The following is a 69045-nucleotide window of genomic DNA, read 5'->3' as shown; positions in this document are numbered from 1 at the left end:
TGCCATCCACCCAGGGTGTGGGCCGCACCCACCCTTCAGTGCCCTCCCATGTCCTCCCATCACCTTCCATGGAGGGAGCCCCACCAGGGTTCAGGATGCTTTAGATCCTGGGTGTGGCTTCCTGCCTACCCCCCAGCCAGTTAGGTCATTCTCTGTTCATTCATTAGTAAATGAATCTTGAGTAGCTACTCTGTGCCATGGTACAGAGACAATGAGCCCATTGGTTAAGGCTGTGGAGTCAGACTATTGGGGTTCAAGCCCCAGAGCTGCTATAGACTAGTCTTGTGTCCCTGGACAAGTCACTTTAAACTTCCCTATGCCTCAGTTTCTTCAACTGTAAAATGGGGTGATAATCAACCCCACCCCATAGGTTTCTTGGGAAGACTAAATGAATTAATATATGTCAAGGATATATGTGCCTGGCTCGTAGAAAGTGCTCTGTAAGTAATAGTTTAAGTTCTTGTCCTTGTTGTTATGATGTAATCATTGTCAATATTACCATCAAACAAAGTGTTAGGTGCTGGAGCTACAACAGCAAGTAAATAAAAGTAGATGCCTCTCTGCCATTGGAAGAATTCATGCAAAAGAGCGACTAACGCTTAGGGCAGGCGATCAGCGTGCATGCGGGCCCCTCTGAACCGCTGCGGAGGGAAGCCAGCCAAGGAAACGGAAGAGGAGGGTTGTGGAAGAGCTGTCACAGGAGTTTCCAAATTCTCCCTGTGGTCCCCAAAATGTCAGCGAGGACTTAGTCGAGCCTGAGCAGGCTGCACTGATCCCCTTCTGGTGCGACTGCTGTCATTGGCTCTTTGCAGCGCTGCGGAGGCACATTCTCCCCACCAACGGCCCAGCTCCCAGGCACCCTGGCCTCAGGGAACCCAGGCTGAGCCGGGAAGAACCCTCCACTCAGCCCGAGAGCCTCTCCTCACATGGCTCCTTGAGAACAGCGGGTCTTCAGGATCCCTCTGAGGAAGGTATGTCCCCACCTCATAGAACCAGCAGAAGGCAAGGGGAGCGAACATTTCTTTCTGTACGTGTCAGGTAAGGGGCTCGTCATTCCGGTGAGGCCCCACACTTCCTGGGCTAGTTCAGAATTATCCTGGTTGCTTGCCATGGTGCTGGATGGGGCTGGGAGACTGGGAAAGTGGGAGAGAAGGAGAAATAACACTTTCTTCTCTGCCCTGGCTGGGTATTGGCCATTTCCCCAGTAGATGCCAGTGCTCTCGGCTTCCTGCATGCCAACAGTAACTTCAACTTCAAGGCCAAACCAGCCCAGACTCAGCCCACTGGGGAAAAGCAGGTATTGTCCAGATTTGGCCACCTGGACCTTTATAACATTGTCCTGGGCAGGTAGCAATTCCAGTGAACTGCCTCATGATGAGCCTTTATATTTCTTCCCCAGGAACAAGATCAGTCAAAAACCTTTTCCTTGGAGGAGGCTGTGACTGCTCTTCAGCAGCTCTTCCAGCTCAGCGTTTCCATCGCTTTCAATTTCCTGGGTAACTGGGTGGGCCTGGCCTCAGGGCAGGCAGATGGGTGGGCAGAATGGGTATGGAGAAGGTCAGAGAGAGTCAGATAGAGAGTGGTTCAAACCAGAGAGAGTTATTTTCTCCCAGGTACGTGGACAGATCTGGCACTGTGGCACAGTGGTGTTGGGGACCCACCCTCACTCAAACCTTTCTGCCAGTCGTAAAGCTGGCTCCCATCTTGAGGTCCTATTGGCTCTTTTAGCTCCTGCCCTCATATCCTTATTCTAGGCAGCTGGAAGGGGGAAGGTGGGAAAGCTAAAGGGCCACTCCTTCCCTTTAAGGACATGACCTAGAAATTGCACAAATCACCATCTAGAATGTAGGCTTATGGCCTGCCCCTAGTTGCAGAGGAGACTGGGAAATGTAGTCTTTAGCTGAATGACCATGTGTCTACGTGAAAATTCTGTTACTATGTAAGGGGGAGAAAATCTTGGAGACTACCTTGCATTCTCTGCCACACATAGACAAGAACGGGCTCCTAAGGTTTGTGACAGGCCCTCAAGTGCATGAACAGGAACTTCGTGCCCACATCTGGAGACTCCAGATGCCCCTCCACTATTTGTCCCAGTTAAGTTTCAGGCGTTCTAATGTGGAGACTCAGAGTCCTAGCAGCATCTATTGGAGTCTAGTGAGCAGGTGGGCGAGAGGCTGGGATTTATTCAGAACAAATTTATTGAGCATTCACCTCTTGCTCAGCCGTTTAGGTGCTGGGGATATGGTGTTTCACAAGACAAAGTCTTTACTCGTGGAACTAACGTGTGAGTTAAGGGAGAGAAAAACAGTAAATTGCCAAACAAATAAAGAGAATTTCAGATGGTGGTGGTACATGTTATGGAGAAAATTAAACAGGAACAACTTTTGATTTGGAAGTCATCACTGGTGAGACGATCCTTCAGCTAAGACTTGTTTAACAATAAAAAGCCTGTCTTATCTGGAGCTTGGAGATCACTGGGCGAGTGGAGTCAGAGGAGCAGCAGAGGCCAGATCAAGGGAGCCTGTCTGAGCCACGGTGCAGTGTGGATGCTTGAAGTGAGGCAGGAAGCCATTAGACGGTTCTATGCTGGAGCAGGAGGAAGGGCAGTCACATGGTCTGATTTACTTTTTTAACAATCTCTCTGGCTGTTTGAGGACAAACGTGGATTGCAGGGATGCCCGAGGGGAAGCAGGAGACTGGGTTGAGTTGTTACTGATGACTAAGCAAATGTAGTGGCAGTGGCCTGGTCTAGGGTAGAGGCAGAGGAGACCGAGACAAGAGGATGGATCAGGGCGTGCCGACGGAGCCAGTGTGGGCAGTCGGGGTGGCGCGGGGTCTTTTGCCCTCTTGAGTCTTCTCCTCAAGGACAAGAGGGCTCTGTGAATCTGGCCAGAGAGTTTTCAGACAGCAGGGAGGCGACTTTAATTCAGTGCTGGCTGAATGCAACCTGGCTTCTACCTTATTAGCTTTTTGTGATTTAGATGGGGAGATAGTCTCTTCTGAGAATTTTCTTGCCCATTCCTTCACTCACATATTCATTTATTCAGCAAGTGCTGAGCACTGTGACAGAACACAAAGGGAGCATAAGCCGTAATCATATTTTGCATTTGTATAGAGCTTTCACCCTGTGTAAAGTCATTTCTACACTCTTTCTCTGCTTCTGCTTCCAGGATTTTAGAGTCTAATTGAGGAGACCGGGCTTGCACTCTTGAAACAGTTTAGTTTGTAGAAAAAAACTTGTATATTAAGTAAATGCCAAAAAAAAGTGTTTAAAGCCTGAGTGTGGTCTGCAGGTTCCAGGGCAGAGCCGGGACGTGAAGGCCTGATGGAGGCAGAAAAGACGTCCCAGGCAGGAAAAGCCACTTGGCAAAGGCTTGGAGTCGAGAGTTGGCTGCGCCTGGCCCCTCTCCTATTTTCCTTTTTTTTTGGAAGGTCAGAGAACATGGGCTTTGGAGCTGGACACACCTGAGTTCAGGCCTTTGCTATCTTGTGTTGTCTCTCACAGTGTGTCCGTAAAACACCATTAACAGTTGTCAGCTGGGCCAGGTTATGTTGGTTATGAGCAGCCTAAGTCACAGGTGGCAAACACAGAGCCTGCAGGCTGAATCTGGCCCTCCACCTTCTTTTATCCCGCCCAACACCTTGTTTCTACCCGGCGGCAGCGCCAAGCTCCTTGCCCCTAGTTAAGGAGTAGTTACATTTGTACAATCCTAAAATTGTATTTGGCCCTTTCAAGGCAACCACAAGCCTGATGTGGCCCCCAGTGAAAATGAGTTTGACACCGCTGGCCTAAATCCACTCTGGCTAACTTAAATATGGAAGGAACCTACCGAGATCTGTTGACCTGCCAAACCTCAGAAAGGACAGGAGTCAGGGAAGCCCCGGGGAGCCAGGGTGCAGTAACTGATAGTGCTGTCCTCAGAATTAGCCTGCAAAAGCTGTGTTTTCTCCTGTGGAAAGGAAATCAAGAGTCAGATTCCGCAGGGGAGGGTCTCGTTGGTTGGGAAGAGAGGAGGCGTGTTGATTGACAGCGCTGGGGAAAGGGCTGTTCTCAGAGGGAAATCAGGACGTTGCAACCAAGAGGAGGATGGTATAGATGAGGGCAGAACCCACTGATGTGTATGGCTAACCAGTGAGATGTTAGGAGGATGGAAATATATGCAAATTGTCCAGTAAAGAAAAAGAAAGGAAGAAGCCTGTGGGCACCTGGCTGAGGGTGTGGGGAGGTTCGCAGAGGGAGCGGTGAGTGTCTACACCCTGCACTTCCCTACAGGGACAGAGAACATGAGGAACGGGGACTACACGGCGGCCTTTTCCTACTTCCAGAAAGCAGCAGCGCGAGGCTACAGCAAAGCACAGTACAATGAGGGCTTGTGTCACGAGTACGGCAGAGGCACTGCCAGGGACCTCAGCAAGGTACCGCACCTCCTCTCCTGCCCCAGGCCCATCCCCTGTGCTGCAAGGCCCGGAGTGACCTCCAGAATGAGCAAGGGGCAGGGCTTGGGGACAGCCCCTCTCTCTCTCCCAGCTGTGAGGGAAACATTTTCAAAACGCTCTTAATGCCTTGCCTGGTGTGGCTCAGTGGGTCGAGCACTGGCCTGTGAACCAAAAGGTCTCACGTTTGATTCCTGGTCAGGGCACATGCCTGGGTCACAAGCCAGTTCCCCAGTTGGGGGCAGTGAGAGGCAGCCAGCCTCAATGTTTCTCCCCGCTTCCCCTCCCTCTAAAAAAATGAATAAATAAAATCTTTTTATTTTAAGGCTCTTAATTTCTAGGAATTTGAACCCTAAGCTCAGGCAGACCAATGCCCTTGTCTTCATTGCAGCTGCATTCTCAGGGCCTAGAGCAGGGGCGTCAGACTCATTCTCCCCGGGGCCACGTCAGCCTCGAGGTTGCCTTCAAAGAGCCGAAATCACTTTAGGAGTGTATAAATGTCACTACTCCTTAACTGTTAAGGAGCTGAAATCATATTTGGCCCTTTGAAGGCAACCATGAGGCTGATGTGGCCCCCGGTGAAAATGAATTTGACACCCCTGGCCTAGAATGTCGCTTTGGTGAGTGGGTTCATTGATTCTAAAAAAAGGATGAGTGCAGATGTTATAGACAAGAGTGCATTTCTTGAAGTTTTATACGATAGCAAAGGGAAGCAACCTGTGTTTCCTCAGTAGAGATTGGTTGATAACATCTACCTGGGCCTTAAAAATAATGTGCTAGATCTACATCGGCAGAGAAGGACTTTCATGGTGTGCTGCTCTGTGAAGAAATGGGTCACAAAACAGCGAGTGCACTCCTCTCTCTACCCTACACACACGTACATATTTATGTGTGTGTAGGTACATATAATGTGTATGTGTACATATGTGAATAGGTATATTTGAAGAAATGTAAGGCTGCACACTAAAATGTTAACAGAATCACCTTTAGGAGGCAGGATTTCTTAGCATTGTGTGTTTCTATTTCTCATTTTATCTGTATTTAAGTTTTTTTGGCTTATCTGCACTTTCTGACTAATCTATAACAGTTATGTGTTGTTTAATTAAATAATGTTTTGAAATTTCACTCAGAGAAAAAGCTGGCTTCCAGAGTCACCAGCTGATGGTGTTTCTCCCTTTGCCCCAGGCAGTCCTTTGCTACCAGCTGGCTGCCAGCCAGGACCACAGCCTGGCTCAGTACCGCTACGCCAGGTGCCTGCTACAAGGCCCAGCCTCCTCATGGGACCCTGAGCAGCGGAGGGCAGTGTCCATGTTGAAGCAGGCTGCAGACTCAGGCTTGAGAGAGGTACATGTCATGGGCAGGGATGGGGCGTCTCTCCTGGGCACCTGGGGCATGTCGGGCCTGGCAGTGACCAAAATATGTTTTTCCTTCCTCCTAACCACAGGCCCAGGCTTTCCTCGGGGTGCTTTTCACCAAGGAGCCATACCTGGATGAGCAGAGAGCTGTGAAATATCTTTGGCTTGCAGCCAACAATGGGGTATGAGGCCTCTGGTATCCAGGCACATTGGGGATTGACTCCAGTAAAGGAAGGGACTTTGGAACTGGCACTGAGTTTTTTGGATAGGAATATTGGGTTGGCTTTAAGCCTTAGCTCTTGCCGACTTCCAGGGTGATCTTTGTGCAGGTCCAGTGGTGTCCTGGAGCTGGCTCGAACCTGCCTGAGAGAGATATGGGTGGTGTTAAACCAGCCATGGTAGGAGTATTTGCATTATAGAAATTGCTAAAGGCTGCAGAGCAGGGCTTTTCCCCCTGGAGAGCCAGGTGTTAAACATTAACCAGCACACTGCTGGGCCAGTGCTTGTTGATCCAGAGCTGTTCCCGTGTCCCTAAACTTGGGATGGATCATAATGCTTGCCTGTCCACCACTTCATGGGGTTGTTGTGAAGATCAGAACATGACTAAGATAAAAGGTGTGAAAGCACTTGGTCAGTTGTACACACAAAAGGTGCATCATTACACGTATTATAGTGCAGGGGGTTCAGAAGACACATGAAGTGAACAGTCCAGGCAGTTACGGGGGTGGGGGGGGTGGCTGGTTGTCTGTGAACTGGGACCATTGTCATTAGGCAGAATGCCCCAGACTTTATTCCACACAGCGTTCATTGCATGGGACATTTATAAGTAATTTGAGGGGGAGAAGGGTCAGTTGGCTTGGGGAAATACTGAGTTAAACAGGTATCTTTAATGCAGGAAATCTCAGAACTTTCAGTCACAGTGAATCACTGAGAAGGCGTCTGTGGTTTGCTGCGTTTCTCGAGTGTATCTGAGCTGCGTGTTTTTTTGAGTTGCGTCCTGAAGGCCCAGGAGCCCCGAATGAACACAAGCAGCGTGCATGTTCAGGACTGCCCTGCATAGGGACTGCCACTTCTCTGTTTTCTGGCCAAACGCTGATCGCTTCAGTGATCTCTTGAGCACCAGAATACTTGCCCCTTTTCACTCTGTGTTGCCCAGAGTACCTGTAGCCATCAAACGGGACTGGTGTCACCAACCAGTACTGTCCTCTGTGCCTGTCTTTCCTTAAAAGAGCCGCAGAGCACTCCCGGGGCCGAGTGGGCCTCGTATCCCCATGCCGGACACGCGGGGGCACCCAGCCTGCTCCGGCCCTCCAGCATGCTAGGAGGCAAGACGCACAAGGGATGTCAGGTGACTCTGCATTGGGGCACAGGCCTCACATCCATCCATTCCACTAGGGAGTCTATCTTCCCAGGTTGTGCTGAGCAGCTGTAGGGTGGGCGTTTTGGCCTTGTAACTATCAAGTGCTGTGTTCTCAGCCAGCCTGTAGCCTTGAGCCCACCATGTTCATTGCGTAGACTTAGGTCTGCCTGCTACAGAACCTCCTTTCAGAAAGTTAACTGTAGAAGGTACAAGAGAAATTGGACCAGGTTTGGGAATCAACCAAGTGTTTTGTTTTTTAAATTGAAAGATTGAATATAATGAAAGAATTCTACTAGAGAGGGAGAGAGAAATGATGTAGGCAACTCAAGGTATGAAAATAGTAACACTAATCTAAGTACATTTTATATATTAACACATTTAATCCTCACAGCAGCATAATATGGTAGGTGCCATTATTATGCAGACTTGACAGATGAGGAAACTGAGGCAGAGGCGTAGGCTAACATGCGTGAGTTACACAGCTGGTAAGTGGTGGAGCCCAGGCTGGAAGCCAGGCAGTCTGGCTGTGCAGGCCTGGCCTCCAACCCAATCAGATTCTGCCTCTCCGAGGAGGAGATGGTTCTCAGTGTGTAGAGAGGATTTTGAGCCTTGAGCAGAGGGGTCAGCCTTTTAACCTTTCAAATGAGGAGAAATACTTTCTCTGTAAGGTATACCGTGCAGCCCTCTTGGCAGGAATTCAGGAAGGCCTTTGGGAAGCCCAGCTTCCACCCTTGCTCCTGACTCTTCCAGGATAACGTAGGAGCCTGACTCTCGGGTTTCCCATAGCTGGGCTGAGTGCTGCCTGCAGCCTTCACTTCTGCATACTTTTAGTACCAGCCTCACAGAGAGAAGCTTGGACATTGCTCTGGCTAGACCCTCCCTGGGTGGAGGGGTCCATTGCGTTGGGCAGGCTTGGGGCCTCTGGCTTGTCATAGATGAGATCCAGGGTACAGGGAGGGCTGGAGCTGGGCCCTGACCCTGCTTGACAAAGCGCCAGCACACCTGACTGCTCCACCTTCCTCCTGCCTTGGCATTCGGCCCTTCAGTTCTGCATGTGTGCATGTCTGTGTGTCTGTTCTCCTTTAGGACTCACAGAGCAGGTACCACTTGGGAATCTGCCACGAGAGGGGCCTTGGTGTGCAGAGGAATCTGGGAGAGGCTGTGAGATGTTACCAGCAGTCAGCGGCCCTGGGGAACGAGCCCGCCCAGGAGAGGCTGCGGACCCTCTTCTCTTCCATGGAGGCGGCAGGTACGGACACAGGTCAAAGCCAGCAGGGTCCCTCCCCTGAGCTCCATACCTGTGACAGAGAAGGCATGGCAATAGCTCTTGGTGTCCTTGTCGTTTCCTGCCCCAGTGATGGGTAACAGCACAGCTTTTCGAGTCAGACAAACCTGTTTTAACCCTGTGCTGTCACTGAACTTGGACTCCATGTCTTCGAGCCTCACTTTTTTCACCTTGGAGTACGTGGGTACTAGTAGTGCTTTACTCCTTCGGTGGTTGTAAGGATTAAGTGTGGTGACTATAAAGGGCTTAACACAGCCTGGCATACGGTAGGTATTAAATAAATGGGAGCTGCTCTGGTGATTTTCCAGGAGGGACAGTGTCCCAAGGCTGCCTCAGCACCCTGAATTACCCTACCCTTCTAGGGCCCTGAGCGCCCTGCTCACCCACCAGTCACTCAGATGGGTGGGAGTTAACAGTGCTGGGGGAACCGTGTCCTTTAAGAAGTCCTTGCTGCAAAGTGGGAACCCGAGAATACAGTGTGAGTACTAGTTCCTCTCACCTCTCCTTGCAGCTCCTGGGCTCCGGGACCTGGCCGGCACAGGACTGAAGTCCTTCTCCAGCCCTTCCCTCTGCAGCCTGAACCCCCTGCTGGCAGGAGCCTCATGCCTCCCACATGCCTGGAGCACAGGGAACCTTGGCCTCCTCTGCAGAAGTGGCCATCTTGGAGCCAGCCCTGGAGCCCCCAGCAGGGCTGTCCCTCCATATTCCTGGCCTTTGGAAAGGAGTGTCGTCAGACTGGGTTTTGGCTAAGGTGAGACGAGACACAGTCACTGTAATACCTGTCACTGGTGCGGGCTGGGGAGGCTGGGGAGGCAGTGGATGGCAATAAGATGGGTGTCAGTAACCCCTTCCAGGGCAGAAATTCCAGTGGGAGCCAGGTTCTCAAGCAATTCCAAGTGCATGGCTAATAAAGGTCAAATGACTTTGACCTTTCCCCTCCGGTTGATAGCCTCACAGAGCAGCAGTGGATACAATTACAGGCATTTCTGGCTGGTGCACAAAAAAGATTCATTCAGTGACCTGTGAAAACCGGTATTGAAGGGTCCGGAGACCCTGGTCCTCACTCAGCCTTTGTCTTAGAGAAAATCAGTGACCTCCTTCCCCATAGTTTCTCCAAGCTTAGACTACATTTTTTTTTTTTTTTTGCCAGCATCTGATTGATTTGTGTGCCCCTGGTGGTTCACAAGAGGATTTTAGGTGGTATTCAAATTAATATTTTTATTTTAGTAGTTGTATATTTAATATATAACATACAAATATGACTAGCGTGTTTCACAGACACAAAGGGTTTCTCAGATATGAAGGGTTTCACAGGTAGGAAGAGGAGTGAACCGACTTAAAGGAGAACGTCATGACATTGCCCACAGGGAGTGCAGGTCCAGGGAGGTGGCAGAAGTCCTGAGGTGGCTCTGTGAACAGCTGCAGCCGGAGACACCGAATCAGTTCGCTTTTGTCCACCCCCAGCGGATTCACGATTGTCCGATGTGGAACTAAGGAGTTTTTTGCCTAAGTGCCTGAAGTATCTGCTTAATTTTTTTCTGCTCGATTTTTTTCCAGACCTTCTCACTTCAGCCCCTAAAGATGGAGCCTGTGGGTTCTCAGAGAGATACCAAACTTGAGTCCCCAAGAAGAGGCCAGTTACTCACCCACCTTCCCAAAGAACCTTAAATGCTCACCCCAGCACGGTACAGAAGAGGAAAGCGTGTGAAGACCCAGGTTCTGGCCATGTCCCTTTGTGTGGCCATGTCACCTTCGAGCAGTGAGTAGCCTGACTCACTGCAGAGTTTTCCGCAGCTGCAGACCAAGGGCGGTGGTGTCCGCCCTCCTCCCCTGCAGGGCTGACTGGGGCCACTTCACCGTGGAAAAGACCACGGTGCTCACGGAGGCCTGCGGAGGCAGGGTGATGCTCGTGTTTGCGAGGCTTTGTGAGTCACCAGGCCGGGAGAGGACCCAGGCCTCCTGAGTCCTGGCCCAGGGCTCCTTTGCACCGTTCACCCTGTAATGTTACACGAAAGCGTTTTCCCTGTCCTGCCGACGTGAGGGAGCGAATGGAGACTGGGCACCCGGACTCCTGGAGCAGGAGAGTGTGGACTGTGAGCCCTTCTGTTGGGAAGGGTGTGCCAGAAATGCATGGGAGTTTAATAAAACCAATAAGGGATTATCTCATCACTCTGCCCTTGAGCGTGTGGGGGGAGAGCCAGGGAGACGGGCAGGGGGAGCTGAAAGCCGAGGCTCCATTCTCGTCTCTAAACTTTCCATTAACCAGTTTAAAGGGTCTTAAAAGCTTCTCCGAGAGAGACTTAGAAAAAATGATTTCTGAGTCAACGCTAATGACTCCAATTACTGAATTTGTGAATAGCGGGGCCCGGCTTTTGGATGTTAGCCCAAGTTCAATAGCATAGATGTGTTTGAGAGTGAGGTGTGGGAGGGACTGAGGAGCAAAAACCCTTAGTGATTGTTCAAATGGGAAAGACCCATTTCAAAGATGGGAAGAGTTGGGGGTAGTGTGTCCACATTCCCTTCTCTGCTTCTCACCCCTTTCCCCAACCTCTGGTGGCCCTGGCACACTTTCCTGCCATCACTGGAGCCCTAAGCCTCCCCTGTCCCCTGCTGCCTTTCCAGGGCTGCCCTGCACACTGGCCTCCCCCTCCCTGTCCCCTCACAGGGACCTTGTCTTCGTATTGCAGTGTCCTCAGCACTTAGCACTCGGACCCGCTCAGGTGGGAGCTCAGTGTGCACATGGGGTAAAGCTTAGTTTTAAGCTATGCAATGCACTAATCTCTCTGCAAAAAAAAACAAAAACAAAAAAAACTTCTGTGGTCAAATAAGTTTGGGAAGCACTGCTGCACTAGACATCCCCTTTTTATAGATTCACAATGCACATCAGCATATTTGAGGTTCCAAGAAGTCCAGCAGAAAAGAACTTGGTTAACCCAGTGCTTCCCTTGTGGGGTTGAGCACAGAGCCAGCTCCCTGCAAATTGCCCGTGACCTTCATGGGGCACCCTCTCATGGAGCCCCACTTGCCAGCCTCTTCCCCTCTGGGGGTCATTTTGGTTTCTCCGATTACCTCTGACCATTCCTGGGGCCAAGGGGCAGTTCAGACTGTCCAGGGACACTGGGTGTCCTGCAGCGATGGCCAGGTACGGCTCTCCCTCCCCCTCAATCGTTACAGATTAAGTACTGCTTCAGTTTGCGGTGCCAGACCTGGAGGTGGGATATTTTTAAGCTCTCCTCGCGGAGAGGGAAGGATGGGAGAGTCCTGAGAGAGATGCTGTCAAGGGACCAAAAACCCCTGGCTGTTTTGTCACCACCGTCTCCACGCAGCCCCAGGGGATGGGCTGCATCGGAAGACCCAGAACTGCTGTGCTTTTGCCATTAAAATTCCATTATGAATGACTCATTGTCAGTGCCCTGAAAGGGTGTAGGGGGAGGGCTGGGAGATCAGCCTGGGTGAACATACTGGGTGACCTGAGGTTTGGGGCCTGGTGCCCTTAGCAGTGAGACCTTTGTGTGAGGCTCCGCTGCCTCAGTTTCCTCATCCGAGATGCTGTTTCCAGGGAGCCCCAATGCTACAGCAAGAGCAAGGCTGTTTGGTTCATTGTATCTTCAGTGCTGATACGATGTTCAGTACGTGTTTATTCAATGAATGAGCGATTCTGCGCACTGCCCCTTCTCCATCCAACACCAAGCCTACCCTGCACCTAGTAGGTGCATTAAATATTCATTAAAGAATTGATGCTGTATACCCCCATTGCTATTCCCAGTGCTACTTTTGCCGCATAGTAATTGCTCAACAAGTACAGAATATTGGTTGAAGGAGTGCTTCTGATCCTGCCTCCCTCCTCACCCCACCCATGACATTGTACCCACCCAGTACTTAGCAGGGGCTGAAAAATGCTGACCTGTTTTCTAGTTACACACCATGTGCCCAGCTGAGCCTCCCCCTCCTGTCACCTCCTTTTCAGAATTTGGGTCTCTCCAGAGTCCCAAGGGTGGTGGTTGCCATCTCACTCTTGTTTCAGCCAGAGGAGCGGGCAGGTCAGTGAGTTGCCAGGCTGAAGGTGGATGACAGACACGGAGGCTGCCTGTCAATCTCTGAACTGCCCCCAGGCTCCGAGTGAGCACTGCATTGCACTCCTGGTGCTGGGGAACGGCTTGGCTGTCGATAAAAAAAAAAAAATCCCTCTGCGCTCTCCAAATTAAGACGACATTTAACTGAGTGCTCGCTGGCTCGCCTGCTCCTGCAGTCTCTCCCAGGGGACAGAGCCCGTATTGGTGGAAACTGTTCTGAGCATGTCCAAAGTCTCAGCTTTGACATCTTTGGCTGATGTCAAGAAGTTTCTGTGACCTTGTTCGGCCCACTCAGTTCTGTCACCATAGACGCTGTCTCGCTCTCCATGTGTTATTGGGAAAGGACTGGTGTTAGCGTGCTAGGAGGAGGTTGCGTGGCACAGGCCAGAGTACGACCGTCAGTACTTACACCCTCACCCTGAGCAAAGGTCAGCTGCCTCAGATTAGCTCTGCCCATGAGTTCTCCAGGTTTTGTGGAGAATGCCGGGCTGAGGACCAACCTAAAGGATGGCAGTGGTCCTCAATCGTATTTAGGTCACAGACCCTCCGAGAATCTGATGAAAAGCACTGACTCCTTCCCGTAGCAAAATATATCTCCTCCCATTTTTACAGGCAGTTGGGCAGGGATCCTGAAGCCCAGCCAGAGGCCCCAGGTTGAGGCCCCTGGATGTGTTAGAAGGAACATCACCCTAAATCCCTGACCCAGACCCAGACCCTAGCCCCACCCATAGACTCTCCACGGGGCTCCAGGCCAGTCAGCTTTCTCTGTCCTGCCATTTCCTTGCTATAAAATGTTCAGACTCCTTATAACTAAAATTACCCATGTCTGTGGAGGTTTAAAGTCGTGACTTAGAGCGGTGCTGCACAACCTTTTGTAGGTCACATGTTCCTTTGAGAATCTGATGAGAACTTTGTATCTTCTGCTTAGGAAAATGCCTGTGCACAGAGTTTTGCCCAGCATTCAGGGAGGTCCAAGGACTACAGATTCAGAACTTTTGAGCTAGAAGGAGGCAGTAATCCAGTGTATCCGCCATCCAGCTGCCAGCCATGCTTCAAGGTTCCTCAGGTCACCTCCTCCCTGAATCTCTCCGCCCCCCAACATCAGCTCTGCTCTGAAAATCCACCAATAGAGGGAGGTCAGCACTGTCTAGGGCTATGGTTCGCAGGCTTGCTTTCACATGTGGAACCATTTTCCCCCATTAGAGTCTTACCTGGAGCTCCAATATAGATAAACAGGAGCGCTGAAGCATCTCTTCACTCATTCATTCATTCACTCGTTCATTCCGTGAGTATTCACCATATGTTGCTTTGTACTGGGCCCTGGCTGGTCAGGCTGTAGACCCTGTCTGCTTCGTCCCTCCAGCTTCTCGCATTGATGGAAACCCAACAGCTTAAGAATCACAGGTCTCGTGAGGAGATTGCTCTGGCCTTAGGGGAGGTGATCAGAGACCCAGACACCCTGCTCTTGAAACACTGAGCTTTGGAGGGTTTATTTTCCTTGTCTGTAAAGCAGAATAATGGGATAATGGTGCCACACTGTATTCTAAGTGTGTGCAGTTTTTATTAGCCCTAAGGAGTATGAAGAGCCCATTTATGTGGCCAGTGACCATGTGTGCTGCGCTCCAGAGGAGGACAAAAGGAGGAATCTTCGCCTTCAATGTGCAGGAGAGCCCCACGCTATTAAGAAGCCAGCTGAATGACAACCTGGAAATTTCCAAGAAAATTGTGAGGCTGAGCCTTGGGAAAATATTTGCTGTTCATTCGCTCCCCCTCCTCTAGAAGGTTCGCTGCTGTCAGTGTCGATTTCACGGACCCAGTTCACACACCCTCCGCTCACACCTGAATTCACCAGCCCTAACCTGCTGTGACAGGAAGATTTACCTGTGAATGGTGGTTTCTGGAAAGAGGGCTTCTGTACCCAAAGGGCCGCTCACTGGGAAAGGACAGGATTCTGTAGAGGCCCCGGCCTGTGTCAGGTCAGACCCAAGTCCCCCTCATTCAGGGGCTCGGGAGTGTAAAGACAGGCCGCCTGCATGGCTTCGGAAGTAACTCTCTTCAGCAGCATTTGTGGAGGCGAGCTCAGACAAGTCCACCACTGCCGAAAGCTCACCCGTGGGGGCTTCTCCACTCTTTTCCTTGGCCAGCGGTCTAGTGTCAAGGTGAAGGGTGTGAGTTTTGGTGTTGGTCAAACCTGGCTCCAAATCCTGACTCTGTGTCTACTCTGATGGATCTTGGGTGAGACACAGCCTCTCCAAAACTCATATCCTTGTCTGTGAAATGGGGATAATAGCACCTCCCACTCAGGGTTGTTGAGAAATTATTAATTAAGTCCTATTGTAAGCCTGGTGTCTGGCTCATGTAAATGCTCTATAAATAGTCACACTTTGAGCCCTAATTTTCCAGCTGAGAAGCATATTATTTGATAATGTGACAACAGAGGAGTGGGGTCAAGGGCACACGTGTCCACTGTTGTGCAGCAAACCCCAACGTGACCCGCTCCTGTCCAGGCCCAGTCTGATCCTCTCGCCGGGGAGTGGAGGACGAAGACCCATCATTCTGTTACTCATCCCTCCTGAGAGGTGTAAACAGGAGAACAAGCTACTGCTTTGCCTTTATTAGTAGGTCACAGAGCTTTGCCGGGCACCCCAGGATCCAGCCCCCTGTCTTCCAGTATGCAACAAGGCCATTCTTGTCCTGCTTGTGACCCTCCTCAGCATCTGTTCCACTGGAGGACTGGCCCTCTGTGCTCTACATGTGTTTTGCCAGCAAACACGATCTCAGCCGCAAACTATCTGCATCCTCCAAAAAATTCAGCAGCAGAGCTAGCTCCTGACAAGGGGCTGCTTTGGTGAGCCAGCTGTTAGTCCTTAGGCCCCTGCCCACTCTGTGGGGTGGCCTCAGTCAACCTGAAGTTCTCGAGCCTCCTCTGCTCAGTGAGTTCAACAGTTTTAGAAACCAGAACATGTCCAAGGATTCTCAGGGCCTGGACTCTCTAGTATCTCCTGGGGCCCCTTGTTCCTGCATCCACAGGCCCCTGCTGCTGCTGCTGCTGCTGGGGCTGGTCCTGCCCTCGGCCCCCGTCTTTCCACCTGGGCTCCCCTGGATGTCCATGCCCGAGGCCTTGCTGGTGGCCAGGTCTAGACTGAGGGTCCTCCCGCAGACGGAGAGCCGCCGCAGCACCTCGGAGGCGGCCTCCACGGGCACACTGGCTCGCGGCACCAGCAGCATATCCAACAGCGAGCTCATCTCAGAAAGGAAGGTGCTGGCCAGCCGCGTGCCGGTTGGGCTCAGCTCTGGTCCCGACCCCTTGCCGAACGTCTGGAAGGTCCTCGGCTCCTCCAAGGCTGCAGTGTCCGGGGAGAACACGTTGTCACGGTAGTTGGTGGCAAGGGGCAGAGAGAGCCTGGCCATCCAGGCAGGATCTGGGGCACTCAGCCGGTCCAGGGCCAGGCCTGCGAGGAGGGCAGAGGGGACAGTGAGGGCCGGGCCCACGGAAGGGCAGGGTGGACGACGGTGGGATGTGGGCAGGGCAAGGGTTCTGAACAAAGGAGGGAAGGGAAATGGCAGGGGACGGACGGGGCAGCTGGAGGAGGACAGGAAGGAAGAGGCCCTGACGGGGAAGCTCACTGGCCAGGAAGGGGGCTGACTGGAGCTGCCTGCGAGCGGGGGCAGGAGGAGGCGGAAGGAAGGCCTCGAGCCAGAAACTGGCCTGTTGCTAAACAATGCTGCGTCGGTGGAGTGTGGCACCAGAGTGTCTTTCACCCATCCCTTACGGCCAGGCGCACCGCTGAGTGGGGAAAAACCCCTTTTCTCAGCCAACGCTGGAGTTTCTGGCTTGGTGCTGCCATCTGTCTGTACGCATAATAGTGACCGCTTATTAGGTACTCCTGTGCCAAGCAATTACATAATTGTCTCCTTTAACTTCCACACAGCATTTGGAGTCAAGAGTACTATCCCATTTTATGGATGAGTAAACTATGAAGTTCTAAGAAGTTAAGTCACATATATACTAGGCAACCAAATCCAGACCGGACCCCAGTTCTGATGGCTTTGAAGTCCCCTGTCACTGCACCACCCTCTCCACTCGGAAGAGCTGGCCCTTCCTCCTGCTGGATGCCCCAGGCTCCCGCCCATCCGTGGCTTCTGGACTTCCCAGGCCTGCTAAGGTGTGCACTGTGACCACCAGGCCCCAAGCTCTGAAGCTACAGGAAACCCTGTCCTAGAGGCAGGCTGGGAAGGGGCTGGCTCTCTACGGGCTGTCCCAGGAAAAGGGCAGTGGAAAACTTTCCTAGATTGCCAATGCCACCATCACACTTTTTTCCCTTCACAAAAGTTAGTCCCAGGCCTGATGGTAGAGGCCCAAGCAGAAGAAAGAGTGTCTTGTGGTTAAGAAACTATGTCTTTAAAAAAAAAAAGCACAAGATCTAGTTGGACTTGTATTTAATGTTTGTTTAAGGTGAACAGCTTTGAAGTCTGCGCACTGTTAGGGGGAATGCAGGCTGGTGCAGCCACTATGGAAAACAGTATGGAGTTTCCTCAAAAAATAAAAATGGAACTGCCTTGTGACCCGGCAACTCCAGCTCTCAGAATATATCCAAAGAAGCCTGAAGCACTAATTCATAAGAACATAAGCACCCCTATGTTCATTGCAGTGTTATTTACAATAGCCAAGATCTGGAAGCAGCCCAAGTGTCTTTCAGTAGATGAGTAGATTAAAAAGTTGTGCTACATTTACACAATGGAATACTACTTGGCCTAGAAAAAGAATGAAAGAAAGAAAAAATCTTACCCTTTGCAACAGCATGGATGGCCATAGAGAGCATTACACTAGGTGAAGTAAGCCAGTCAGAGAAAGACAAGTACCATCTGATTGCACTCATATGTGGAATCTGATGAGCAAAATAAACTAACATACAAAATAGAAACAGACTCTTAGGGAACAGACTGACAGCTGTCAGAGGAGAGGGGGTTTGTGGGGCAGGGTGAAAAAGGTAAAGGGATTAAGAAAACAAGCAGTGGACACAGACGACAGTATGGTGCTTACCAGAGGGAAGGTGGGGGGTGGGGAGGAAGAAGAGGGTAAAGGGCGGTAAATGGTGATGGAGGGAGACTCGACCTGGGGTGGTGAACACAGAGCACAATATACAGATGATGTGTTATAGAGTTGCACACCTGACACCTGTACAATTTTACTAACCAACGTCACCCCAATAAATTCAATGCAAAGGGAAAAAAAATAAAAATAATAAAAATAAAACATTAAATCGGTGCATAGAATAAAAGCCTAGGAGACCTGTGAAAGTGTTAACTGAAATTATCCAGAGCAGAAGTAATTTATTTTCTTTTTATCTATATTTTTCTACATTAACTAAATATTGCTTATGTGATTTGGAAAAGTTATTTCAAAATACAGCTAATTGTTGTTTATGTTGATCTAAATGAGTCTCGATCTTGCCTCGTGAGCGTGGGACTGTGCAGCCTGTGAGGCCGGGGCAGGCCCCGTCCCAGCTGGCCCAGCCCACGCCTGGGACTTGGTGAACATTTACTGCATGATTGAATGAACATAAATATTAACCCTGGACGTTTGGGAAATGTAAACCTTAGTTTCCTGAGACTCTGGGGTAATAAGGTTGGAACTCTTGCTGTTACGGAATTAGGCCTTTCCTTGTACAAGGGTCAGAGAGCCTCAGAAGGAATGAAGCTTGGAATGAGAAAATCACTGGGGCGCATGCGAACCGCTGAAAGTTGACGGCAAATTCCCTCTGCGGCAGGTGGGCTCTGGGCCGACCTGGATTGGATTTCCCTTCTTTGCTTCTTTTGAACAGTGTGACCTTGGGAAAATTGCTTAACCTCTCTGAACCTCCTTTTGCTCTCACAAAGTGGTGAGCTAGCAGTACTCATCTCAGTTGCCGTGAGCACCCAGGGAACTCACACAACTAAGGAGGTACTGTCGTCAACACATCCTCAGGCAGGGCTTTCACCAGATGCCCCCAAGACCCCAGTGCGTGGCAACCTCACCGGGGGCCTCATCAAAGTCCAGGCCTATGAGCAGCTCAGGCGTCTGTGTCCCTCTTCACCCCCAACCCCACCCCCTATGCGTCTTGCCCTCTGAGCTGTAGGGAAGCAGGACCACATGGGAACTGAACCCCATGCTGAGCTGCCCAATAGAGACAGAACGTGAGCTACAGAGGTCATTTGAAATTTTCTGGTAGCTACATTTTGAAAAAGTCAAAAGAAAACATGAAATTAATTTATAAAACACTTTCATACTTAATGTCATTACTTTATCTCATAAGCAATGGAGCATTTTAAGATCATTGAGATAATATATGTATCATACTAAGTGTTCAAAACCTGGAGTGTATTTTATATTTACACCACATCTCAGTTCAGACTAGCCATTTTCACACGTGGCTAGTGGCTGCTGTGGTAGACCTCCCAGCTCTACATTCTAGACAGTACAGTCCTGCAAAACTTTCTATACGTGTGCTGTCCAAGGCTGTACCCACTAACCCGCACGGCTGCCAAGCACTTGAAGTGTAGCTGGTATGACTGAGGAACTGAACTTTCTACTTTACACACACTTAATTTTAATCAGATTTAATTTTACTTAATTTCAGATTAGAGGCACACTGCCGGTGTCAATAACCATTGGCTGCACAACCCCGGGAAGACTATTTAACACCCCTGCCCGTCAGATCTTCCCTTTATGAGATGGGCATCACGAACAGTCCCTGTCTCGTAGGAGCCTCTCAGGAGGCCCTGAGAACGGGGACTAGCACGTTAAAAGCACTCAAGAAATGTTAGCCATATATTTTTTTAACCAAGGAAAGGCCGTGCCTGCCATGCCTGCAGCGCGTGTGCAGCCAGACGGAACGCACCGGATGTGCGCAGTCGAGAAACGGATTGTTCGCTACAGGAACGACACCGTGGCCTGGGAAGGTCGGGCCTGTGGGTGCACCCTAACGGGGGCTGACCGGCGTCCACCGCAGCGGGGCCAGCTAGCAGGCTCTTGAATTAAAGTTCACGTGTTGTATCTATTTTCCAAACCAATTATTTCTCTAGAAGAAAGTTCTTTCTGTTTCCCCTAGAGATGTTAGCACATTAAAGTGTCAACTCAGTTCTCAGAGTAAAAGGACATTTGAACACCAAAGAAATTCAAAGGAGTGGTTCAGGAGGGGGTGGGGTCTCCTGATGCCAGGCAGGCCCAGGTTGGCTCCCCTCAGTCGGTAATGAGCTAGGCAACTCTGGGCAGGCCAAGTTACCTCGCTGAGCCTCAGTTTGCTTATCTCTAAATTGGAGCACATAATATCTACCTCCAAGGACTGTTGGGAAGCTTAAATGAGATACTGTGTTGAAGATGTTTCCTGTACCTGGCACACTCCAAGAGCTCAGCAATCGTTCACTATTCTTATGATGATTTGTAAAATGAATAATCAAGGCAGAATCTGGTCTTTAAACAAACAGAGACCCTTTGAAGCTCCAGGAGAAGTCAAATATTGCTGGTGTTTCTCCCCAGACACAGGACGGCTGTGTTTCCCTGCAGTGGGTTAGAGCAGGACTCTGAAGCCTGGGCATGTGAGTGTGGGGGTCAGGAGGAGAGTTGGGGTGACCTTGGGGAGTCCCTACCTTTGTGGGGGTCCAGTAGGCTGGACAGCTCTTCTTCTAGCAGCTGCTTCACAGAGAGGTCCTCTTCAAGGTCCAAAGGTCCTTCTTCCTGGTCCGGTTCTGCCTGTCCCCCAGCCCTAGCCCCTGGGCCCTCTGTGTCTGGGATTGCACTCCTGCAAAGGAAACCCACTCAGCCCACAAGTGAGACAGTTCACACACAGGTTCATTCATTCCAGCTCATGGACACTCTTCTGTTCATGCCAGCCTTCACTGGTCTGCACAGGCCCCTGGATACCCACAGTTCTGCCTTCAGAGTCAGAGCGGCCTGAGTTACTTGATCCCAGCCCTCCTGCCTACTCTGAGTCTATGCCACCCAACTCAAGGGGCATGGTGAGGGTAAAATGAGATGTTGTATGTAAAGAGCTTAGCACAGCACCTGGCACACTGTGAGCACTCAGCAAACAGAAGTGACTATGAAAGCATTGTGTGATTACTCACTATCGTCCCTCCCATTTCTTCACATCGCCTGGCACAGAGTAGGAGATGAGTAACTTCGGTTGAGCCAGTGCAGTCATCCACCATCCATCCATCTTTCCATCTGTCCAACCACCCACCCACCCATTGACCCCTCTGTCATAGTGTGCACTCCGGTGAGGGCAGCAGTTTTATCTGTCTTGTTCCCTGCCCTCTCACTAGGGCTCAGAACAGGACCCAGCTCATAGTAGCTACTTCATACTTTGTGGACTGGGTGACTGAATGTTCCCTGCTCCCTATTTGAGGCCAAATCCCAGACCAGAAGAGCAGATCTATAGAGGATGCTGCTGAGATGAGACATCCAAAAGCTACTCAGAATCGACTAACTCTCCTTCCCATTCCTACTGTCTCCCGCTGGGCTCCTCTCCCCCAGAGACCCCTCTTATCACCTGGGGGAGGCCAGTTCCTGAAACCTCCTGGCATGGGGTGGACAGGACTGGCCCCTCATCATCCCAGCAGGAGAAATGGCTCCCTGAGGGATCTTAAGCCCTGGGGGTCTTTTCTGTTTTGTTTGTTTGTTTGTTTGTTTGTTTTTCCTCTGGACAATTCTGCTTCTCTGAAGGGATCAGCAGGGAGGAGGCAGGTTTGCAAGTAAGGATGATAACAACTCATGTTACTGAGCAATTACTCTGAATCAGGCCGTATGCTTTGCAGGGTATATGCACCTTTTCATGAAACCTTTCACATCTGTAAAGTTCTTTTGTTATCATTCTCATTTTACATAAGAGGAAACTGAGACTCATGAAGATGATGCAGCTTGCCCAAGGTCCCCAGTGGGAATTCAAATGTAAGCTGCTATGACTCTGGAGTACTCACCGATGCTCTATACTACCTCTCACTGTCCTTGAAAAAACAAGAAAAAAAAAAAGAAGCTACAGGTTGTCAAGGCAACAGCACTGAACCAGGAGTCAGGTGCCCTGAGAGGTGGTCCCAGCTTTGCCACTCACTGGCTCTATGACCTTGAACAAAGTCACTTTAAGAGGAAAGGACTTAGCATTGATGGTACACTTTCCATGAGCCAGCCGTGGGGCTATGGGCTTAGAATACATTAAATCCTTACTCCACCACTACGAGGAAGTGTGGTGACCTTCATTTTGGGGATTTATCTGACTCGCTCAAGTTCACATGACTGGGTGCATCAACTAGTTAGAGCCTCAGTTTCTCCATCTGTAATGAGGAGTTAGATTAGATGTCCTCTTGAAGTGTCTAATTCTGGAACAGCCCAAAGGAACACACACACATACCCATTTCCTTAGCCACTTCATATTATGTTTAAGTTCAAGAGAAGAGAGCTGCAAGTTACAGACTTGAAGTCCTGAGCCCAGTACCTCTGCAATCAGGGGACAGATAATCAGAACCTTAGGGATGAAGTCATTTCCTTAGTGACTCTGTCCTGTAAATACTATAAATACAGTTGCTCCAGGACCCAGTGGCCTGGACTAGGGGGATGGATGCTGTCCACTGCACTGTCCCAGGGGAGCCTCCGCTGGGAGGTGCTCACCCATCCCTACTGCCTCAGAGACTGTGGGGGTGCGGAGAGGCCAGAGGGGAAGCTGGGGAAGCTGGGGCTACGTGCGCTTACCTGCCGCCACAGGGCTTGGCCAAGTACTTATTTCCCCGGTGGTTTGGTTTGGGCTGGAATTGGCCCTGATGCAGCAAGGACAGCAGCTGGGAGATTTGCTACAAGACAGGAAAAATCTGTTGACTCCACACAATTCCGACCCAGCATACTTCCTCGCCGGATGTTTCCCTCAATGCCTGCGCTTTCTTTTTATAGTCTTTCCTCCAGCTTCAGATGTTTGTGTGCTCAGAGGGGGGTGGTGAGCAGGGAGCAGTGACAGAGGCTGGGACCTGCACAGGCAGGGTCCCTGCTTTGTCTTTGTCATCCCAGGTCCCAGGTGTCTGTGGGGGGAGAGTGAGGACCCTCTGGGCTCATCCCCTCTCATCCCCCACAAGTGGCCTGCCCCTGCTGGAATCTATGGGGATGGGGGTGAACAAGGCATTTCCTGACCATAAATTAATTATTACTTTGACCAAAATTATGTTGAAGAGTTATTCCTCTCCCCCGCTTCAGCAGTATTCAAGCACTAAGCTAACTTTTGTGGCCAGATGTAAGACTATGCTGTAGAGAAGGCAAAAATGATGTCATGTAATCATTCATTGACTCATGCTCTCGTTCAGCCAGCTGGTGTTTAGTAAGTGCTTGTTTGTGCCGAGGCCCTGTGCTCACTATGGGGACAAGAATGAAAGCAAAGCCCAATGTCTGCCCTGAGGGCACTCAGAGTCCGCCAGGGAAGACAGGGCACAGGCTACTATAGGGGTTGCATTGAGGTGGAGAAATGTCGGGGGTCTGTGGGAGCAGAGGAGGGCTACTCACCCAACTTGGAGAAAGAGGAATCTGTGGGGTGAAATGGGAGGGGTTTATGCACTTATTTCTACAAGGGTTTATGGAGTTCATACTGCATGCTGGGCACCTCTGCTGAGACCCCAAGGCTCCAGTGGGGTGTGGCAAATGGTCTGGGCCCGGGGTGAAGGGCGCTCCAAACGGAAGGCCCTGAACACTGAAAGGCCAGGGGAGATGCCTGGAGAATGGGGCAGAAGTTGGGCAGGATGTCAGGGCTAGACCCTGCAGGGCCTCAAAAGGGAGGAGGCAACAGACCAAGTCTTGGGACACTGGGTTCTAGCTCAAGGTCATTTCCAGCTTGTATAATGTCCAGCAGATTTGTAGACCTACTCAGACCTTTTCTCACCTCAGAGGTGAAGCTAGAAATTAATTAAATTAATTAATCTAATTGTCAGTATTAATTAGATGGTTTGAAAGTTAAAAATGCTCCACAACCCTGACCAGTGTGGCTCCATGGGTTGGGCTTCATCCTGCAAAGTGAAAGTTCGCCAGTTCGATTCCCATTCAGAGCACAAGCCTGGGTTGTGGGTTCAGTCCCCAATCAGGGAGCATACAAGAGGCAACCGATCAATGTTTCTCTCACACAACAATATTTTTCTCCTTCTCTTCCTCCCTTCCCCCTCTCTAAAAATAAATAAATAAAATCTTTAAAAAATGCTCCACAAATGCAAGAAGGTTGGGTAATTTCTCCTAGAAACACTGCGTCTGCCTCCTGAGCCCACCCCCACTCCTCCCTGAGAAGGCCCCTTCCTTCTCTCTGGGCAAGGCAGAAAGTGCCAATCTCAGAGGAGAGTTGGAAGGGAAGGTGTCCAGCACTGGGGTTCCAATGTGACTCGGGAGGCTCAGGGTCCCATTGCCTGCCTGAGGGAAGATCCCACCTCCTGAGGCACCTGCCACCCTTTTCCCAAGTGACAGCCTATATTTCAGGGACCTTTCCTGAGTGCTATCCCCTGAGCTGAGCACTGTCATTCAAGGTCAGTTCAGTTTTAGAGCCCAGACTCTGAAGTCAGTTGGACTCAGGTTCAAATCCTAAATCTGCCCCTGCCACAGTTCCCCCTGATGAGGCCTTGAGGAATTACTTAAGCATTCTGAACCTGTTTCCTCAGCAGTAAAAAGGGAATAATAATAAGATACTGATCATACAGTGGTTGTGGTTATAAGATTAAATGAGTAAAAGTATATGTCATTTATTAATAGATCTTATGATAAGCATTTAATAACTGTCAAGTAGTATGTAATTTCATTTAATTCTTACAATAACCCAAGGAAAGAGATACCATCACACCCATTTTGCAGGCGTGAAACCTGAGGCTCACAAAGACTACAAGCAATGACGGGTAGGGCTGGAATCTGAACTTGGATCTGACTTCACTGTGGCACTGTGCTGCTAAAAAGATGCTAGGTGAACTTCCTCTTACCCTCAAGTTGATCCCAAGTGGGCACCCTTCTTTCCATAACCCCCCTGGGGCCAACCACAGAGCCTGCTCTCTACCATCTCTATTTACTAAGAACCATTTTTTTGGCACAAAGAGCTCATTCAGGAAGCATTTGATGAATGAATGAATGAATGAATGAATGAATGAATTAGGGAGTGAGTGAATGGCTCCAGGCAATCTCTGGGGCTCCATAGAGCCCAGGGCAAAACTCCTGAGAAAGCAGCTGGGCCCTCTCCAGGTGGCTTCCTGGGGAGGGGGCGGGGAAGGAAGCTGTGTCCTTGCTCCACAGGAAGCCTTAGCTGATGGCCTGGCCAAACAGAAGCATGATTTGGTCGGGCAGCCTGGCACAGGGAAAATTATCTGGAATGCCAGGGAGCAGATATGAGTGCAATATCAGGCACCATCTCTGCAAATGTTTCCCATTTGTGTCTAATAAATCCTAGGTCTCTAGACACTTTGCCATTTATCATCTCATTTAATTCTCAAACCCCTGGGAGGTAGACACAGGGTGAGTTTGGCATCATGACCCCCATTTTATAGATGAGGAAAATGAGGCTCAGGGTTACCCAGCTGCTAAATAACTGTTACCTTTGAACCCAGACCTGCCTAACTCCCAAGTTTCCAGGTGGTTTTCACTGCCCCATCCCGCAGACCCAGGCAGCTAGCTCTGGGGTCTCAAAAAAGCGATGTGCAGCCCCTGAGCCTGGGGGCGATGATGCCGTGCCAGCCTGCTTCACAGGGGGCTTGCCCCGCTGGGGATGGAAGGGGCTTTGCAGAAGTCATCATGATCATTGGCTGAGTGCTGTCTATGTGTCAGACAGTCTTCTAGAGGCTTTGTCTACAAGCAGCCTTAGGAGATGACTACTATTAACATGGACATCTTCAAGAGAAAGGCTGAGTAACTTCTCTGTGGTTCACAGCTAGAAAGAAGAGGAGCCAGGATTTGAACCCAGGCAGCCTTGCTCCGAAGCTTTTATTCTTAGTCCCTACCTTTGCTGTGTGTCTACTTGTGCCAGGCTCCCTGAGCAAGAGCTATCTAGGAATTAACTGATCCAATCCTCAGGACAACTCTGTGAGGCAGATGCTCTTATAGTCATTCTTATTTTACAGATAGGAAAACTAAGGCTCAGAGACAGTAAGTAATTTGTCCAGGATCACACAGCTCAACTCTGTTGACCCTAGAGCTATGCCCTGAACAGCTGCACACAATGCACCATGAAGTGCCTGATGAGCCTAGGGAATGACTGTGAGGATTGTGAAAAATGGTGGTGTCTGATGCTGTTGGTAGTGGTCCAGGGGTGACCAGAGCAAGAGCTGCCCACACCAAGGTACCTGAACAGGAGGAGAATCCACAGTGAGCTCCTCTATGGGGTTCCGCTCCGCAAAGGCAGCCACAGACAGTCGGACCAGGCTCCGCAGGATCTGACGGGGGCCTGACTCTTTCGAGGGGGCCACTTTGCCGTGGAGATTTCGCTGCCGCCTCAGGGTTGCAGAGGAGGCTGGTGAGCTCAAGGGGGCCTCCTCACTGCCCTGGTCTCCAGGCAGCCTCCCTGTTGGGCTGCCTGCCGCTTTCAGGGGCCTTGCACGGGGCTGGCCCAGTGCAGACTGGGGCTCAGGAAGGTTCAGGTTCTCGCGGGAAGCGTTCCTCTGCCTGGAATGGTTGAAAAGGAGGTTGACTGTGTCCTGCAGCACCTCTCTGTTCTCAGCCAGCGTTCCCTGGTTGCCTTGGTTACGCAGGGTCCTGTAGAGGGTTGGTGTGAGATGAAAGGGGGCCTGCAGGCAGGGGTCCCAGCCTGCTTCCATCATTGCTTCTTTGCTAACATCCTTGGGGAGCATCTCGACTTCACCAGGCTCATCCACCTGGCTCCTGAGCACGGGGACCAGGTGGATGTCTGCTTTCTGAATGTGTTTCTGGGGCCTCTTGGGCTGATGGCGGTAGGTGGATTCAGCCTCACGACAGTTATAGGCCCTGTTGTCCTTCTTCTCTGTCCGGCAGATGGACATGATCAAAGCCAAGATCAACCCAAAGATGGCCAGCAGGACAACCAGGCAGATCACCGTCAGCACCGATGTGCTTAGGGCCCCAGGATCAGGGGCTGGGTCCCTCAAGTGGTCCGTGCTGGTGACAAACGAAATCATCAGCAGGGCCTGGGTCTGCAAGGAGGGGCTGCCACGGTCTTCCACCACTATCTCCAGCTCCCACTTACTCCTAATGAGACTGCTGGCATTGGTGACATTGATGAACAGCTGCCCCAGGTCGGGGCTGAGGACAAAGAGGTGGGCCTCATTCCCACTCCGAATACTGTAGAAGACCTCTCCATTTGCCCCCGAGTCTGCGTCTCTTGCTACAATGGTCGTCAAAAGGAATGGCTGGGAGCTGTGCATGGCCAGTGGTGCTTTGTCAGTACCCACTGGACCCAAGCCACTGGGAGTTTCAATGGGCACCAGAAGGTGGCCTGTGGAGACATTTACAAGCACTGAGAGGCTGGCTTTCCCATCACTGAGTAGGGGATGAATCACCTCTGGGGCATTATCATTGGCATCCAGGAGGTTGACCCACACAGAGACACTGGATGAGAGCCGGGGCTGTCCCCCGTCCTCTGCAATCACATGGAACTCAAAGCCAGCCATCTGCTCATAGTCCAATGACCTCTGAGCAGTGACCTCTCCCGTGTCTGAATCAATTGCTACCAGGTAAGAAACTGGGGAGTCCTGGATGCTGTATGAGATTTGTCCATTAATGCCCAAGTCTGCATCATGAGCCTTGATGGTAATGAGGTGGAGTGAGGGTAGGTTGTTTTCCCTAGTGGAGACTTCATACCTGCTCTTCTCGAACACAGGTGCATTGTCGTTGACATCACTGATCTGGATGCTGAGCTGTTTCTCTGCCGATAAGGGCTGGGTTCCTTGGTCCTGGGCAAGCACAGTGAGGGTGTATCGGGGCCACTGCTCTCTGTCCAGCGTGGCATTGGTTAGCAGCATGTACGTGTTGCCAGTGGTCCTTTTCAGCCTGAAGTGGCCCAGCTCTTGGCTCAACCAACAGTGGACCAGACCATTGTTTCCTGAGTCTAAGTCCTTTGCTGTGACAAGAGCAATGAAACTGTCCTTGGGAAGACCTTCTGACACCAGCGATGGCTGGGAGGCCCATGTGATGTGGATGCTTGGGGCGTTGTCATTGACATCCAGAACTTTGATGAGGACTTTGCAATGGGCTGGGATGGGATTAGGACCCAGGTCCCTTGCCTGGACATCCACCTCATAGGCAGGATTCTTCTCGTAGTCTAGGGGTTGAAGCAGGATCACCTGGCCTGTTTTGGCATCAATACTGAAGGTGTCTAGCACCTCTGGAGGCACGTGCTTACTGAGAAAGAACTCCACCTCTCCGTTGGGGCCTTGGTCAGGGTCTGTGGCAGTCAAGTTTATGAGGAGAGTACCAGGGGCAGCATCTTCTTGGATTTCTAGTGCCAGTGAGCTCTCAGCAAACACAGGGCTGTTGTCATTGGAGTCCAGGACGTTGACTTTGACCAAACTGGTGCCTGACTTGCGGGGGTTCCCACTGTCATAGGCTGTTAACACCAGATCAAAAAACGAGTGGATTTCCCTGTCCAGCTCCTTCACCACCACGAGCTCCGCATGTTTGGTCTCATCGGGCCCCACGATGACATCCAGGGCAAAGTGCTCACTGGGAGACAGGGAGTAGGAGTGCAGACTGTTGGGGCCAGTGTCTGGGTCCAGAGCTCTGTCCAGGGGAATCCGGGTGCGCAGAGAGGCACTCTCAGAGATTTCCAGCTCCTGCTCGTCTTTGGGAAACCGTGGCTCGTGATCATTGATGTCCAGCACCTGAATCTCCACATGGATCAGAGCCAAATCCCCCGTGGCAAGTACGTCAAAGGAAACCAGGCAGGGATCTCGCTGCCTGCAGAGCTGCTCTCGGTCCAGACGCCTCCCTGTGCTGAGCAAGCCGTCCTCAGAGTCCACCTGGATGGGGAGCGTCTGAGACAGCTGCAAGACCTGGAAGGCAGCCCCCCCTTGCCCATGCCTCTCTTCCCAACCCAGTGCCTGGGACAGCTTCCCTATGACCGTGCCAGACGGCACTTCCTCTGACACTTGGTATTTCACAGTGAGAGTAGCCACTTCCTGACAACCCCCTGAAAGGAACAAGTAGCCACCTGGCCCCAAGAGCCCCAGCAAAAGTTGCAGAAGCTGCATCATGCTTACCGCCGGAATGGGCTAGATTCAGAAACTGCTCGAGTTCTTCAAAGGCTGGGAAGTCCTCCAGTGTTTCTGGGGGGGCTTGATTAGCCCCGTTCTCCTGCCCCCAGACCTGCTGGCACAGACTTGTCCCATAATTAGATGATGGTGAAACTAGTAGGATCCTCAGGCAAGGCCATCTTCATCTGAAGAGATCCGAGAGGTCCCAGCACCGATGAAGTAAGATTGCCAGGGGAGACCCAGAACAGGGGCATCCGCTGGTCCACTCCAGCCAATGATGGGCAAGAACCGGTCCAAGAGGGACTTGACCCAGTAAAGCAGGATGTGGGGATCTGACTTTCAAACAGTTGCTAGGCTGGGGAAACAGAGAAGCAGCTTTTTCCTATGGAAACCCCACCTACAGGAAAAGGGAGGGCTGTGAGTTTCAATGCCAATTAGAGAAAGAGAGCACGCTTCCCGCTTCCCGTGAAGCCCAGCAGCCTGCTGCTGAGGAGGATGCGGCAGGGGCTCTGGGGACAGGCTGGATGGGAAGGTGCTGTTCACACAGCAAGGCAGCCACTGAGGGAAACGGTGCCCCTGTGTGGCCGAGTGAGCAGAGAGCCTGAGGCCCTGCCTGCCGCCCAGGGTCTGAGGCGCACTGGACAGCCATGCTCCCTGTCTCTCTTTGTGTCTGGCATTATTCCTCTCCCATTCTGATCTTTTTCCTACACTCATCTACCTTTAATCTTGACTCTGTCCTGATCACCCACTTCTGTTGCATGGGAAGCAGCTTTGATTAAGGGAGCAGTCATCATAGCCAAACTCCCTGGGTTCAAATCCTGACTCTGCAGCTTATCAGCTGAGATGTGTGGGACGAGTCACCGAGCTTCTCTGGGTTTTTACCTCCTCCTTTTTAGAGTGTGAATGAGAATAAGAATAGTAGCTCTCCAGCAGGAAATTGTGAGGAGAAATGAAATGACGTATGAAGGGCCCGGCCCCTGCCCAAGTCACAGGCGATGACGTTATTGTCAGCAGTGGCTGTTAGGATCTGCACAGCTCCTCCCACCTGCGGCTGGCTCTGGCTCTCACACAGGCCCCGGGGCAGTCCCTGCCCACAGGGACCAATGTGAGTGCCCATGGTCTTGGCTCCTGAAGCACAAGGACCTCCCTGACCTGATCACATGCTACCCCCTTCCCTTCCTGCTTCTCAGCCTAGAGGCCCATTGTTCTCGGCATCTGGTGCAGCCTGAGCTCCTGTCTGGGGAATCCCCCAGCCTCTAGCTCCTGTGTCTCGGAGGTTTTAGACGTTTCCCTCTCCCACACCTTCCTCTCCCCTCCCCTCTCCTCCTCCCATTTTTCTCTCCCCACTGCTGTTTATGGCAGAGCCCTCTCAAATGATACTCCCTTGCTGCCCTCCCAACTCCTTCAGGATATTTTAGGGTGTGCCTTCCTCACACACCCCTCCTCGCAGAGGCAAGGTCCAGGAAGGAGATGAGGGGGCAGTCCTGGGTGCCCTTTGAGATGGCTTGCTGCCTCCCAGCTCCCTCCTCAGTCTGCCGTCCCCAGCCTTCTCCCAGACTTACACCCTACTTCAAGGTTGAGTCCTGAGGTTTACAAAGCATTTCAAGTGCTGGGAACTAAGGGCCAGCTTCCCCTAGATGGGTGTTTGCAGCTGAGTCCTTGAGGCCAGAGGTACTCCGTTGGGACAAAAGTGACTCCAATCAGGAGCCGTGTTGGCTTGGAGGCCTGTGGCTGTTAGAACAGGAGTAGCTAAGGGACCGGCTTAGGCTAAGCCCCACCTCCACACTATCCCTTCCCTTGTGCCATTTCGTCCCCACACCCTCTCCTCTCACCCTGTACTGCACTACTGGAGGTGTTGTACCCTCCTCCTGATGCCCATGGGCCCCAGCAAGGGGTCATTTCCTGCAGCAGAGCCTGGAGCCAAACAGGACACTCACCTGCTTGGAGACAGCGCACAAGTCACTTACCCTCTCTGAGCCTTAGTTTCCTTCTCTGTAGAGTGTGGCTGTAGCCCATCTCAGGAGTCTGTGGTAAGAACTCAGTGAGATGATACTTGAAGTGGCACAGTGGCTGGGACAGAGAAAGTTCTCAATGCAGGAGACAGTTTTTCACCTTGTATCGTTTTCCAGGTTTTATGCCTCATCTGCAAATGGTGAAGGTGGTCTTGCATTCATCCCTTCAATTGGAAAGCTCATTTCTCATGACTCCCTGGGTTTCAACATCCTATGCCGCCTCATGCCACCTGCACACCCATGCCATCGGGTGAAAAACCTCAGCAGAGAGGATTAGGTAAAATTCCTGAGGTCACACAGACTTGTCCTCCAGAAAGCCCCTCTGGAGAATGGATTGGAGGGGAACAGAGAAACCCGAGGGAGGAAGGCCGATTGGAAGTAAAGCAGAAAAGTCTTGGAGCAGAAACTGGTGCTGAGAATGTTTCCAGAATGCCATCTGGTGGCCAGAGGCGGAGAAGAAGGCACAGAGGCAGAGAGGTGGGTGCCGGGAGTTCACAAACACCCACGACTCTGGACCCACCTGCGTAGAACGCACGAGATGACAACCATTTGTCTCAATGGGAAACCTACCGTGACCCAGTGCCGACAGGAGGAATGATGGAATTCACAATTTCATAGGTGGTAAAATTTATATTTTTGAAAGGACATTGTTATATGTGTGTGGGTGCATTCTGTGTGTGTGTGTGTGTGTGTGCATGCATGTGGTCTTGACTGACACCATGGAGGCAAAAAAAATGGACTCAGGGGTCATGAGAAAGTTTGAATTTAGATTTCACAGGTAGGTTAATTGTTTTTCTTTGTTATATTAACATTGGGGGCATGAAGCTAAGACGACCCTTGAAGAATTCGAAGCCAGCACCCTGGCCAGGTGAGCATTTTCCCGTACACCAAAAGGTTGTGGGTTTGAGTCCTGGTTGATACCTAGGTTGTGGGTTCGATCTTTGGTCAGGGAGCATACAGGAGGCGGCTGATTGATGTTTCTCTTTCTCTCTCTCTCATCAATGATTAAAAAAAAAAAAAAAAGAATCCAAAGCCAGCAAATGAGGCCCCAGACTTATTAAAGGCAATTTCCTTGGGGAATGGGGCCTTCTTTAGTAATTTTCTCTCCTCCTTTCTGGCTACAGGGGTCAATTGATCATCAGCAGCCTCATGTCCAGGGGGTGAATGGAGCTGTCGCTGGACTTTGCCTAAAAGTCCTTCATCACCCTGAGTTTTGAAACAACTGAGCATAGCCTCCCTCAAGTCTGAAACTTCCTTTTTTTTTAAGGTAGATCAGGGTTGGTGCTCGGAGGCCTTGTCACCACTGGACTTGGAGTTGTTCACACTTAAGTCCTTCAGGGTTAGGAGAGGGCTTCAGGGGTGAAATGGCAGGGGCAGGAGTCAGGGGATCTTTTCAAACCCACTTGGAGTCCAAAGGACCTTGAGGAGCCCGGCCAGCAGAGTGGGACTCTGGCCCCCAGGGGAGTCACAGGCCAGCTGGAAGGCTCAGATCAGGTTTCACACTGCCAGTGTCTTGCTGGGCTGGCTGCCCACCCCGGGGCTCTGCGTGAACCCATCCGCAGCTTGATGACGCTGGGGAGCTTCACCCTCAGGGTCATTCCAGTTGGGAAGGTGACTGGAACTCCTAAGGTTTGCCTTTTTTTTTTTTTTTTTAAGATCTTGTTGGAGTTAGAGCAATGTAGCCAGGAACCTTGACCGTGAGATTCAGGTAGACACTCAGGCCACCCACTGGTGGCACGGCACTTTGTGGCCTTCGCAGGGACAGATGACAGATGTCCCCTCCCACGCAGTGGCACCTCTTTCTGGATCCAGTGCAGAAAGAAGAACTCTGCAGGGAGAAATTTGCCAAGAAATAGGACTTTTCAAGAAATAAAAAGGCTTTCTGTCTGAGTTAAGACACACAGGCAGCCAGATATCAGAATCATTTGGAAAGTTTTTCAAATTACCAGGGACAGGGCAAGACAATGCACACTGCTCTGTTTTATAACAGGAAGTTTTCTAATAGTCAGCTCCATTTTCCCCTCTTTGGAAAGGCTTCATCTTTCAGATCATTAGGGACAGGGTTGGGGATGTTGGACCTTTTGCTGGAAATAGAGGTCTAATTGGTCTGTTTAACAGAACGAAAAACAGGTGGTGACGGGGAATGGCTGAAGGTTGAGGAAATCACGGAGGGGTCCACTAGAAAAGAGCAAGGAAGTAAGTTGAAGATAAGGACTTTTGGCTGGATTGTTGTAAACTAGGGATCTTCTTCATGGTTTCCAAGAAAAAAGTGCAAGAAAATATTTATAATTTATTTTGTGCGCCAGTAACCACAGCACAGCCCCCAAACCGGACCACATAAATTCTGAGCTGATAAGGGTTGCACGTATATTATGTTTCTCTCCCCAACCTGCAGAGGGGAAGTGGGCTCTTTCCAACATAGAGATTTCGGTTCTGATATGTTATCGGTCATTCCAACATGCACCCCAACCTCACTGAGAACCACTGATTTAGAATTTCTTAGAAGCACCACCAACTGTAAGGGCCAAACTCTACAGCGCCTGGGCCTTTCTCATTGAGCATCCTCCTGGTCCCCGCCTCTCCCCTGGGCCTGTGGCCCTGCTCAGCAGAAGCTCTGTTCATACCTGATTCTCCCTCCAGATTTTTGCAGACTCTTCTGCCTGCTTCTCTGATTCCTCCTTTGGTTTTCCTTGCCTCTGACTCCCAGGTGTAGGCATGGTCCCCAGATACTGCCCTCAGCCCTATTTCCTATTTTCTGTATAGGGTTATTAGCCCAGAAACAGGTTAAATACAAATCAGATAAACAATGAAATTATTTTTATCTGGCAGTCCTATCTAGAAATAATGTAAGCTCTCAACATGTTTCTTTTCCGTTTTTCTGCTGTGGGGTGTTATTTTTGTTTTTGTTTTTTTGTTTTTAGAATTTTGGTTTGCTCAGTGAATTTGAACATCTATCAGTAAACACAAAAATCAAACATATTGACTGGGAGCATCATCTGTGCATGAATATTCAGAAGCTGACTGTGTTGATTGGCCTTGTTATGTATTCAGCATTTCTGGGTGATTCAGGATCAAACTGTTCTCACACTGTGAAAACCACCCCGGAGGAAGCCTGGATCACACTCATTCATTAATTTATTCAGTTATCCAGTCACTCATTTATTTGTGGAATTCAGAATGTTCTTTTCTGTTTACAAGGTCAATTTTTTTTTGTTTGGTGGTGGGGGAGTAAGGGAAGTAGCTGAAGTTGACCCATATTTTCCTGTCCTCTAAACCACTGGCTTGGTTTTCTTTCTTCACATAGAATCTAATCAGCCCAATTCTCACCTTGCTTCAGAGAGGTTCTTGCAGGAAGGAAAATGAGTCTTCCCCTCGTTACATAAATTCTCATGGGGCTTCCCTTTACACGTTTATGACAGCCAGGAGTTGAGCCTGGAGCTCTGAGAGAAGCAACCACACGCTGATTTATGATGGCAGCTGCTGCTAAATCTCACCCCTCTTTCCTTCTTACGGAGCCACGTTACCTGGGGGTTACAAAACTCTTTTCACTGTTATTCAGGGGAATAATAATAAAATGCCAGGTTGTAAGTATAAACACGATCATTCTGTGTCTATTATTGTAAATCAAATTTTACTTGCTTCAGAAGCACAGAAAACATTTTATAGTGTCGGCCACCTCAAACCTTTTTAGGAGTCTGTGTTTTTATAATCCTGGAATGACCTGAGGTACTGTTTGAGCTGCACTGACCAGGAAAGCTGGTCACACAGGTGATCTGGTTATTTTTCCTTATAGACCCCACTGGTCACTTTCCTTGAGCAAAGTATTGACTTGATTTAAGCATAGGCTTGGGGTTAATGAGGTGGGGCTCAGGATTCCAGTTGCCTGGGTTCAGAGCTTGGCTCCATAATTTACCACCCGAATGCCAGTGGCAAGTCACTTAATGTCTCTGTGATCAGTCTCCTTGGCTTTAAAATAGGGATGTTAAATATTGTAATTAAGTTATATAGTTTCTATAAGGTTTAGCTTCGTCAATACACAGCATTTAGAGCAGGGCCTAGGACATGAGTACCACTCTGATTGTTAGTTTTGTATAATTGTGGTTTTAGTGTAGTAGCACCATTTTTTTTTCAAAGAATGAAACCCTTATTCTAAAGAGAAACCAATTTTTCAGATTCTCATGTGATAATAGTAAAACTGTTAAGATCCATGAGGAGAGCAGCTACACTATGACAGAAGACCAGCAGGAAGTCAGTGACACTTCTGCACTGGGGCGGGGCTCGCCACCATCCAGTCCCTTCCCAGAGCTGGGGCAGGGCTTCCCTTCCACACGGCTGCCCCCCCGCCATGCCTGTCAGGGTTTGTTTCAGGGTGCTCATGAGTGACGGCCATTGAAAAGGAGGCTCTCTCCCCTGGGCAGGTGGGGCGAGCTCAGCAAATCTCTGGACACCCATTGGATGCCAGTAATCGATGACAACAAGGGTGGCATTGATGGCCCTGGCAGTACCAGGCATAGTCTGTGACTCACTCCTGCTTCTCTACCCAATGCCTTGGGTCTTGACCTCTGGTCTAGGTCACACAGCCCATCCTCTCCTAGCCTTCGACTCCATCATCCAGCATCCTTGAGGACAGAGCTAAATGTTCAGTCCACTTTAAACATTCATCCAAATTATTAACACTGCTTTAAAATTCTCTCTTCTATTCCCTCCATCCTGTAACCTCTGACTTGAGGTCACAGCATGATGTCACAATTCACCACCTGCTCTGACTTTGTGAGAATTTCCCAAGCTGGTTGGTAGGCTCCCTCACTCTTTGCATCTGGGAGGCCTCCGCAGGATTCATGGTCTCGCCTTGGAGCATTGTGAAGTAGGCTTGCATGAGATTTGCTCTTGGTTTATATGCTTTGGCTAAACATGGATAATGACATTAGTGAATGACTTCAGAGGTTCTTCTTCCCTCCTTTGCATTTTTAAATAGTGTGTTTCTGCTTTTGATATTTATCACAGAGATAGTTAGTTCTCTGCTCCATGACAGTCAAAATTTACAGGACAGAAAATTGGGAGTGATCATTTGCATTTTAAAAGTTATCCCTTATTTACAATCACCAAGATATGGAAGCAGCCTAAGTGTCCAACAGTAGATGAGTGGATAAAACAACTATGGGACATTCACACAATGGAATTTTACTTGGCCATAAAAAAGAAGAAAATTTTACCCTTTGTGACAGTGTGGATTGACCTGGAGAACATTATGCTAAGTGAAATAAGCCCTTTGGAGAAAGACAAATACCATACAATTTCACTCATATTTGGAATCTAATGAATAAACTGAACTAACAAGGAACATGGGGACAGACTCATGAGTGGAGAGCAGGATGATAGCTCTGGGGTTGGAGGGAAGGTAGAGGTGGAGGGATTGAGCAAAGAGGAAAAAGGACTCTTGAACATGAACAACCCTGGCAATTACTAATCTACATTCTGTCTGGAAGAACTGGTCTATTCTGAACTTTTCATGTAAACAGAATCATACCATACATAATCTTTTGTGTCTGACTTCTTTCACTTAACATAATGTTTTCAAGGTTCATCCAAGGTGTACCAGGTATCAGTACTTCTTTTCTTTTTATAGCTGAATAACATTCTATTGTATGGATATACCACATTTTGTTCATCCACTTCTCCACTGATGAATATTTGAGTTGTTTCTATCTTTTGGCTGTTGTGAATACTGCTGCTATAGTGTACATTTGTGTATATTATATGCAAATAAATATATACGAATGTAAATACATGCAAATATAATTTTGCATTTGTATATGGGTATTTGTGGGAACATATGTTTTAAATTCTCTTGGGTATATACCTAGGAGTAGGTCTACGTTTAACTTTTTGAGGAACTGTCAGATTGTTTTCCAAAGCAGCTATGCCATTTCTGCATTCCCACCAGCAGTGTATGAGGGTTCCAATTGCTCCACATCCTCATCAACAGTTGTTACCACCTGTCTTTGTGTTATAATCATCCTAGTGCACATGAAGCAGTTTCTCATTGTGGTTTTGATTTGCATTTCCTAATGACTAATGATGTTGAACATCTTTTCATGTATTTACTGACCATTTTTATATCTTCTTTGGGGAATTTTCTATTCATAGCCTTTGACAATTTTTAAATTGAGTTATTTGCCTTTTTATTGTTGAGTTGTAGTTCTTTATATATTCTGGATTTTGGACTTTTATCAGATACATAATTTACAAATGTTTTCTTCTATTCTGTGGGTTATCTTTTCACCTTGAGTGTGTGTGTATTTACTTATTCATCTGTTTATTTATAGAAGAGGGGATGGGAGGGAGAAAGAGGTAGAGAAACTTCAATATGAAAAATATGAGAAAGAAACTTTCAATATGAGAAAGAAACTTCAATTGATTGCCTTTCCTATGCTTCTCCACAGGGTACTGAACGCAACCTAGGCATGTGCCCTGAAGGGGAATCAAACAGGTGGCCTTTCACTTTGCAGGGATGATGCCCAACCAGCTGAGCCACACTGGTCAGGACAGTAGTATTTTTTTAAAGCATTTAAGTTTTTATTTTGATGGATCCAATTTACCTATTTTTTCTTTTGTTGCTTGTGTTTTGGTGTCATATCTAGGAAACTATTGCCTAGTCCAAGTTCATGAAGATTTACTCCTACATTTTCTTCTAGGAGTTTTATAGTTAGCTTTAGCTATCCGTATTGGTCTTTGGTACACTTTGAGTTAATTTTTGTATATGGCATGAAGTAGGGGACATGTAATTTTAATTCCCATGCAGCCTCTTACCAATCATGTGCCCTTTGGTAAGTTTTTGAACCTAAGTTTCAGTTTCCTCATTTATAAAGTGAGAATAAATAGTACCTAAATCATAAGGTCGTAGGGAAGATAAACAATGTATACAAAGCATTTGCACAGTGCTTGAAGCATCTTAATTGCTCAGTAAATGTGGTAGATATTATTGGTATAAAATGAACAATGAGTGAACACTTTCGCCGCGGAGGTGCCAGAAACATGGACAGCATTTCTAAGGAGGTAGTGGGGATGAGCAGAGGAAGAGGCGGCTTAAGTACTTGTGGAGGAGCAGGTCTGGGATTGTTAACGGAGTTACCTGCTTCTGCCTCGCGATCACCTCTGGGACTGATAAAAACTCTAATTCCCAGGCTCTATCCCAGAACTACTGAAAGGAGCCCGCAGGAGAGAGGGCCCTAGATCTGCATTTGTATAAACTTCTTCACTTGCGTAGTACTTTCTCAGGCGGTGTGGGAGTGACGCTAGTGCCGCTTGCTGCGCCGTCTTCGGCCTGCGGGGGGCGGCCGAGGAGCCGGGGCGAACACAGCGGCTGCGCAGAGCCCTTCTCCCGCCCCGGCTCCGGAGCCGGATCCATCTGGCTCAGCTGACAGCTCCTAAGACGGAAGAGGCGGTGCGCAGGTTGAGCTGGGCGTCTCCAGACAGGTCTGGCTTTAGGTGGTGAGGGGCCTCGAGGTTAGGGCGGAGGGCGGAACTTTCGGGCCCGGCACTTTGTGGCGGCCGGGAAGGCACGGTGGGGATCCCGGTCCGTGCGCGCGGGACAGAGAGGGGCTGCCGGGCCGGGAGTGCTTTGTGGGCTTCAGCCCCCCGAACACGGGACGGGGCGACCCCTCAGCCCGGCCCGGCTAAGACCGCCCCCCCCCCCCCCCGGGGTGCTCGGAAAAGGAAGGGTTCGCGTCCTGCTTCTTCGGGACCCCACACGGCCGCACAGCGCCCTCTGTGTCCGATCGCCGGGGCAGGCAGCGAGGCTCGGGCCTGCTGCCCGGTTGTAGGTGAGTCGCACAAACTACGACTCTCCACGCTGGCTAGTGAGCGGTGGAGACACACCGGCGGCGGCGTGCTGATTCCGGAGCCAGGGCTGGCTCCAGATTTGGAGTCCCCACGGTTTGGTAGGGGAGAAGGAGAAGGATTTTCCCAGGCCTCAGGGAAACCCGGAGAGAAGGGGCTCGCCTCAGCAATGTAGCGGTTTCTGGTTTGCCAAAACGAGTATTAAACTGGAATGATCTCTTGTCTGTTGGCGCAGGGGTTTATTATGGTTCCTGTTTACAAGTGAAGAAACAGGGCGGTCTGAATCCAGATTTAGTTATATATTAGCTGTGTGACCTTGGACCAGAAAAGGACTTAAAATGTCAGTTTTCTCATCTGTGTAGTGGATATAGTGACCGAACTTGCTTTATGGGTTGTGGAAATCTAACAGTTAATTCATTTAAAGGGCTTACTTACACACGATAAGAGTTCACCAAGTGTTACTGTTCTTGCTGTTACTGTGACGACCAACTCAACCTCCTTCTAGTGGGATGTGGCAGAGCAGTTACTACACCTTAGGGTTCTGCCCCCCATTTCAGCTCACTGCATCTCATGCCATTCACTACTGATTTTTTCAATGTCTAATGCAACGCACTGCCAGATGCTGAGAACAATACACAGATGCAAAAGACTTGATTCTTGCCCTTAAGGAATTTATGCAGTCTGGTTGGAGAGAAAGTAAGTGCAAGCTGCTGCAGTGCAAGGTGAGATATGACCATTGCCCAGGGAAGTTACAGTAAAAAAGTTTGCTGGATTTTTAAGCACAGCCATCATGTCTAATTAAAAATTTCTACATGTAGTAGGGGTTTGGAGTTGGGTCTGGAAGGCTGAGTGGATAGAATCAGAGGGAAAGGTAGGTCAGCGACCTGAATTAAGGGACTGGGAACACCCTTGGCAGCCTCAGAAGCCGGAGTCTGGTGGGGTAGGTCATGAGGATCTGTTGATGAGAAATGCTGCTTGGGGGAGATCTGAACCCTGGCTGCACATAGGAACTGCCTGGAGAGCATGGGTAGCTGCTGATACCTGATTTAATTGCTCAGGTGATTCTAATGAATGGAGAAAACCAGAAACTATAAACCAGAAACTATAAAACCTTAAACCAGAAACTATAAGTTCATCTCTCACCCCATTTATAAATGTTTAAACAGGAAGAAACAAAGCTTAATTTGTTATTGAAGCTTAATATGTTATCACGGGTACTACACATCTGGTAAAATTGTTTAAAATTAAATAAGGTAACTTGAAAGGACCTAATATAGTAACTGTACATGGTAGGTGTTCAGTAAGTGTAAGCTGATTTTGAATTTCAGTTTTGGGCTTATTTGAGAGTCATATATCTGAGACTCTGGTTTTATAACCTTTCTGCATATACTTTTGGTATGTTCATAGGATTCTCCATAACTCATCTATGGGCCACACTTCCCCATCCCCCTCACTCCCCCCCCCCACAACCCCCCGGAGCCTAGCTCTAAAGCATATAGAACACAACTTAGCCTTTCTCTGTTACCCTGAGAAGGACCCACATGGCATTATTCTCAGTTCCCACATAACTTACAGGGAAACTTCCACAAGGTCAGGAGCCCTTGATGTCCTGCAAACGAAGGAAGAGGGTGTCCTCAAATTCCTTGCAGCAGGAACCCACTTAGGTGGCACCAGCCTTGACTTCCACATGGAGCAGGACATCTACAAAAGGGAGCTCAATGGCACCTACATCATAAATCTGAAGAGAACCTGGGAGAAGCTTCTGCAGGCAGCTTGTTCCATCATTGCCATTGAAAATCTCGCTGATGTCAGTGTCATACCGTCCAGGAATACTGGCCAGTGAGCTGTGTCGAAGTCTGCTGCTGCCACTGGAGCCACTCCTGTTGCCAGCCGCTTCACTCCTGGAACCTTTGCTAGCCACGACCAGGCAGCCTTCTGGGAGCAGAGACTTCTGGTGGTTACTGATCCCAGGACTGATCACCAACCAGCCTTTCACAGAGGTGTCTTGTGTTAACCTACCTACCACAGACTCTCCTCTGGGCCTTTTGGACATTGCCATCTCTGGCAGCAACCAGGGCGCTCGCTCAGTGGATCTGATATGAATGCTGGCCCAGGAAATTCTGTGCATGCACAGCACCATCCCATGAACACCCATAGGAAGTCATGCCTGATCTCTGCTTCTACAGAGATATGAAGAGATCGAAAAGGAAGAGCAGGCCACTACTGAAAAGTCTGTGACCACAAAGAATTTCAGGGGGAATGGACTGCTCAGCTCCCGAGTTCACCACCCCTCAGCCTGAGGTCGTTGACTGGTCTGAAGGCGCAGGTGTGCTCTGTGCCTGTTCAGCAGTTTCCCACGGAAGAGCGGAGCGCTCAACCTGCCACTGAAGACTGGTCTGCAGCCCCTACTGCGCAGGCCATGGAGTTGGGGGAACAACTACTGAGTGGCCTTAAGCTGTTTTTCCACAAACTCTTAAACAGAATGTAAATAAGGTTGATGGAAAATAAATATTCTTACAATAAAAAGTTTGCCTATGTATGCATGTGTGTGAGTGCTTTTTTAGAGAGAGAGAGGAAGGGGGAGAGAAACATCAATGCTCTCGCATTGATTGGCTGCCTTCATACATATCCAGATCAGGAATCCATATCAGGGATCGTACATATCCCAAGTGGGGCGGGGGGGCCAGGGAATTACATGTGCCCGTGCCCACGCCTGGACCAGGGATGAACCTGCAACCTAGGCATGTGCCCTGACTGGGAATCGGACCCGCAACCTTGCGGTTACAGGACAATGCTCTAGCCACTGGGCAACACTGACCAGGGCGTGCGAGTGTTTTTGTTTTGTTTTTAAAGACCCTGCTATCATGCTTAAATTAACCTAACGTGGAGTGTCCCTGGCAAGATTAATTCATAAGCAGGTGAGAGGAAAAACTGGAGGAGGACAGGAAATGAAGGAATAGAAGCAGCAGAAGAGGGAAGGAAAAACAACCCTAGAAGGCGTTTGTCAAGGGGTGTAATATGCTGTCTTCTCATGACCTTGATGGTCCTGAGCTCCTCCCAGGGCTGAAAATGGCAGATAAGACCTCTGTCTCTGCTGGGTGAGCAAACGCCCCTTTAGCCATGTGGCTTAGTTAGGTTGTTCTAGGAGAGTAATTATGCAGCTGTAGATTAAGGTCGATTGTGTGTTAGGATGTTAAGTGGCAGTAATGGAAATTCAGAATTTAAATTTGGGGAGGGTCCTAACCATCTTTTGTGTGTTTTTTTGTTTGTTTGTTTCAGATGGCAGGATTTCTATAGTATACCTAGTATGAGTTCCACATCTTGGCCTCTTCTCCAACTTCAGCAGTCTCGTCTCCACCATCTGGAGAATAAATGGAATATTTGCATGAATTCCAAACTCTGAACTGAAATAAACCGCAGTGTCATTCTTTTCTTCTGGTTGTTATCAACAGGTACTGACTAACTTCGGATGGAATGTGTCGGTGTGTCTGAGGGGTGCAACTTAAGCAGAACCATTATCTGCTGCAATAAAATTACTTTTTGAAAGTGGAATTATTTTAAATGAATTTGTCTAAATTTCATAGTGTCTACCTTTTTTATAATGTGAGAAACCATGTCCTAACTTTTTAGTTTTGTGCATTCCAATTAAATTTTTTTTTTTTTTTTGGTCAAGAGGGATCATATTTACAAATGCAGTTATAGTCCCAATATTTTAATTGACAAATTGTTAATTTTTTGCTTTATTAGATAATTTTCAGTCTCATTACATATTTTTTCACATTTAAATTATATGAAATCATGGTGCACCTCTAAGTTGCTGTGCTTAAAAAGCATTGATTCACACTTTAATTGTAGTATATTTGTGTTACCTAAGATAATGGTAAATCTTAAAACTGATTTGACAAAATCTGATATTTCCAAAATGTAATGTTACTTTGCTGCTTCCTCAGTGTATCTAACGCTCTTATATAGTGTCTGTGCCTGTAACATTCTCTAGAACAAGGTGTTCTAAACTGGGAGTAATTTTCCTCTTGGAGACATTAGGCTATGTCGAGATATTTTTAATTGTCACAACTTTGAGGGAAAGAGATGCTACTGGCATCTACTGGGTGGAAGCCAGGGGTGCTGTTACACACTCTGTAATGCACAGGCCAGTTTCCCAAGACAAAGAATTGTTCTAAAATGTCAATAGGGCTGAGGTTGAGAAAACCTGTGGTAGAGATTCCTGTGGATTGTAAATATTTATTTTTTAAAAGTATGTCAAATATATTTTGACTCCTTTTGTGGGCAAGACATGTTGCTAGGTGTCGTGGACAACTCAAAGTAATTTGTGATTTGTCCTTTCTAAAAATATTTTTTAAATTATGCTTTTTTCCCCTAAATCAGGTATACCTAACCGATAAAAGTCAGCAATTAAAAGCACTACATTCTTTGGAAAAAAGGCCATTACTATTGCAAAGCTACTAGAAAATTTACATGCCTGTCATTTTTTTTAGTTTAGCAGAAAAGTGAGAATATTGATTAATCCTTTGCAATTGTTGGTGAGGTACTTTTTTTTTTTTTTTTGGTGCCACTAGACTTTTCCAAACCCTGAGTTTTTTCTATTCTTAACTGATTTGGATGATTATCTTCAGCTCCTCAGAAAATTAAATGTCGTCAGAAGACCGAGAAGCTCAGGAGGATGAATTGCTGGCCTTGGCGAGTATTTATGATGGAGATGAATTTAGAAAAGCAGAGTCTGTCCAAGGTGGAGAAACCAGGATCTATTTGGACTTGCCACCAAATTTCAAGATATTCGTGAACGGTTAGTTAACAGTATTCTCTTAAACTGATTTTTCTAAATAAAGGTTATTCTCAATTTCTTAGTGAAACCTAAATTATTATTTTTTAATTTTTCAAATACAGTTTACATTCAGTATTATTCTGTATTAGTTTCAGATGTGCAGCAAAGTGGTTAGACAGTCAGGTACTTTACAGAGGGGTCCCCCTGATGCTCCAAGCACCCAGTGGCCCTGTGCATAGTTATCTCGATATTATTGACTTTGTTCCCTGTGCTGTAATCTCCACCCCTGCGGCTGTTCTGTAACTACCAGTTTGTACTGCTTAATCCCTTCACCCAGCCCCCTCCCTCTCTCTGCTCTGACAGCTCTCAGTCTGTCCTCTGTTGTATCTCCGAGTCTGAAACCTAAATTATTTATCACCTAATTTTTTAGGCATTTAATGCATGTTTCTGTTTTAAGTGAACATTAGACTGGGAGGTAAACAGTTTTCAGTTTGATTCCACCTTTTGACCATTGAATTTGGGATATTATCCTGCATATCCCATGCATCCTAATCTTCTAACTAGCAGTTTATCAGCCATGAGTCATTGGCTATTAACAGGGGTAATAAAAGAGGAAATGAAATAATGTGTGGAAACCTTTAAAGAACCATGGTGGTTGTTAATATTACTTGGTTTCCAGAATCACTTAAACTACCATGAACGTGAGACATTTGATGTCTTTCTGTGACCCTTTGCTTCAGAGGAAAAAAAACTGTATTTGATAAAAACATTTACAGAAGGCTTTGATGCATACTTTCCCAAATGTTTCTACTATAAAGGCATTGAAAAGAATGTATGATTAACTTGAAACATTGGGTGTTGTGTTTGGTATCTTGCCCTCAAGCCTGAGATCACTGTGTTTGCACAAATTGTCCCAACTATGATTCATGGGTAGTTGACACATGGTGGTCTAAGTAGGTCATAGCTCTTTGATAGAAATGAACATCCTTTACATTGTGTCCTTAATCATCTGCTGTAAAACAACAACAAAGGAAACATTGTGTATTACCTGTTCACTAGTGTTAGGAATTGTACTCAAAAGTGTATACAAGAATAAGTTGTGTATCTTCATTATAAATTTCATGGTGCTTAATAGATTTTTCAAGGGCTTACAAGATTTTTTTAAAAGATGGAGGCTACTATGAAGTTAAAATTTGGAAATAGTGCTTTGGGGAGGGTTTTTATCCCCTCAATGAAAGCATTACATCTTCTTGAGCACTGCTCAATAGTAAGGGACACTCGAGTGTTGACCAACTGATCCTTTCTAATCTTTGTTTTTGGTTCAGGCAATTCAAATGAGTGTCTCCAGAATGGTGGCTTTGAATACACCATTTGCTTTCTGCCTCCACTTGTGCTGAACTTTGAACTGCCACCAGATTATCCATCCTCCTCCCCACCTTCATTCACACTTAGTGGCAAATGGCTGTCACCAACTCAGGTTAGACCCAAAACTTAATTTCTCCTCTCCATTTTTAGAAACTTAAAAATCATCTCTAACTGAAGACTACCTTGATCTTGACTTCAGTGCATGAAGAACAAATGGCTTTGATTTTGTAATTTTTTCCCCTTGGCTTTGTGAATCCTAATGTTAATGAACTGAAAATGTTTGGTATTTTAGAAAGGAATGGCAGTAATTCAGATGATTAATTATTATGAATTACAGTGAGTAATTTCTAATCAAGTATATTGTTTCTTGTCTTGCTATTTTTCCCATTTAATCTGTGTTGTGATGAAACTATAAGGTTCTCCTTATTTTCCTTAGATGTTGGAATTTTTCCTTTTTTTCGTAGTTTCTTATCCAATTCCTTAAGACAAAGATTTAATTGTAATTAGAAGGGCTAAAATTGAGCTAATGTAGTTAAAATAGACAAATGTCCTAAGTAAACATAATAAGTGCTTCTATTTTTAAAGGTCTTAGAATAAGAACAAATAATTGTTGACTGATCTCTCACATAGATGTGATTACACATGAATAGGAGTGTATACAGTTCCTGTAGATAGCTCATGAAGCATTGTGAACCACCCTGACAGACATAACTGTGACTGGAAGCTAATATAAAGTGTTCTGGGGTAGATAGTGGGTCAGCAGCAGCTAGCTACTTTTCTAGAAGTCATGATGAAGATTGCTAGGTTGATGTATATTAAGACAAAAGCTGTCAGAGTTACTGACCTTAAGGAACAGCTTGTCAGTTTTCCTTTTTGATCATGTAGTTTTCAATCCCCCTTCTCCCATGCCCCTACAGCCTAATCTTTTAGATGAGAGTGCTTTTATAGAATTGAGCTTAAAATTGAGGTTTAAAAACAAAGTTAAACTTTAAAGATAATACACATAGAATAAAAGGATTATTACCTTACATTTTAATAGCTGTGCCAGAGGCACTATATACTAGACAGTGGATTATTTTCCCACTTCCCAATATTAAGGCTATTTGATATTTAGATCACTGATAGTTGACTGAATTATTTAGATACTTACAGTCTAATTTCTCAAGAGAGCTCTTGATACTTTACATCCATGCATGTGTACATACACACACACAACAAGGACAGATTAACTGGGTGTGTGGTTGTAGTTTCAGGTTCCAGCCAAACAGAATCTACTTAATGCCAGCTTTGGAGCAGGGGTGTCCAACCCATGGGCCACATGCAGCCCAGGATGGCTGTGAATGTGACCCAATACAAAATCGTATATTAAAACCTTTTTTTTTTTTTTTTTTTGCTCATCAGTTTTCATTAGCATTTGTGTATTTAATGTGTGGCCCAAGAAAACTCTTCTTCCGGTGTAGCCTGGAGACACTAAAAAGTTGGACACCCCTGCATTAGAGGGTATGGAGAGAAGAGGGTGGTTCATTATTTTACGTTACATAGCTAAAATTACAGTAGGATCTTCTATCAAATAGTTTTTTTATGCATGTAATGGACATTCAGCTGGTCTCTTATGCTCCTCGTGGTTCATTACTGAGCCCTGAGTCCTTGGCAGTGAGAATTTCACGTGCTATTAGTGAAGTTGGTATGTGGACCTGTCTTCACTGGACTGGGGTTGGCATAGAGAAGGAAGCAGGCTTAGTTTCCTTGAATGTCCCATTATTCCTCCATATGCAGTCTTTTTCTTGCTCTTTTCCTCCTTCTACCTCCCCCCTCTTCACATTTATGTGCATCCCGGATGCCTCTTTTGAGAAGGAGCAACCGGGCCTTCTCCTGACGTAGACCAAGAGGAAGCTGTGGATGAGAGAGCTGTGCAGGATGTGGAATCATTATCAAGTCTGATCCAGGAAATCCTGGACTTTGATCAAGCTCAGCAGATAAGAGAAGAGGGTGGAGGAGAATGGCTTCTTCATTGGACTTGGTGGCTCAAACAGAGCTCAGAGCTTCCCTTTTAGTGTTTATTCCATTTTACAGCTCCAGCTGGTTTCTAAAAAGTATATTCATGTAAGTGTGGAAAAGCGTTAGTTGTCCAACCTTGAGCTGGTCAGTAAGTGTTTCAGTTCCTGCCTATGTAGGGCTGAGTGAGCAGCAAGGAATAGAAAATGTGGTCTTTGTTCACTTTCTATTTAAATTTACAAAATTGTTTTGCATCTAGAAGGCTTATTTTTGGATGTTTACCTAAAAAGAAAAACTGCTTATAATTCCTGAGCTCTACTTACAAATATTTCACATTAGTAATGGAAAGTTCTTTTATATTTGTCACATTCAAATTGAACAGACTACTTTTAAGGTGGAGTACTTGAAACAGTTTAAACTTTCATGGCTTAGCTTGGAAAATGTGAATTTTCCCTGTGGCAGCTAGGCCATGTTGAGAGCTTATCATATCCCGGTTCAATACTAGCCTGCCTGCTTCCATTAACCAGGATCTGGTGTAAGCCCAGATGGCTCGGTTAAAACCAGTTTGTGAATCTGAATAACAAGGACTCTGAGATTGGATCCTGTTACTGACTCTTTCCACATGAGTTAGCTTTTTAATAGGACTGAAAGGTAGAATTAATTTTTAAACCTTTAAACTATTCTCTTTCTAACCATTATTGCAAGATACCTATAGGGCTAGGACTCCACAGGAGTAGAAATAGTTCATTTTAGAACTGGATCTCTTTCTCCCGCATGAGGTGTGTAGCAGCACTAACACAAAGGATAAGCAGAGAACAGAAAAAGCCCTCCATTGAGCGGCACATATGTAAACCAAGTTCTACATCTTGTAAAGTCATTCCATCTCTTTTGGTTTCGTGGCTCTTCCTTTAGCTTCTTCGGACTTTGTTTCTATGGCTCATGCTGCTGAATAGTTTAAGAAGGGCTCCGATAAGAATATTTGTGCTGTTTTGCAGCACAGTTTATCACAGTTGGGAAAGAAATCGCATTAGGAAGCGTGAGAGCCTAACTTCAGGATTTTAAGGGAAATCAGGAGCTGAAGGAATCATGGTCTTCCCAAACTCACCAGCATCCTCATGTGTTTTCTCCTAGCTGTCTGCTCTCTGCAAGCACTTAGACAACCTGTGGGAAGAACATCGCGGCAGCGTGGTCCTATTTGCCTGGATGCAGTTTCTTAAGGAAGAGACCCTAGGTTACCTGAATATTGTCTCTCCTTTTGAGCTGAAGATTGGTTCTCAGAAAAAAGTGCAGAGAAGGATGGCTCAAGCCTCTACCAGCACAGCACTAGATTTTGGAGGAGCAGCCGGCTGTGACGTAGACCAAGAGGAAGCTGTGGATGAGAGAGCTGTGCAGGATGTGGAATCATTATCAAGTCTGATCCAGGAAATCCTGGACTTTGATCAAGCTCAGCAGATAAAATGCTTTAATAGTAAATTGTTCCTGTGCAATATCTGTTTCTGTGAGAAGCTGGGGAGTGAATGCATGTACTTCCTAGACTGCAGGCACGTGTACTGCAAAGCCTGTCTGAAGGACTACTTTGAAATTCAGATCAAAGATGGCCAAGTTCAGTGCCTCAGCTGCCCCGAACCCAAGTGTACTTCGGTGGCCACTCCTGGTCAGGTAACTCTTTACTGACAGCTGCATCCTAATTTTCTTTCCCGGAGGGAGACATCTTCTCAGAGGCTTCCTTGATAGGGCGCAGGGCAGCCCAGGCCTTGGAGCCAGCCCGCAGGTTGTTTCCCGTGTCCACCAGGAATGCTGTGGTCTCACTTTACCACTTAAGCATACATAAATGCTCCCTCTGCTGGCCTCAGAATGGGCAGTCCTCAGCAGGGATGAAGACTAAAAAGTATAAAGTAATTCTGGTGACTGACTTTGTATGTTTACTAGGATGCCATCAACCTCGGGCAGTCACTCGCCTGTCTGTGTGAGGTTGGGATCTGAGGGGGATATCCCTGGGATCGGTTAACCAAGTCACTTGCAGACTTTAACACAGGACAGCCTACCTGGGGTGATTTTTTAAAAATTTATTAAGTCATTAATGTACTTATTTAATGCGTACAGTTTGCTTAGTTGTGACAAATGCGTAGATCCATGTAACCACCGTCTTAGTGAAGATACAGGCTTGCCACTCTTTGTTTGATCTGGTGAGGTAGAGGGGTTTAATTTATACGTGTCTGATTTGCACCGGCAGCCTGAGGGTATCCTCAGGATCAGAACTGGCTGGGAAATTGTCAAACCTATGTTTATATACATGTTTTAAAATATTTTCCTCCAGGTCAAAGAGCTAGTGGCAGCAGAGCTATTCGCCCGTTACGATCAGCTGCTTCTCCAGTCCACCTTGGACCTGATGGCAGACGTGGTGTACTGCCCTCGCCCATGCTGCCAGTTGCCGGTGATGCAGGAGCCTGGCTGCACCATGGGCATCTGCTCCAGCTGCAATTTTGCCTTCTGTACTTTGTGCAGATTGACCTACCATGGCGTCTCTCCGTGTAAGCTCACTGCAGGTAAGTTGTTGCTATGTGAACTCAGTTCCTCTACCCCTACCCCGCCACCAGAACCCCCAAAACTTATCACTTCAGCTTCCCACTTGGAAGTGCTCATTCATAAGGTATTTTTGTGTTAGTTATTGTCCTAGCATCTGTGGATATAGTAGTGACCAAATGCCCTCATACAACTTACAGTCTAATGCCAGAGACAGGCAAGCAACATAGATAAGAATATCAGATGGTAGTAAATGCTGAGGAGGAGAGAAAATAAAGCACAGACAGCATATGAAATGTTCTGAAGGGGAAGGGGCTTGGGATGTTTTACTTTGGGAAACGTGGAAAGCCTCGTTGGCAAAGTGGTTTAAGTAAAGGCTTAAAGAAAGTAAGGAAATAAACCACATATAGATCAGGGGAGGACAGTACAGGGAAGGAATGGCAAGGTAATTTTGATCCATGAACATGAAATAATGTAGATCCAGTTGGCAGATGCATAGCTGTCCCTCTTGTTTCTGTGGCACGTGTGTCTGATCAGGCATCGAGTGCTTTCTCATCGAGCTCAGGGCAGCCTCAGAATCTTCCTCAACACAGCCCTCCAGAAAGCCGCCCTCTGCCGGAGCAGGCACGGGGGGTGAAGCCTGTCTTCCACTCCTGACCTCGATAAGGGTTGGGAAGCCAGGCCCTTGAGATCGATGTAACTGGACTTGGGTGACTTAGTCTTTGTTGGTCTAACAGGGACCATGGTGGTAGCTGCTTCATAGGGTGGTGGTAAGGAAGAAAAGGTCTCTTGTAGCGCTTCTCAAACTCGTTATAGTCGTCACACTGGTCTCAGAGCACATGCATGTAGAAACTGAGGGTCAAGATTTGAAACTTTTATAGGGATGTCTCAGAGCAATTTTATGTCAGATCTTAAAATGAAATTTTTACTTTCATTTTTCTAATAATTCACTTGATTGTTTTTTACAAAATACAATCAAAGTAGGGGAGAAAAACTAGTTCTTTACCATAGATAATTTTAGAACAATGGGTTTAATAGATGTAAAATGCAAAATGGTAACTATTATTGCTGTTAAATATTATACTTACTAATTGGCACTGTTAGGATGTCATTATCTCCAAGGAAGTGCCCCAACAGGAAAATGAGTAGATACTTTCAGTGCCTAGAGTAGAATCTTGTAGTGGCTCCGGGCAGATGGGACAGAGAACTCAGCATAACATAGGATAAGCCAACACTTAGATTTCTGTAACTTTCACATTGAGAAGCTAAAGTACATTTCACATGTTTCATAGCATTTGAGGAAGAAATTTAAGGTAGGCTTTGGGGCTTCAGCAAAATTTGGCATCTCATTCTCTCTCTCTCTCTTTTTTTAAAAAATTTTATTTATTTATTTTTAGAGAGAAGGGAAGGGAGGGAGAAGAGAGGAAGAGAAACATCAGTGTGTGGTTCTCCCCCATGCACTCCTCACTGGGGACCTGGCCTGTGACCCAGGCATGTGCCCTAACTGGGAACCAAACCGGCGACCCCTGGTTCACAGGCTGGCAGTCAGTCCACTGAGCCACACCAGCCAGGGTATTCTCTATCTCTTTTACATATGTGTTAGATATTACCATATAAAATACATGAAATACAAGCAATTTTATTATGTTGAGAACATTGGCACAGTAAATATTTGTCCTTTAAGATGTCTGAGAACACAAAAAGTGTTTTGAATTATTAGAGGAATAAAACTGACAGAATAAAAGTTACACGTTTGCTACATCTAAGCAGAGGTGGTGGAGCCATGGGAAAGCGCACTGCAGAGAAAGCATTCACGGGTGGAGGCGGAGTGCAGATGGGGCTGTGCACCAGAAGGTGGCCAGTGCATTGAAAAGGGAGACTGCGCTGTAAATATGAAGAAAGCAACCTAATAAAGTAACTAGAACATTGCTGAGAGGGATCCTTGGTTGGTCCTGTTGAAAAATTAAGATGATAGGATTATGAACAAAAGCCTTTTTGTCTATAAGTAAAGCCTTTGGGAATGTCTGCCTATTTAAGTGATGAAGCAATAGAAACCAGATTGAAGAGTGTCAAGGGGGAAAGTTGGCAGGAGGAACTTTTCATTAGCTGTGGTGGTAAATTTTATTCACTAATTTTTTTAATATACTGTGTTGAACATTTAGTCTTTGCCCTTAAGCCAAAGGTGCTTTTGTTTTTCTGGCGTGCCTTGTTATTGTCAGATGGTGAATGATGCTGACGTAGTGGAACACCGGTGTCTGTCTCAACTTTTGCATTTTTTTATTTGGTCTGTATCTAACTGTGTGCTACTAAACATGTCAACACTAGTAAGTCAAAATCAAAGGAAAAAGGTAACCTATTATTCTACCACCTTTAACAAGCCTAACTTTTCTAATTGGAGGATTCCTTTTTGTTCTGTGTCACTTGTGCATGTCTAACTTTTATCTAGTTATAATGTAACTTTCTTTCTGGATTCTATAATAGGTATTTTAATTGAGCTGTAGCTATCCTAACTATAGGCTTTTAATAACTGAATATTATGTCATTAAATGGTTCTTTCACACATAATTATTTCCTTGGACATTTCATTTGTTTTCCATTGTTATATGCATTTCCACTTTGGATTATTTTCTTTTCCTTGTTTTCAGACTTTATTTATTTTAGAGAGATGGGAAAGGAGAGAGAAAGAGGATAATCAGCAGTGCAAAGTGGTATAAAAGTTAATTTTCCATTTCACTTTCTAGAGAAATTAATAGACTTACAGAATGAGTACCTGCAAGCAGATGAGGCCACTAAGAGATTTATGGAGCAGAGGTATGGGAAGAGGGTGATTCAGAAGGCGCTGGAAGAGATGGAAAGCAAGGAGTGGCTCGAAAAGAACTCGAAGAGCTGCCCGTGTTGCGGCATTCCCATAGAGGTAAGCAGCCTCGCGGCATGTTGAGATTGTCCCAAGAAGCCTATAATTTTGTGACTGATTAAGAAAATACATTTTGGTATTTATTAAACCTTTTTTACTTGGAAGGTACAAATGCACTACCTAATAGTGTTATTGACCTTAAAAGTATGCAGATGTCCCTTTTCAAAGTGCTTTCGTGCCGTGATGATTGTTCTCACATCATATCCCCCTTGACGCCGAATGGGTTATGAGGAAGCTGTACTACAGCTATAGTCAGTTCTTAACTCATTTATGTGATTAAAAAAAAATCAAGTCAGACTTCCGTCAGAACTGTTTATCCTGGAGTTTAAAATACCTGTTTAACAAGTATATGCTTAGGAAATGGAGACATTTTCACATTAATCTGATTTAAAATACGTAAGTCTATTGCTTGTTGACAAAATCTTAATATGTTATAAAATAAAAATATATCTTTGTATTTTATTTTACTGTTCTAATTCATTACAGTAGTCCTCCCTTATCTGTGGGAGACGCCCAGTAAACGCCTAGGGATAATACTGAGCCCTGTATGTACTGTGTTTTTCCAATACACGCATACCCATGGTGAAGTTTAATTTATAAATTAGGCACAGTAAGAGGTTAACGACAAGTAATAGAATAATTATAATAATACACTAATAAAAGTTATGTGAATGTGGTCTTTTTGTATCAAAATATATTATTGTAATATACTCATTCTTCTTGAGATGATGAGAGATGGTACGAAATGAGGTGAATAATATAGGCACTGTGACGTAGCATCAGGCTGTTACAAGGGTTCCTTGAAAACAAGCGCTGCGATAACGAGACAGGTAATCTGACAACCGAGAGGGCTGCTAGGTGACTGATGGGAAGGGAAGATTCACGTCCTGGTTGGGATGACACAAGATTCCATCTTGCTCAGAATGGTGCACAATTTAAAGCTTATGAATTGTTTATTTCTGGACTTCTCCATGTAATACAGAGTGGGGCAAAAGTAGAGTTACAGATGTAAGCAAAATAGTTTTGTATTATTATTTATCAATGAGTGTATTATTTTTCATATGAACAACTGTGAATCTGCTTTTGCCCCACCCTGTGTTTTCAGACCGCAGTTGTCTGTGGGCAGCAAAACTGCAGAACTACTTACTCTGTGTCTGAACTGAACCTGGGGGTTGTTCCCCAGCTACTCCTGTAAGGATGCCGGCCTCCCGTTAACCACTCCTGATTGCCTCAGCCCTGTGGTAGAGCGGGGAACTGGATGCCAAATGTTGTCTTAGATTCATGTGACACGTTTAAAACCACACATACTAAATCCAAACATTTTAGGTACTGATCTGACTACATGTTCTGCTTATAAAATACAGGGTGGGGCAAAAGTAGGTTTACAGTTGTTTGTTTAGAAAATGACATAATAATTAATAAATAAGAACACAAGAATTCACTGTTTCCCGTACCCGTAACTGTAGACCTACTTTTGTCCCACCCTGCACATGTTTGGTTTGTATCTATGTTTATCAGAAGAGAACTTACTAAGTATCTAGTTGTAGGAACATCTGCAAAATATTTTGTTTTACTTATAATGCAAAAGACTAAGCATTAAAGTTATCAGTGGGTTACTGTATCTTTCATACCGTATCTTGTATGAAAAAAGGGACTAGGAAAATGTTGTATGGGATCTTTTTGGCATGTGCATTTTTCTTTTGCTTTTACAGCCTTAATATTTTTCCCTTTCTGCCTTTCCCACCAGAAATTAGATGGTTGTAACAAGATGACGTGTACTGGCTGTATGCAGTATTTCTGCTGGATTTGCATGGGCTCTCTCTCTAGAGCAAACCCGTATAAACATTTCACTGATCCTGCTTCCCCGTGTTTTAACCGGTGCGTACACATAGAATTCTCTAGGCTCAGCAGCAGTTTTTAGCTCTTGATTTACAGACCACAGAACTACTGTTTGACTTAGTGCTTTGCTTATTAGAGAATTCTTTTACACATTTTCCCGCATATGTGAATTTTTATATTATTTACTAGAAATGAGTTTTATGATGAAAGTACGCTATCTGCAAATTTTCCTTTTTTAATCCTCCTCAACTTTTTAAAAACATATATTTTGTTGATTATGCCCTCACAGTTGTCTCAATTTTTTCCTCCTTGCCCCCCTCCACCTGGTACCCCCCATTCCTTCCAGCAATCCTCCCCTTAGTTTACGCCTGTGGGTCATGCATGTACGTTCTTTGGCTTCTCCATTTCCTGTACTGTTCTTAACCTCCCCTGCTTATTCTGTACCTACCAATTTGTACTTGTTATTCCTGAAGCTTTTCCCCCATTCTCCTCCTTCCCCCTCCCATCTGGTAACCCTCCAAATGATCTCCATATCTGTGATTGTTTCTCTTCTGCTTGTTTGCTAAGTTTGTTTTTTAGATTCAGTTGTTGATAATTATGAATTTTTGTCATTTTAATGTTTATAGTTTTGACATTTTTTTTCTTCAATAAGTCCCTTTAACATTTCGTATAATGATGGCTTGGTGATGATGAGCTCATTTAGCTTTACTTTGTCTGGGAAGCACTTTACCTGCCCTTCCATTCTAAATGACAGCTTTGCCAGATAGAGTAATTTAGGTTGTAGGTCCTTGCTTTCCATCACTTTGAATACTTTTTGCCACTCCCTTCTTGCCTGCAAAGTTTCTTTTGAGAAATCAGCGGACAGTCTTATGGGAACTCCTTTGTAGGTAACAAAGCTGCTACCTACAAAGGAGTTCCTTTGCTGCTTTCTCTTGCTGCTTTTTAGATTCTCTCTTTATCTTTAGCCTTTGCCATTAAAAAAATGATTTTATTTACTTTTTTAGAGGGCAGGCTGGGGGGAGAATGAGAGGGAGAGAAACATTGATGTGCGAGAGAAACATCTATTGGTCGCCCCCTTGCACGCCCCCAACTGGGGACCCAGCCTGCAACTCAGGCATTCACCCTGACCAGGAATTGAACAAGCAACCCTTTGGTTCATAGGCCGGTGCTCAACCCACTAAGCCATGCCAGCCAGAGCAACCTTTGGCATTTAATTATGATGTGTCTTGGTATGGTCCTCTTTGTGTCCATTTTGTTTGAGATTCTCTGTGCTTCCTGGACTTTTATGTCTATTTCCTCCACCAAATTAGCGAAGTTTTCTTTCATTATTTTTTCAAATAGATTTCCAATGTCTTGTCCTTTCTTTTCTCCTTCCAGCACCCTTATGATTAAAATGTTGAAGTTGTCCCAGAGGTTCTTTAGCCTATCCTTTTTTCGGATTCTTTTTTTTTCTTGCTATTCTGATCGAATGTTTTTTTTCTTCCTGATGTTACAAATCATTGATTTGATTCTTGGCCTCATCTACTCCAGTGTTGGTTCCCTGTAAATTTTTTTTTTATTTCATTTAGTGTAACCTTCATTTCTGCCTTGGTCTTTTTGTGCCATTGAAGTACCCAATGAGTTCCTTGAGCATCCTCATAACCAGTGGCTTGAACTCTGTGTCTAATAAATTGCTTATCTCCATTTTGTTTAGTTCTTTTTCTGGAGTTTTGTTCTATTCTTTCATTTGGGTCGTATTTTTTGTCTTCTCATTTTGGCAGCCTCCCTGTGTATGTTTCTCTGTATTAGGTAGAGCTGCTTTGACTCTCTGTCTTAGTAGCATAGCCCATTGTGGAAAAGCACACTGGAAAGTTGGTTGGGGCAATCCGTGTGAACCAGGCTGATGGAGTCTCAGATACGGTGTCGTGGCTATGTGGCTCTATGTGGGGGAGGGCTCAGAAAGGAGACATTGGCTGCTGCCCGGCCTGTGGAGTTTTGTCTGGGAAGAAGCTGTCCCCCAGCACTTGCCCTGATGCCAGACCCTTCTGTCTCACCCTTCCAGCTACTGCCCTGGCGCTGGAGCTTAGAGGGAGTGAGTCTGTGTAAGTCCTAAGTCTGTTGTGGGCCCTTTAAAAGGAGATCCCTGAGACTCCCGCAGTTTCTTCTGCCGCCCCCAACCCCTAGTGGTTTTTACAGTCAGAAGTTATAGGGTCTTATCTTCTTGGCACTGGAACTCTGGGCTGGGTGTTCTGGTGTGGGTCTGGGATCCCTTCTTCCACAGGAATTCCTCTCACTTTTTATCTACCACACGTGGGTGTGGGACCACCTGTACCTCCGCATCTCCACCCCTCCTACCTGTCTGGATGAACATGACTTCTTTAATGCCTTGGTTGTTGGACTTCCATACAGCTCAATTTTTTTGATGATTTCAGGTGATTAGTTGTTTTGTAGTTTAGTTGTAATTTTTGCTGTGGTTGTGCAAGGAGACAAGCCGTGTTTACCTACGTCTCCCTCCTGAATAGAAGTCCCCTCCTCAATTTTTTAAAAAAGATTTTACTTATTTAGAGAGAGGGGAAGGTAGGGAGAAAGAGAGGGAGAGAAACATCAGCGTGTGAGAGATACATCAATCAGCTGCCCTCACACATCCCCAGCTGGGAACCGCAGTCCAGGTAAGTGCCCTGAGCAGGAACAGAACAGCTCCTTTTGGTGTACAGGACAGTGTTCTAACCAACTGAGCTACCTGGCCAGGACAGAAAACATTGACTTTTTGGGGACCAGCCAGTTGTCCTATATAACATCTTACTTTCTGGATTTTTGTTTCTCCATGGTGTCTTTTAATTTGTTTCCCCATCCTCTCCATATTCTATAAACTAGTATGAAGTTGGATTAGATTTAGAGTAACGTTTTTGACAAGAATACTACGTGAGGAGTGAATGGGTACTTGATACTATGTCATGTCAGGCCCATGATATCAGGCTGTTCCACTATTAGTATGATGCTTAGTTTTATCATGTGCTTTATTGTAAAGGTAACTTTTAAATTATTATTACTAAGTGATCTGTGGGGGTTCCTTAGCACAATGTGAATATCCTGTTCTCCACAAGCTCCAAATTCAGCATCAGTTGATCAGATGACTTTTGTTAATAGGCATTATAGTACCTGTTATCATTGGTGTTATCAAACTATAAAAGAAATTAAAGAAACAAGCTCTGCCCATGAACTACTGGAAATCTAGTGTTGAAAATTGCATACATTTTAGGTAAAATAAGGGAAAGAAGACAAGTTGGCAACTTACAACATTCGACAAATGGAGAGTGCTGTGGCCATGAAGATAGAACTGAGTGGTTAGCATGTAATAGTTACAGTGTCTTGAAATAGTTCAGCTTCTTCTGGATTGGCCGACTTCCTCAGTCTTGGCTCATTTTATGTATTGTGTACGTTGAGTGTCAGTTTTGTGATAACCGTCTTCCATTACTGTTTATCCTTGGTCCTGGAGAGTTTGTCTGGAGCCTAGAAGGGTTCTTCTTATAAACTTTAAGGCAGCTTATTCAAATGAATTTATATTTCAGCCCTCAGTAGGAAATTAAAGGAGAAGAAAAGATAAAAGATGTAATCAGACGAGTACAGAAAGTATTTTTGGGAGAAGGAAAGAAATTATAGTTTCTTCCAAGTTTGTAACATTGTACCTTATTATGTACTTCCAGGTTGTTCCATGCCATGAACGTCAATGGAGACATTTTGGAAGATGAGATTGAAGACTAGTTCATTCCTGCTGCTCAATATGTGGAAGTGGAATGGTTTGCTCTAATCTTTTGTCTGGCATACAAAGTACCTTTGCCGGATATTTAGGGAGACCATGCATTCACTCTTGCGAGGTAGAAGATAAGGAAGAATGAGGTTTATATTTTCGTGTGGTACTACTGACTAAGGCATGTTCATACATTGAAAAATGTAACTTAATTGAGAAAAGTATAAGCCAAAGGTTCAGAAAATGAAAACTAGAGAATATTAAATATTACTATGTTCCCAAAGCTCTGAATAGTTAAAAATTTAAATATTTATTTTTTCCCCAAGCTTTAGGTAAGGAGAGTGGTCCAGAGTTCAACTTACAGACCTTTTTGTCTCTCTGAGAAGCATCCCTCTAGTACTACCCCTTGCAGTTGGGGTGGGTAGAAGCCTTACTGAATTTCACCAAGAGCCTGATCTCACTCACTCCACGTTACATTGCTCCCAGCCTCCATTTCTGCTGCCTTCTCTTTGGAGGGAGCCCTTTTACTCTGAAACCGACTGGATGGCCCAGTGTCAATTTGGCCTACTGCTTTGCAACATAGAAATTTATAATTTAAAAGATATTTTTAATACCACAAACACTGTGGGTCACCTGATATTTGTCACCAATATATAGTCCACTGGTTTTGAGTGGAGTCCTTACTTAATGACACTGGCTCGGAAGAATTTCAGCCCTGTTCGGCCTTTCTGGGCAGTAGGGCCTAAAATCAAAACGACTTGTCTTTGCTGCCTTTCATTCCACCTTCTCTCCCTTTCCCCTCACCCAGCCTTCTGTTGGTAAGGACAGTTTCACTATTAACCCCAGCAGCTCCTATTCTTATTTCCTCTTCTGCAATAGGAGACAGCCTAATATATTCCCAAGCTGAGCAAGCTGAGCTTTCTTTAATTATCAGCTTTGTGAACTCCACACCACTGTAGTTCAGTCCTAACTTTTAAAATTATTTTTAAAGCTTTCCTCTAATGAGCTTTGGGAATTTGGTTTCCTACCCTTTTTGCAACAGCACTGTTGGGATAATTTTGGCTTGCCCAGATCCCTATTTCTGGGTTTTGTTGGCTTTTTGAAAAATTGTCTTTCCTTTCGGTTTGGTGAGTGGTTTGGTAGCAAAATAAGATTTTCTGGAAAAGGACAGAATTTGGCTGCAGCTGTGAAAATGTTCTTTTTTCCTACTTTGGTGTCATTGAAAATTGAGGAATCACTTTAACCATTTTACGTGTGTGTATCCAAAGAATCAGCAATGACTGTTTCTGATCGTCAATGAGGATGTTTAATCTTAAAAATAAAAATAATTTAAAATTGTCTTATAATCAGAGCAGAGTTGCCGATGTGTGTTCTCTCACCAAGGGCTTGTAGAGTCTTATTTTTGAAGCATCAGTTATGAGCTAATTTTAAGATGGTGAAATTTTAGGTGGAGTACTTTTGTCTCTTAAGTAAAATGGAAGATTGGGGTAGCCCCCCGGGTGCTCTAGAAATAAATGAGTTTGTTGAGGGTTGGTACATCAAGAAAGTTGATGAATAGAGTTTTTGTACCTGGCTTAATTTCATGAGGCCATTTTTACAAGTGGGCCGAGCTTTGCCATCAGCTGACATGAACCTCAGGGGGTCCTTTTGGGGAGAGTGGGAGAGCAGAGGGGTCCATCTGCAGGCTGCCAGTCCATCCTACCCAAAACTAATTTGGAGAGGCCAGGTCTCTTGATTTTATATAATAGGTTTGGATCTAGAGCTAATAAATGAAAATAAGACACTAAATAACTTTTTAAGTCAAAGTAGGGTTTTGTGACTTTTTAAACTTGTGATTGAACTAACTTAATGGCCTGACTTTGTAAGTTGAAATGCATCTTTCCCCATTTATTTTTAAGTAATTTTTTTAACTTAAAATATATATCTCTTCCTGTTGAGAAGAATAATGGAGAAAAGACATGGCAGCCCTATTCTCAGACCTGTAGTACTAATAGCAGGGCCTTTTTTTAGTTGTAGAGGATTCTAGTTAACATTAGGTAGTAATATATGTACCCTTTTTTTGTTAAGAGAATTAGAGTTAATCAGATATGATCATCATAAAGCTATTCACGTGGCTGCCTGTTTTGGAAGCAAACTTTAAAATTTTGGCAGGGATTTTGGAGAGCACACGAAGTAGTAACTTTGTCATAAGCATCACCAGCAGGTGGCAGCAGTTCCCACGTTGTAAAAATGAAATAAGTGATTAAGACTGGCATTTTGTTACAGAGCAGTTTTATTCCTGGGATTGTAATTTTTCCTTTGTTGTGTTTCATTATGGACATTTACACACATTGGTAGGTAGAGTGGCATCTGATGAGACCAACAAGGCAGGAACAAGAGTCTTACCAAAAACTCTAAGGCCACTTAAAACTGTGCTTGAACCATAGTTGACATCTAATTGTTACGTAGGAAGGTGTCACTCCTGAGAGTAGCTTATCCACAGCTACTGAAGTAAAGGAAATAAGTTGTAGCAATAAACTATAGCTGAAGCCCCGAAGTAGGATGGAGAAATTAGGACAGGGTGGTGCCCTCTAGTAACAGCAGCCCAATAGTCTGCTCCTTGAACCTTGGCTCGATAAAAAAGTTGGCCAGCGAAGGAGGATAGGGTTTGTAGCCAGAAAGCTGGCTTTGAGGATGTTTTTAACAAACGTTTATGATGACTGCCAACTCTCAGCACCCACAGTCCAGTCTCTGCACAGTTACTCAGGCTGCCTGAGAGGTACCACCCAGGGAGTCCCATATTTCTCTAAGCTGGTAGGTGCTTTGGAGAAGATTGTGCACAATGAAAACTTAGTGAGACTCTGATGCCAGAGTTGCTAAGTACAAAGTCATCACATTTACTTCTTTTCCTTGCTTGGTACTCTCTTTCTTTTCCCCTTTCATTGACTTGGCAAACAAACAAAACTAACATTAATACAACATAAAGACATATAAATGTAAAAGGTGATGGTGTCTTACTTTTAGTTCCATGTTTTGTAACCTATTGTCTTTCCTATTGTTTATTCCTTAATTTAACAAATATTTACTGAGTACCTCACAATGGGCCTTACTATTTATCTAGGCTCTGAAAATGTAGCAGGGAAGAAAACAGATCTCCCTGCCCTTGTGGAAATTGAACTCTGGTGGACAGAGACGATCATGAAGCAAGTCACATGGTTCATCAGAAGACAAGCATTGTGGAGAGAACCCTGGGGAGAGTGTAGGGGGTTAGGAGGCAGCAATGCTGGGATTTTAAAGAGTGGAGAAGGCTTCATCAGATAGCACTTAAACAAATGTTTGGCAGTATGGGGCTGAACCCCATGGACGCCTGGGAGAAGAGAGTCCAGGCAGACACTCCAAAGCCCTTGGGACAGGAGCACGTCAGGGGCTCCAGGAACAGTGTGACGGCCAGTGAAGGCTGAAACAGACCAAGGAAGGGAGAATAGTAAGAGGTGGAGTGGCAGTAAGAGGTGCAGGCTGCCTACAGCCTTGTGTGAAATTTGGCTTCTACTTGGAGACAGGAGGCTTTGGAGGGCTTTAGCAGAAGTGTGATAGGGTCCGACTTACATTTTAGGGGAGTGGGGTGAGCAAGGATTGAAACAGACCAATGAGGAGACTACTGTGGTAACTCAGGTGAGAGGTTCCAGCACTTGGAATCTTGAGAAGTAGTCAGACTTTGTTCTTACCTTAAAGGTAAAGTAAGGACGTGCTGATAGATTGGATGCATAATGTGAGAAAGCAAGGCATCAGAGTTGATTTCTCGGTCTTTTTGTCTGAGTGGTTGAGATGGAGAAACCTGTAGGTAGTATAGGTTTGCAGATGAAGATCAGGAGTTTAGTGTGGATAGGTGAATTTGAGATGCCTTGTAGTTACTTTAGTAGAGATGTCAAGGAGCAGTTGGATATTCTAGCCTGGAGTTTGAGAGAGAGATTCAGGATGGAGATGTAAGTGGGAATGACTAGCCCAGAATGACCAGTCAGACGCTAACACCCCAGTCACCTTACCTGTGGCTTTTGTGCTTGAAAGAAACATATTTGTGGGAATAAACATATAGGTGGTATTTAAAGCCATGAGACTAGATGGAATTACCAAGGGAGTGAGCTGTATAGAGAAGAGGTCCAGAAACTGAGTTTTGGGTCACACCGCATACTAAGAGGTCAGGATTATGAGAAAGAGCCAGCAGAGGAGATGGAGAGTGGACAACAAGGGAGGAAAATCAGTAGAGTGTGTGATACGCTGGAAGCCATGCCATGTTTGAAGAAGGGAGTGGCCCGCTGTGTGAGTCACGGCAAATAGGGCAGGTAATAGGAGCTGTAAGAATGGACTTAGCAACCAGTGCAGAAGTCATCGGTGGCTTTAACAAGTGCTCTTCCAGTGGAGGGGAGGTGAAAATCTGGAGTGTTATTTTGAGGAACAGTGGGGCATCCTTACAAGAAAAAAGCGGAGCAGACTGAATATCAACTTCCCGTCGATCCATCAGAGAGCGGAGGTTACAGACCACCACAAAAACTAGAGGCAGGAAATTGCAGAAAATTACAGATTAGATGGCCTAAAGCAGAGGCTGCTGGAGCCATTAGTCAGGATTTAAACGACTTGCTGGAGGCTGAGAACGACTAGCCTTCGAGTTAAAACTCCTGGGAACTAGCCTTAGGGGCCCCCACACCTTAGTGAGTTTTACCTCCAGAAGTTCCCCTAGGTTCTCACTGTAAAGATGGTAGAAATTCCCATGTAGCCATTCTAAAATACCCCTGAAGGCTGTTTCCATGGCAGAAGCCTATCCTCAGGGCTGGGCCTTCTGTGACCCACAGGAAGGGCAGTGGGATGGCTTGAGCCCCCTCCAGCCTTCCTGTCTCACATGAGGGGCAGGGGAAGGCCAAGAGGCTTTGAAGGCCTCATCCCAGGGACTCGAGCCCACTAAAAACAAAAACAAACCCTTGCAAACAGATTTAATCATAAGGTTATCGAATGCTGCTTCTGCCTAATACCATACCATCAATAAGGCTCCAGGATTATAACAGCAGATTACAGCTCTTCAGAGAGCCATGAAACAGGCTGTTGTAAGGAGTTTCTAGGGAAACCCAAAGACGACAATGGAGACAAAAACAAGGCAACTGAAGCCTCCGACACCTACAGCAGACATTAAGTGCAGGCCAGCTGCCAGCCAGATAAATGTAGACCCTCATGCTTGATAGACCCAGGCAGGCTTAGGAAACCGCCTGCTGACCCCACGCAGGACAGACAGACGTGTGGATAAGATTGTGGTCAGCTTATCTGGCACAAAGGGCTGCAGCAGTACCCAGAGGCCGACAAGGGGTACAAAGAACAACGGTCAGCAGAAACCGTGCATGGTGACTAGCCCCAGCCAATGACATCCCGACACCTTGACCTGGCAGTACAGAATGACCAATCAGACGCCAGTACCCCAGTCACCCCACCTGTGGCTTTTGCACTTGAAAACCCCACCCCAAGGACAATGGAGCTGAGTCTTCACCTTCTTTGGTTGGTTCCCCAACCTCAGTTGGCTCCACTTTCCCCTCTTTTCCCCCTAATAGACCCTGCTCCTTAGCTCGCTGCATCCTTCTGGTTTCTTGAACAGCTCCGGCCTGACAACGCTAAAGGCCTGTTTACCTCAGTTCCTGTTACCCAATACATCACATCCACCTTTCAGTACAAATCATAAGGATGCTAAGAGGCAGAGGAAAAGTCTGAAGAAACAAAGCAAGCATCAGAACCAGACTCAGATATGGCAGAGATTTTAAGAGTTATCAGGAAAGGAATTTAAAATAACTATGATGAATATGCTAAGGTCTCTGATGGAAAAAGGCAACATGCGAAATCAGATGAGTAACGTAAGCAAAAGACAGAAACTCTAAGAATTGAAATGCTAAAAAAAAGCATTAGGAGAAGAGTAAAGAAGAAATGGATGCCTTTGATGGGCTCATTAGTAGGCTGAATGCAACCAAGGAAAGAATGAATGAGCTTTCCTTAGAAACACCCCAAACTGAAATTTAAAGAGAAAAAGGAATGACGGGGATGGGGGAAGGTGCAGAACTGTGAAACAATTGCAGAAGGCATAGCTTATGCATACTGAGAATCTTCCCATATTTCCCATATGTAGAATGGGAAGATTAGAGCCAGAATATTGTAACTCCAGGAATTTTTCAATAAAGGGGATCAGAAAATGAGGCTCTTTCGGGAGGGGGTAAACAAGTAGAGTTTTGTATTTAAAGCCTGTTTTGTACACTCATAGGAGTGATCCAGGAAAGGAGGACAATTTGATGCTGCAGGTGAGAGAGTCTTGCTGGAGCTGGGCCTTCGAGGAGGCAAGAGAAGATGGCATCTAGTGCGCAAGTGGAGGGACTGGCCAAGGAGCAAGGATCAGGAAGAAGGCAGAGTGTGAGGGCAGGGCTGGCAGGTGGGTGTGTGTGATGGCGGGAGCTTGTTCTTTCCCGACTGCTTCTACTTTCAAGGCCATCAGCTGTGAAGCAAGCGGGGGGAGGGGGGAGTTGGTGGCTGGAGACCATGTACATTCATCTTCGAGGAGACTGAGTGGACTAAGGCAATACGGTGTGCTTGCCCACTGGCTTTAAGGGCACCCTGGAGGTCCAGATGACCGCGTTCTGTTTTACCTACCCATCGTTACATAACTTAGCATTCCGTCACAGGATATCCTGTTGGCAACTTATGCGTGCTTCACTAGCATCTCATCATAGCGAGGGTTTTGGTTTCCAGGAAAGAGGCATTCAATTTGCAGTTAGATCTCAATAGGCCAATTGGCTAATCCATTATCATATAATATGCTATTTTCCCCTCTGGTTATTGTATATGATCACTGGTTTTGGGTGCCTTCTGGAAATCAGGGCACTGATAGGGACAGGGTAGAGCAGTATTTAAAGTCTGCTTTCATGAAGGTTGCATTTAGTGGGAAACAGTCACGCCACATGGAAAGGTTCTGAGTAAGTAGAGCAGGGAGGGGCGAGGGAATCGGGATTGCTGCTCTGTGTCGGAGGGCCGGGGATGGTCTGATACGTGGCATTCGAGCAGAGATCTGAGGAAGTCAGGGAGCGAGCCATAGAGACACCTGGGGGGAATAGTGGGCCAGGCTCTTGTATCCGCCTCTGCTTTATAAATAGTCAGATTTAATAGAAGAGGTGACACATTGATGTCAACATGCTACTGTACCTTGAAACACATTCTATCCACTCTTCCTGAAATACAACTCCATCATCTTTTTCCTTTTGGGGTGTCATACTTGGGGTTTCAGACTCAACTTTTTCTACTTAGCTATATTTAATATTTCTTTATTGGATCAGTTTGTCACAACCTGGCTGGTGGGAGCTGCAGTGAACAGGCTGCTTTGTCCTCTCAATACTGCCTCATTTTCTAAAGCACCTTTATCTTCTGGCAAGAAGGTATTCCAGGCCCACTGTGACCCCTGCCCAAAACATGTAGTGAGCTCCTGTCTCCGGAGCCCACTATCCTGGTATCAGAGGCCCAGGCTGGCCCGGGGTCCACGGGGGAACTGGCTGTAGCAGGAAGACACAGCTGTTGAGCCACCAGGGTAACATGGGCCCGGGAGCAACCGACCTTCCTAAGGTCTGGAGTTCATGCAGACATCTCCAGTTTGGCTGTCGTCACTAAATCCTTTTTCATTTCATTCTAATACAACTTTTTCTATAACATACCTACCTAAAATGAATCCCTTTTCTACTGGATAAACAAGGCCGCATATTCACCCAATGGAATACTCTTTGGCAATAAAAAGGAATGGACTACTGGTCCGTGTTATAGAAACCTCAAACATACGCTGAGTAAAGCCAGCCCCAAACGGGCCATGCTGTGGGACTCCATTCACACGAGATGCCCAGAAAAGGGAAATCCGCACCATTTACGTGAGACGTCCAGAAGAGGGGAATCTGGAGACAAAGCAGACTGCAGGTTGCTTGGGCTAGGATAGGAATTGGGGCTTTGGGGGCAGAGAAATGGGTTGTGGTGAGGACTCGCACAGCCCCATACGTGAACTTAATACAAATTATTGAATTTATATTAGAAGAGGTCAATTTATGGGCATGCAAATTATGTCAGCATAACTTGTAAAAAAAAATTAAACCCTTCTCCCAACTTCAACTGGTTATATTGACCCAAGATGTTCCATTATATTGATTTTTAACTAAAACCCAAACCTACTTTCCATACCATGCAGTTTTTATCTCTCTCCTGGTCACACATCTGCCTGATTTCTAAGAGCTGCATCCTTGTCTGGCTCCCAAGTACAACTACTAGAACGTGACAATTTATTGCTGTTCATTCCTGCCATTTTTCACACGAGCTTCATTTTTAGGAAATATTTTTTCCCCCAGTAAAAGAAAAAGACCAACAGCCGCTATGGCCACTGTATCCCGCAGCGCTGTCAAGGGGTGAGACTGTGTCCACCAGCTGTTCCCAAAATACCTATGAACCCAGACCACCTTCTGATCTTTTTGGGGAGTAGGGGGGTCGTCAGTGAGGGAAATCCACAAATGACATATTTGAAAATACTGGATTTAATAGAAAACGTCACATTGTAAACACTGATCTATTAGCTTGAAATAGAACAACAGCACAATCACGTATGAAAGGGGCCAGCAGGGCAGGGTGTTTGAGGCGGGAAAGGCGACTTCAGGAGCGTGTGTGTGTGTGGTATTGGCACTCAGCCCCTAGGGGGGCAGGAGAACATGGCACTCACGTTGGAACTAAACTCGTAATTGTGCTGCTTGCCCCAGGCCCTGCCCCCTGGCTGAGCACCATACTGAAAGCGTGCCAGTGTCCATGGCCCCAGTGGTCCTTCTCACTGATCAGTCTGTAAGATGGGGGGCCACTCTGAGACCTGGGGACAGGAACACAGGGCTCCAGTGGGAAAAGGGCTTCCGCCTTCCTGCCGGTGCTAGAGGGTCCCTGAAGGAGAGGGTTTGACATCTCTGGGCCCCTTGAGGCTCTGAGTTTATCAGCAAAGCCTTGTCCTTAGCCCTACCCTCCCAAATCCTCCCCCAAGGAGTCCTCAGAGTTCATGGAAAGGCCAACTGAGAGGGAGAGAACACTGAGGAAAGAAAGTGCGCGGCCGTGTTCCTTTCTTGGCACTTGTTGCTGACCTTGTTGCTTTCCTGGCACTTGTTGCTGACCGGGGGACTGCCCCTCATGCCGATTGTAGACATTGAGGATTTGTTCGCTCACCTGGAACACTGACTCTCCAGTGGCGGGGGCCTGCTCAAGAGGGGCCCTCAAGCTCCCCAGAGAGGCTTTGTCCATTACAACATGCCCCCTTCCCCCCGAACTGAGAATCTGTGCATGATGGTAGGAGTTCTCCACAGGAGTGTGTTGTACGTGTGAAGCATCACAGGCAGAACAAAAAGCTAAAAACCCCTAATTTCTGTGGAGCAGATATCAAAATTATGGAGTGATTTTTTCCCTGATTGTTACAAAGAAGTCATTTTTCCCGTAGCTAAACTCCACGACCAGGCCTCACGCTGTACCACCGGGAACAGTGAGTTCAGTTATTTATCTGGAGTAATTGCACTGGACTGAAGAAACACAAGTCTGTCCCCCGTGTTCGTCCCCATGAGGTCCCCGACGGCAGGCTCAGCGCAGGCTAATCGCTGTACGGTTTCTTAGAAGACTGGCTTTTCTCTGTTTCCTTCTCTTTGATGCTGTACAAGGGATCCACCAACTTGTTATGAACAAGCATTAAACCTACAAAAAAAACAGAAGGCAAAAAGTAGTCGGTGCAGGTCGAGGACGAGTTCCACGGCTGCCAACCCTGATGCCCGGGAGCTCTGGACTCCGTCCTGGAACTGACGTGCCCAACGACGGCCGCCCTCAGCCCAGGGAGAGAATCCACAGGACTCGGTAAATGCCACCTCTAGGGTGACCACTAAAAGGCTAATCTTTCCAGCAAAGAAGAAATTCCTAATTTTTATGCTCAGGAAACGAGGCCTGTCGCACACGTCTGCTTAAAGTCCTGTGTCCTTTTAGGTGGAAGAACAAAGGACCCTCGGGACGGCCTGGCGCCTTTCCCACGGGAAAGGCCTGTGCGAGCTGGCGGGTGCCCCAGGCTCACGTTTTCCTTCCTCCTCCTCGGAGCAAAGAGCTCTCCAGAAACGGGCCCGCACGGTTAGGGATGGACAAGACATGACTGTGTTCAGAGACAGGGTCTGCTTTTTATTAAAGCCAGAGTTGACGATTAAAATGCCCAGAGCACGAACGCTAGATCCACTTCTCACTGCCCGCACGCCCCGAGCCCGGCCGCCTACCCCCTGACCCACCCTCCCTCACCTTTGAAATACTTGACGGTCTTCACCTTCAGCTCCAGGGTGGCGTCCTCGTCGCACACGAACACGGTGCGGGGGTGCTGCTGGAAGGCGGACACGGTCCACATGTGGTTCACTCCCTCCTCGATGGCTTTGTACAGAGCGAACGCCTTGTGAGCGCCTGTGATGAGGATCATCACCTGGGGCCAGAGGACAAGCCCGTGATGGGGGGGGGGGGCAGGGGCAGCGAGTCAGGGGTTCAGGTACCTGGACTGGCGTGTGGCCACCCCAAGCGGCTGTAAGGACTGCACTGTTTTTTATACCGTCGCAGGCCATTCGTGTGCAACGCACGCTGTGCTCCGCGCTCCCCGTGCGCTGTCAGGTACTCTGGGTGGGGAGCATCGTTACCCCCTTGTTCTATGATAAGGAGAGGGGCTGGGGGGCAGGGTAAGTAACTTGCTCCAGGTGGTTTCCAACCCTAAGCGCATGCTCCTACCCACGGCACCACAGTGCCCCCCCGGTGGTGCCTGAGAGTCCCTGTGCACAGACATGCCACACGCAGGCCCGCCTCTCACCCCAACAGTCCTGACACTGGGTTCTCAGCGGTCCTAGGCTGGGTGAGTTTTCACAATCACAAACAAAGGATGGGTCCCGTCTGCTGGGGGCCTCAGAACACTGCTGGGAGTCACCTGAGTGGTAAGGTCCAGTCCCAACAAGGCCACGCCTGAACCTGGTCACTCTCAGTTCCGAGTACTGGAGACCTGCTAATGCGACTTGGGGTGATGCTTCTTGTTTAAGTAAAACAAGGGCACAGGCTCTCCTCCTCGACAGTTAAAATACTAAGAAAGCAAGTGCCAGCCGGTGATTGTAAAGCTCTCAGCTCTGTGGATTTCCTTCGTTGTAATTCACTTGTACCATGGAGCTGCGAACAGGACTCACTATTCCTTTCTCAAAAGGTGAGGAACAGAGGCACGGAGAGACTATGACTCTTTGTGCGGGACCCCAGACCTGACTCTGGAAGAGAGGATTTCCCGACTTCCAGCCCC

General features: G+C 46.9%; 4 protein-coding genes and 1 pseudogene across 10 annotated transcripts in view; 3 read left to right on the top strand and 2 right to left on the bottom strand.

Moving 5' to 3' along the window:
- DELE1 (DAP3 binding cell death enhancer 1) overlaps positions 1 to 10600 on the top strand; it is a 14028-nt gene extending 3428 nt beyond the window's left edge. The window contains exons 5-13 of one of the 2 annotated variants that reach the window (XM_045819616.1): positions 813 to 971; positions 1209 to 1297; positions 1400 to 1496; positions 4274 to 4416; positions 5620 to 5778; positions 5879 to 5971; positions 8236 to 8398; positions 8946 to 9185; positions 9992 to 10600. In XM_045819616.1, the coding sequence (XP_045675572.1) occupies positions 813 to 971; positions 1209 to 1297; positions 1400 to 1496; positions 4274 to 4416; positions 5620 to 5778; positions 5879 to 5971; positions 8236 to 8398; positions 8946 to 9184 (1142 nt within the window). In that variant the 3' untranslated portion in view covers position 9185; positions 9992 to 10600. Of the gene's footprint in view, positions 1 to 812; positions 972 to 1205; positions 1298 to 1399; positions 1497 to 4273; positions 4417 to 5619; positions 5779 to 5878; positions 5972 to 8235; positions 8399 to 8945; positions 9186 to 9991 lie in introns of both variants that reach the window. The other variant, XM_045819608.1, reaches the window with a different exon arrangement.
- Positions 10601 to 15106: 4506 nt separating this feature from the next.
- Positions 15107 to 29032, bottom strand: PCDH12 (protocadherin 12). The gene is made up of 4 exons (XM_045819596.1): positions 25822 to 29032; positions 22232 to 22329; positions 20137 to 20288; positions 15107 to 15959 (listed from the first exon to the last, which is right to left on the bottom strand). Exons 1-4 carry the CDS (start codon positions 28699 to 28701, stop codon positions 15484 to 15486), a joined length of 3606 nt encoding a protein of 1201 aa, XP_045675552.1. The 5' UTR covers positions 28702 to 29032; the 3' UTR covers positions 15107 to 15483.
- Positions 29033 to 31532: 2500 nt separating this feature from the next.
- LOC123808482 lies at positions 31533 to 41080 on the top strand (annotated as a pseudogene).
- Positions 38069 to 59049, top strand: RNF14 (ring finger protein 14). Of its 4 annotated transcripts, XM_045823204.1 has the most exons (10): positions 38403 to 38536; positions 39172 to 39274; positions 41832 to 42004; positions 43187 to 43356; positions 44661 to 44812; positions 47827 to 48354; positions 49013 to 49241; positions 51960 to 52132; positions 53880 to 54010; positions 57655 to 59049. In XM_045823204.1, the coding sequence occupies exons 4-10, from the start codon at positions 43203 to 43205 to the stop codon at positions 57710 to 57712; spliced, it is 1425 nt and encodes a 474-aa protein (XP_045679160.1). In that variant the 5' UTR covers positions 38403 to 38536; positions 39172 to 39274; positions 41832 to 42004; positions 43187 to 43202; the 3' UTR covers positions 57713 to 59049. The 4 variants fall into 4 exon arrangements, with proteins under 4 accessions (XP_045679150.1, XP_045679143.1, XP_045679160.1 ...); XM_045823194.1 differs by lacking the exons at positions 38403 to 38536; positions 39172 to 39274 and adding an exon at positions 38069 to 38189; XM_045823187.1 differs by lacking the exon at positions 39172 to 39274 and having other exon boundaries at positions 38401 to 38536.
- Positions 59050 to 66241: 7192 nt separating this feature from the next.
- Positions 66242 to 69045, bottom strand: part of GNPDA1 (glucosamine-6-phosphate deaminase 1) — a 10508-nt gene continuing 7704 nt past the window's right edge. For 2 of the 3 annotated variants that reach the window (XM_045828766.1, XM_045828750.1), the window contains exons 6-7: positions 68025 to 68199; positions 66242 to 67442 (exon numbers count right to left, since the gene is read on the bottom strand). In XM_045828766.1, the coding sequence (XP_045684722.1) occupies positions 67342 to 67442; positions 68025 to 68199 (276 nt within the window). In that variant the 3' untranslated portion in view covers positions 66242 to 67341. The remainder of the gene's footprint in view (positions 67443 to 68024; positions 68200 to 69045) is intronic. The other variant, XM_045828758.1, reaches the window with a different exon arrangement.

The sequence above is a fragment of the Phyllostomus hastatus genome, unplaced genomic scaffold (assembly GCF_019186645.2).
Source record: "Phyllostomus hastatus isolate PE091 unplaced genomic scaffold, TTU_PhHast_1.1 phas_contig_150, whole genome shotgun sequence".
NCBI lineage: Eukaryota > Metazoa > Chordata > Mammalia > Chiroptera > Phyllostomidae > Phyllostomus > Phyllostomus hastatus.
Note: the sequence above shows the minus strand (reverse complement) of the source record. Positions and strands in the feature narration are given on the sequence as shown.

What these genes read in the sequence shown, in the direction of transcription:
- PCDH12 (XM_045819596.1), bottom strand. Translation starts at nt 28,701, where the DNA reads ATGATGCAGCTTCTGCAACTTTTGCTGGGGCTCTTGGGGCCAGGTGGC. An exon ending in TGGATTCTCCTCCTGTTCAG is followed by an intron (nt 22,330 to 25,821) that starts GTACCTTGGTGT and finishes CCTGTCTTGTAG; the next exon opens with CAAATCTCCCAGCTGCTGTC. An exon ending in CCTACTGGACCCCCACAAAG is followed by an intron (nt 15,960 to 20,136) that starts GTAGGGACTCCC and finishes CCCTCCTCGCAG; the next exon opens with GCCTGGCCCTGGACCGGCTG.
- RNF14 (XM_045823194.1), top strand. Translation starts at nt 43,203, where the DNA reads ATGTCGTCAGAAGACCGAGAAGCTCAGGAGGATGAATTGCTGGCCTTG. An exon ending in AATGGCTGTCACCAACTCAG is followed by an intron (nt 44,813 to 47,826) that starts GTTAGACCCAAA and finishes GTTTTCTCCTAG; the next exon opens with CTGTCTGCTCTCTGCAAGCA. An exon ending in GTTGCGGCATTCCCATAGAG is followed by an intron (nt 52,133 to 53,879) that starts GTAAGCAGCCTC and finishes CTTTCCCACCAG; the next exon opens with AAATTAGATGGTTGTAACAA.